Source organism: Psammomys obesus, unplaced genomic scaffold (genome assembly GCF_907164565.1).
Source record: "Psammomys obesus unplaced genomic scaffold, mPsaObe1.curated_primary_1811, whole genome shotgun sequence".
Lineage (NCBI taxonomy): Eukaryota > Metazoa > Chordata > Mammalia > Rodentia > Muridae > Psammomys > Psammomys obesus.
The window spans coordinates 9,488,813-9,560,901 of NW_026585504.1; the positions used below are offsets into that span (position 1 = coordinate 9,488,813).

Sequence of the window (72,089 nt, forward strand, 5' to 3'; positions counted from 1 at the left end):
GGAGTTTGTTCTCTTTTTTCTACCATGTGGGTCCTGGATATTGAACTCAGGTCCTTGGCCTTAGTGGACGACACTTACCCACTGAGCCGTCTCTCCAGCCCAACATAATTTTTGTTTACACATGTGCGTGTCCAGCTCAGTGGTAGCGTGCTTCTTCAGCATGCACCAGGTCCTGAGTCTGCTCACTAGCACCGGGGAAACATTAAGCGTAAATGGCTCCGAGTGTAAGAATGTGACCCATGGAGCTCGAAGAGCTCGCCCAGCGGTCATGAGCACTGGCTGCCAACAGAGGACCAGGGTCCAGCTCTTAGCACCCATATGGCACACATATACACACACCAGCAGAAAAACAGTGCATATAAAAACAAGTCTATAAAAACAAATCATGGAGCCAGGCAGTGGTGCACGCCTTTAGTCCCAGCACCCAGGAAGCAGCGCAGGTGGCTCTTCTTGAGTTTGAGGCCAGTCTGGTCTCCAGGACACCCAGGGCTACACAAAGAAAACCTATCTTGAAACAAACAAACAAACAAACAAACAAACAAAAAAACCCAAACAGACAAAAAACCTGAAAGATTTACACAGTAATTTAGGGAAACTGTCCTTTCAAGTTACAAATTTTATGACTTGACACCCGCCCACTAACCTTCCCCCAGGAAACTAAATAACCACTTCCCAAAACAGTTTTAGAGTCTTTGTGTAGAAGAGACTCCTAAAACAATATTGGCTGTTGCACCGCCCTTGGTTGCCTGGCAGAACTTGGTTAAGACCACACTGCTGAGGACACCACACTTTAAACAAAGGACTTGAAGAAATCAAGCTGAACTGACCTTGAAGCCTGCACTTGAGGACCAGCTCTCAGAGTACCCCAAGGTGTTGTGCAAGCTGCCACGGGAGGAAAGCAATCAATAATCATGTCGGCTGTGGCACCTATAAACCACAATGAATAGCATGGCAAGACATCTCCAAAGTGCAATGGCAGCACTTATATCTTGGGGATAACCAACAGCTTTCTAACTGGACCAACCGGACTTAAACCACCCAACGGGAGGGAAACCATGGCTGGTAAACAGACTGCAAACCTAGTCAGCTACCCACAATGAGTGAGGTGGCACACCTAGAGGACCCACGACTGCCAGCAGAATTCCCAACTTCACTGTAAGTACCTATTTGCTGGTCAGTGTAGCTCTCACCTCATCAGAGAAGCTTGTTGAAGCAGATGGACACTATCACAAAAGGCCATCACTAGTCAAAATGCAGAGAACTGACTGGTGCTCAGCGCCAGTAATAGACCCATTACACAACCACTACACCTCAGGTGCAGGGACACCTTTGAAGAGGGCACATGGCATTTGCTATGAGATACGTGTCTTCTGTACATAGTCTTCTGTACATGACAACGAAGCTGTACCATAAAATCTCAAGACCTGAACAATGACACCACCAGTTGACATGACAGCACAGATGAGGATAATCTCCCACGGTCTCACCTCTAGATGATGAGCTACATGCAATTAATGGCTACTGAGAGAAGGGGTATCAGTCAGTAGTTAGCTCTAAAATCATATGAGCAACACTAAACTGACTCAGCAGGTTGTTTATATTTATGTATGTATGTGCATATGTGTGTGTGTGACATAACAGGTCATAAGTTTGAGAAAGCTGGGGAACATGAGAGGAATTAAGAGGATGGGGTGGAAACGATGTAAACAGAGGACTGTATGAAATTCTCAGAACAGACAAACATTGTGTAGTTTTGTTGATGTTCCTAGGAAGGTCAGAATGTTCCTACTTCACTGCTCTAGAAGGAAAGTGTGATTCCTAATGCAGTTCACTTTACAAGAACACTGGCTCACCTTGACTCTTCTACAGATTTTTGACAGAAGTCTGGGATTATTTAACTCTTGCTCTTGAGGTCTGAGTACCACATGAGGGGAGAGTAGAAATGAGTCCTAATCTATAGAATAAGTAAACTAAACCCCAAGTGAGCGTGGTGAATAAAGTACGTGTGAAAGCACCCGGGAGGCAAGAGGCAGGTGGATCTCTGAGTTCCAAGACAGCCAAAGGATACACAGGGAGACACTGTCTTAAAAAAGTTTTGATAAAAAAAAAAAAGACAAAACACAAGGTTTCAAATGATTTTTTTTCCTCATTAAGGTTTTAATGTAGATGTAAATGAATTCTTTTTAAAAAATTAAAGTTTCCATTTTTTTAGAATAAAGATTTAGTGCACAAATACAGCCCGAAGCCAACAGAAAAATAGTTTTGCCCTGTCATTTCCCTAAGAAAGCACTGCAGCTACCTAGAAGAGGCCAAAAGAAAAAGAAAAAACAAAACAAAACAAAAAAAACAACAAAAAAACCCACCCTTTCTAGGCTTTCACAGAAGGACATGTTAAACTATGTACCGCGATCTGATGTGCAAGAGTGCAATAAATATGTACAAATACATTCCTATCTGCGTTAGGTCATTCTAGAGTATTCATAGTGGATCGAGCTGGGACTGGAAATGAGAAAAGGCTACAGCAGTGAATAGGAAAATGAGGGTTACAGTGGTCTGATACCAATAGAATAATAAATGTCTGGCTAATGAATTATTTTAACTTTGGGGCAGACTAAAAAAGTTGTTTTGAAATAAATGATACCTGTAAGGAATGCTTACTATGATACCTGTTAAATGTCAGTTTTTTTCTTTTTTTCTTTTTTTTTCCTTTTTGATAAACAGCACTGACCTGAATTATATGGTGCTAGTAACACAGCCCCAGGGTTCTGGAACTCTTCTACACAGCCAGCGATCCGTTATCCTTGTAAGCATTAGGGGATGTGCTGCTGCAATCTGAAAAACCTAACAGGCCCACAGCCTCAGCTCTTTATGTGGCGACATCAGTCAGGCGTGGTCCCAGGGAAGTGTAAAAGAGGATGTAAGCTGCTGACGAGCGCACAGCAGACACAGAGATATCCGAGACGTCATGGTCATCAAACTTGAACCAGCGCTGCCTTGCTGCGTTTTTACAATAGGCAGTGTAGTGGCCTCCGTCCAGCCCGCCGTAGTGGTTCTGTAGCAAAACAAACAAACACTGAATCATTCCTTAGCATGAGTCAGTATTTTTGTGTTTCGGTGTTCTCACTCTTATGAGAAAGCACCTCCTGTTTTATTTTCTGCTTTAAAAACATCTTCAGTTCAACAAGATACTTACTGAAACAGAAAACAAGTTATATTTCTTCAAACTGTTCTTTGGACCAATAACATAGGGCGACAAGTCAAGATTCTCTAAGGGGAAATCCACGGATGTCTGCAGCTTCTGCTTCCACCTGCCGTCATAGGAAAAGCTGCAGAACAGATAGCACAGGGTCAGGCTGACAGAGAAAGACAGTGACTTGTCATCATTTAGCCCTAATTTTAGGAAGCTCTTCAAGTTTGTTTCAGATCTTAGGGCCAGTAAGATGCTCAGTGGGCAAAGTCCTCGCCATGCAAACCGGACGCCCAGGACACATGTAAGGGTGGCAGGAGAGAAGTGATTCTACAAAGCTGCCCTCCACATATATGGCATGACAAGTGTCTGCCTGCACTCCCAACAAATGGAGCAAAATTATTTTAATAAGGCCTGTTTTAGTAATGGCAAGACATGTTTCATTTCTTTCTCACGAAGAAGGAGATGTGAGCTGCAGATAGCAAACAATGTGTCCGAGATGGAAACTGAGAACAGCTGAGGCCTCCAGTTCCCAGGCCAGCTACAACACTGACTGTAAAGGTATGCAGGAAGGGCTGAAGGACAGCAACTCTAGAGCTGTGCCTGTACTCGGGGACACCACAACTAAAACGAGCTGCAGTGAGACCTGTGTTCAGCTCCTTTCAAGACCGACATCCAACTTTCTGTGTAATTACCTCACAATTATCATTTACAGTGTCAAGGGTCAAACCCAGTAGACATCGTGTATACAAAAATCACTACAATAATGAACGGCTTTCCAACAGCTCAATTCTCTATACAGTTGCCTTAGGGCCTCCAGGAATAATGTTCAATACTAACCACAACTTTTAACAACAGATCTGTATTTCCTGAAACACTTCTACACTGCCATTTATACTGGCACAATGCTCAAAGTGAAGCCGACAAACTTGTCAAAACTAAACTACAGAAAACTAAACATTCAATATTAAAACTGACATGAATTGGCTATGAATCTCCAATAATACAAAATAAATGCTTGCTTCAAAACAAAACAAAACAAAACAAAAACCATACTTCTCAACAAAGATGAAAATTTAGGGTTTTTTATAAAGCCAACTCAGGCTGGGTGTGGCGGTGTGCACCAGTACCGTCAGTGTTAGAGGAGTCCAAGGAAGACCGAGTCATGGCTGCCCTGAGGTATGTGGGTGAGAGCCTATCTCTAAACTGAAAATCCGAACTTCCCAGATGGATTACAGAGAGTCAAGAAGAGCCACACTGCAGCTCTCACTGCTGTGCTGGGCTGTGTGGGAACCTGTCCTTCCACTTGGTCTTTCCTGCCTTGACAATAATCGACTAAACCTCTGAACTGTAAGCCGGCCCCAATTAAATGTTTTCCTTTGTAAGAGCTACTGTGGTCATGGGGTCTCTTCACAGCAATGGAAACCCTAACTAAGACAGAAGTTGGAGACAGGCAATAGTCAATTTTTTTTATCTTAAAGTTAGACTTTAAAATCACAGCAGCTTTTCTCCCCCACCTTAAAATTTGCTTGGGCTGCTCAGACGGCTCAGCGGGCTCAAATGGTTGTGTATAGCCACAATGACCTGAGTTTAAGCTCTAGATCCCAGAAGGTGGCAGGAGGAAGCTGACTTCCAAGAGTTGTCCTCTGGCCCCCCACACATGAGCTAAAGCACACATACCCTAAACTCACACTTTTTTAAGAAAGCCTAATTTTATTTTACATTTTAATTTTTTTGACACAAGGTCTCATGAGGCCCAGGCTGGCCTTGAACTCTTGATCATCCTGCTTCCATTTCTCAAATGCTGAAATGACTGGTATGTGCTACCATGTTAGACATGATTAAAATAATTTTGCTATAGTTTATAATGTAAATGTTAGTCAAATTTTTTTTTATCATTTTATGTGTATGGATGCCTCGCCTGCATGTGTATCTGTGCACTACATGTGTGCCTAGTGCTCAGAGATGCCAAAAGAAGGCACCAGATCCCCTGGAACTGGAATTCCAGTTGTGAGCCACCGTGTGGGTGCTGGGAAATTGAACCCAGGTCCTCTGCAAGCAGCCATTGCTCTTAGCCACAGAACCATCTCTCCAACCCTTGAATGTTAATTTTAATCTGCTCACCTGTGTTGGAATTATACTGTGTAACATTTTTCACTTGATGTGATGTAAAATTTTATTATGTGAAATGCAATGATTTAGTTCCTTTAATTTTTTAAAGAAAAAAATGGAATCACATGGAATGACATGAAATAATAGCACTGTTACTCTGCCATCATGTCTGCCTTACAATCATTAGGTTTCCTTTAGGAGACGACATGTGCACACTATTTAGACATTACAGCTCCTCCATCAGATGAACCAAACAAGTAGGGAGATGTTACCGTTTCAGGTGGACGAGCAGCACAGGCGGCAGTTTCCAGATCTCTATCTTCTTTAGAGAGTCCCGCCGAGCTCGGCAATGGCTGCAGTAGAACCTGTTGTTATCTGTGAGCTTCTCTTCTTTGGAGAATAACCTAAGGCAGTCCTGGTGGGAATAAGAAGACCACAAACACACAGTGAATCGCTCACTAATGCAGTACGTGGAGGCCCTCTGCAGTTAAGAATGCTGACACACACCTCACTAAGGTGGTAAGCGTTTGATATAAGGAGGGATGCATTCAGCGTGCTGCAAAGAGTGGTGAGAATCACGGAAGAGGGGCAGAGGCAGGACAGCACGCACAGGGACCTCTACCTTAGCTCTGATGGGTCATGGCGGACTTTCAGGAAGTAAACACACAAGGTATCAACACAAGCTACTCTATCAGTTACACTGCTGTCATGTGGAAACCAACACGTCTGATCCCTAAGTATATAGAAAAAGTAGATCTAAGTTAACATCAGATACAACTTCCTAAGTTTGCTTTCAAAATGTTTAGGGATGGGTTTGGCAGAGGAGTGAAGCACTTATCCAGCATGCACAAAACTCCGTGTTCTAGCTGCACTTGCCGACATTTATGCCTACACTCCCAGCACTGCAGAGTCAGACAGATTTTGAGCTCAAGGCCAGTCTGAGCTGCACTACAAAACTCAAGGGCTATAGGCTCCAGAGATGGCTCAGCAGTTAGGAGTACTTGCTCTCACTGACCTGGGTTCAATTCCCAGCACCCACATGGCAGTTCACACCTGCCAGGTCTAGTTCCAGGGAATCCGATGCCCTCTTCTGGCCTCTGTGGGCACTGCATGCAGTGGGTGCACAGCAGCATGCTGGCAAAATACTCCTCCACATAAAATGGTAACGTAAACTCCCAGGGGCTAGGGTGGAGCTCATCTGTTTTCCTGTCAGGATGGGGCAGTGTTCTTTGCACACAATACAACAACACACTTTCTCCTCATCTTAACTTACCTGTAAAGTGCATTTACTTGTGGATGCTAGTGGCAAAGACAAATACATGAAAGCCTCGAATGTCCGAGACTTTTTTTGACAGGTGAGGCACTGCACTGTGGATTTGAACTGACCCTGGAAAAGTGCAACAATAATGGACTCATTGAGCTGCTTGTGTTTCTGCCAAGCATGTTCTGCTGCTTTAAAGTCATCAAGGTGATCGTTGTTCTCTTCCTTATGCCTCTTCCGATTGTCAGCCTAGGAGCAAGGGCAATTAAATTCTCTGTTAGTGTCTAAGAGTGTGGTGTTGACAGTTAAATAACACTAAGTAACATTTTATACATTCAGCTCCACTGAGGAGTTCTGACCTCAGTAAGTACTACAAAAAATTAATTTTACCCAAAACCCAAACCTACTTTACTGAAAGGATGTGGCTCAAACTTCTATTCTTTCCACTACTCCTCATTTTGTTTTGAGACAGGGCCTCACTATGTAGCTCTGGCTGCCCTAGAGCTCATTACGCAGACCAGGCTGGCTTCACATTCACAGATATCTGCCTGCCCCTGCCTCCCAAGTACTGGGATTAAAGGCGTGTGCCACCAAGCTGGGCCTCATAGCATCTTCTGGACTACTGCTATCTGAACTGCTTTGCGTATGAGGCCTGAACTTTTACTTCGGCCAGTGCTGTACCCACCCCACTGAGTCAAGAGCAGAAGCTGTTCTTTCAGTGTCAGTGCTGAGTGCAGAGACTCATAACTGGTTAATGTACTGAAAACAAATGACTGCATATCCTCCAGCCCAAGGCTCCCGGAGGAAGTGTGGAAGGAAGGGGAGAGGGGTGCATGACACAACTGTTTAGACTCTTAACCTCACAGCAGCTGTGGCTACACATCTGGCAAGACTGGGCCAGTACTATGGAAGGGCAAGGTGCTCATAGGTCCCCACACCTCCAAAGAGGATTTATACAGTTAATGATTGGATTGATGGAGGAAGGAGAGATTTTCTTACTGACATACTGCTAACAAGGTGCACGTGTTCCAGTAAACAAACTACAAACCTCCATCATGCTTCTGCAAGTATCATTAACAAAACTCATAGTTAAAAAAGGGAGGGGGGATTAAACAGAGTGGGAGGAGGCAAGAGAGTAAGGTGGAATAGACAGGCTTGAAATGTATTACCTACATGTATGAACATGTCACAATGAAGCACATTATTATACACAATATATACTGTTAACATTTTAAGTCAATGCCATGTTCTTAAAAGGTGACAACCTGGCATCAAAGATTTCACTTTTAATTACTGAGTGTGTATGCTATGTGGAGGGGCACAAGGCTAACAGTGCATCAGTTCTTTGAAGCTGCTTCTCTCTTGCCTCCTTGAGTTTTAAGGACCAAACTAAGGTCACCACGCTTGGCTCTGCCAGTGCTTTTACACAGTCTGAGCCCCAAAGGATGGTGTCGAAGAGAAAACATGTTGTGTAAGTAGGAACTAGGGTTTAAATTCAATAGATTCTATTTCACTGTGACAGGCTCATGCAGAAATTGACACACAGAGACACAGACACACACTCTACCCCTTGAGACGATCTCACTATGTAGCCCAGGATGTCTCTGAAGTAACACTCTCCCTGCCTCAGTCTCCTGAGTACTGTGACCTTAGGTGTGAGCCACCACATAGCTTCAACTTTCATACTTCTGTTCAGCTGAGCACCACAACCTTAAAGGCTTTCTGAAGGAGGTGACAGCTTGGTGCCAGGAGAGGCTGTACAGAGATGAAGGCAGTCCTTATGCAAAGAGGCTGCTTTAGTAAAAGCAATGTGCATGCACCACTTGGTTTACATGGAACGATTCTTATTTTGGGAGAAAAGTCTAAGAACACTAGAGAATAACACACACAACACATATTTTTCAAATCCCAGCTGCACATTCCTAATCTGAGAATCCAAAATATGGCATGCTGCCACAAGTGGAAAATTATACCCCCTGAGAAAAAAAAAATCATCAAATTATTCAAAAATATTATAAAAATTTTACTTCAAGATATGTACCTATATTGAGACAAGGTTCCCATAAACGCAAATATTCGGGGTTGTTCTGGGGAGCTCAGCACACAGCACAGTCGTGCCGTATGCTTTACTGTATGAGTAAGGGGATAGTGAAAGTGGAGGTGAGCGGCTCAGGGGCCACTTGTACCTTATTTAGATCCTCGTGGAGGCCGTCCATGAGGAACAGCAACAGTTCTTGTGAATCTTGCTGGCTGGACCCCGCAAACTGGTCATTAATCTTCCCAATGGTGACTTTAAAGTCCTTTGGACTGATATATCTATACTGTCCTGTCCACAGCGCTTTCATGATTATACCAAATTCTTCTGCTACTTCACCTTTATGCCCCAACAAATTTGACCTGTACAAGTTATATTACCAAAAATAAAGGAAAAAGATTTTAAAGTTACAGTGGAGTCTTCATGTCAGCAAAAAACTATACACATAACACACAAAGGGATTACTCACCTGCAGGCTTGGACCAAAACACATCTGACCTGACTTTGCTGGGGTCTTCCAACTCACTTCCTTATCCTGGCTGTAGCCCTGCTCCTCACCACTCATCAACAGGCTGCAGCCAAAGACGGAGGAGGTGTAACCCTGACAGTGTGTCTGCCATCTTGGTCTCTTTTACTAACTTGACTCCTCTGAAGCTGAGGAGTATTACACACAGTCTAGGAATAGGCCCTTAAGGGGCTAGAGAGGTGGCTCTGTGTTACTTAAAAGGAACTGTTTCTGTTGAAGAATACCCAGGCTTGATTCCTGGCACCCAGATGGTAGCTCACAACTGTCCATAGCTTCAGTTCCTGGGGGATCTGATGTTCTCTTCTGGCCTCCTCAGGTACCTACACTCACACATGCACATACACAATAAAAAATAAATATGAGCCGGGCACAATGGTAAACGCCTGTAATCCCAGCACTCCGGGAGGCAGAGGCAGGCAGATCTCTGTGAGTTTAAGGCTAGCCTGGTCTACAGAGAGTCCAGGACAGCCTAGACTCTACAGGGAAATTCTTTCTTGAAAAAAAACAAACAAACAAAAACTAAATAAAATAAAAATGAAAAGAAGACCTAGTGACTGGGTGTGCTGAAAAAGGGCACTATGAAGGGGCTCACCCCATGCCCTTTGCCTCTGCCATGCTGTGACAGCACAGGGTCCTGATGAGATACTGGCAAGCTCATCTTGTACTCTCAATCTCTAAAACTATGGAAAATAAGCTCAGCAGGTAAAGGTGCCCACTGTGTGAGATGACAACCTGACTTAATTCTGGAGTCTACACTAGGGAGCCAATTTCTGGACATTGTCCTTGACGACCTTCACATGTTGTGAATATCCACACTCTGATTTGTGAATATCCACACACACAAAATTGTACAAATTAAAATTCTTCTATGTAAACAAACATACATTACCTTGTATTGGGTTCTTCATTGTAGTGGTACAAAACAAAGTAAGACATAGAAATTATGGTTAAACTGCATTTTCACCAGTGTACTGTAGAAGTGAAATGTTACTTTACCTGTTGATATCATCCTGGTAGCAGTTTCGATTGAAATAATCAGCCAAATGTGGAGCATTACACAGGCACTGCAATATCGAATTCATGTAACAAGTATTTCCCAAATTACGAAGTCCAGTAAGAGCTGGTCCAGATCCTCCAAAAACAGGATTGAGGTTCCGAATCTGAGAAGCAGAAAGCCTCGAGATCTCGGCTTTAGGATAACATGGTGGCCTAAGGAGGAAAAACAAGATACCTTATGCAAGAGCATCTCAAATTGAGTCCACGCTGAGGATGGCAGACAGCTGGAGCAGCTGTGCCATGATAATCTTGCTCACAATCCACAGGCTAAACCCCTGTATTCTCGAAGACATTAAGCAATTAGGTTAACTCTGTGTTCTGGTAGCCTCTTGTGAAATGCATGCCTACAGCTTTTCCTGTGAATGCTGAGTTCTAGAGGTAGTCCAGTGTCCACAGACTCAGCTACTGCCCAATGGGAGAAAGCTCTTTCAATCATCTCCAAGTGGCCCAGATAGGTTAGCATTCTCTAACCAGAACATTAGAGAATTAAAAATTATAAAATCATATACAATTATAAATTCTACATTAATTTAGAAGGACAAATATTTAGTGTCTCTCTCACATGTACATCCCAGCTGCTAAATGTTAAATAGTGTATTTAAGAGGCAGTAGGGTGCAAGGCATGGTGGCGCACACCGGTGGCCCCAGCACCTAGGGAGGCAGAGGCAGGCAAATGTGAGTTAGAGGCCAGCCTGGTCTACAAAATGTGTCAAGGGCAGCCAGGGCTACACAGAGAAACCCTGTCTCAAAAAACCAAAACAAACAAACAAACAAATAAATAATAAACTCACTAGAAAAAAGAAAGTTTAAGGGCATAAGGGAGAGGCACAACAGAACACATGAGATATTTAAAGGACTACAGGAGGCAGAAGGGAGCAGTAAGGATGCTGGTGGTTTGGGGTGGGCTGATGGAGGGTAGGGACAGTCTGAACTGAGTATGTGCACACATTTTTCTTGTAACTATTTACTCAATAGTGTATCTGCACAGCATGTACACTACAGTACATATTAGCTACTTAAAAAATAAAGAGGCAGATATTTATGCTCTTGTAAATAAAATAAATTATCCATAAATAAAAGTTTATTCCAACCACAGAACAGGTTTCAAAGGAGGCAAGGTTATCTGGATACTATTACCTAACTATGCCTGTGGCCACTAAGTCACACAAGGATGGCCACATTTAAATTAAATTAATTTAAAGCCTTGATGGACAGCATGGAGTGTCGCTGGGCACTGCGAAGATGAAGGTCCCCCTGGCCTCCTGTGCACGTGGTCAGAGTGCCGCAGTCAAGGGCCTGACTAGTTCACAGTCCCTTGTCCTTCTGACCCCACTTAATGTTCCCTGCCTCTGAGGGACCACGGAAAACACGCCAAACCATCACAATTTTCTCTACATGCTCTTTCTCGGTTCATATAGTCTTTTATAAAAGATACATCAACCGTTTATGAGAGAGCTCCAAAACATTGCCAAATGAATAAACTTTAATAACATTATGACATAAGGATTTCTAACATTTGAATTGTACAAATTCCAAAAGCTCTTTCAAATAGGTCTCTCTCTGGCAACATGAATTCTCAAGGAGGTGACCAATTACTTCCTTAGGATATGTCAGAAAAATAAACTGAAAATCCTTAGTAATTAACAAATAGTATATAATACATTAAAAAAAACCCAAAATGAATAAAGTGTAATTAATAATAATAAAAAAATAAAAAATAAAAAAACCCAACCCTGTCCCTCATTTATATAAACAACAAATTTCAGTATCCAAGATCTCTGTAGGAACTGTATATAAGAATATTCCATGCCTGAGATAAAATGTTAGGTGTCTGCATTCACTTGTGCACCCCTTCTTGTTTCCTTTAAACCATTTCTGATTATTCACAATACCCGATACAATGTAAATAGCTGTTACGCTATGTTAAAAAATGCATACACACAAACACACACACTTTCCTTAATAAAATTAAAAAAATTATGATCTATGGAAGAGGGGTGGAGGCTTGGGGTATGATGCCGTGAAAGTGCTGTAACAATATATGTAACACTTTCATGTCTGTATCAGTACTGAATACATTAATCTTCTCATGCATTAAGTTAGCATTTGGGGAGAAAGCCAAGGACATCTCATTTGCTTCTTATTTTTCCTTCTGTTCAAGGCTGTAACCTTTACGTGGTAACATTCAGACAGGTTTAAACCCATGACACTGCTTACTTGTTTTCCCGGTTGACTGTCGGGGTCACTGCTGGCCTCCTCTTTTCCTCCTCCTGCAGGGCCTGAGTGATGTCTGGCGAGGAGTAGGAGCGTTTCAGTTTGGATGGCTCCCTGTCACGCTCAGCAGGGATCTGGGGCTTGACTTTGTGAGTAGGAGGAGTGGAAGGAGGTGCAGAGGAAGGAGCCATTTCAGGTGGGTACATATGAACCGTGTTGGTGGGTGAGTGATAGTAACGGAAGGTCCCAGTGATCGGATCAAGAAACTTGGAAAAGTAAAACAAACAAAAAAGTTAAAAAAAATTTCATACAAATTAAAAAGTGCACTGCAAAATTTACTTCTGGCTTAAAATGTGTGTGCGCTAAGGACTGAAGCTAGAGCCTTAAGTTTGTTAAGCACAAACTTTATATTACTGTAGTCCCTAAAATAATTTGAATAAAAGTGATAATCATTTTGCACTTTCAAAGAAATTTAGGCTTGCTTTAACAGATATGCCAGGGTGGTCATATATTACAGTCAGTATCTAAGGCCAGGTACTGGGAGATCTCACCCTGTTGTAATTAGGGGAAGAGTTTAAGTTCTCTATATCAAAGAGGAAATTGCCAACTTGAGAGCTACTTTAAAAAATTCAGTAACGTGTATTTCAATGTAGAATTCTGACGTTTACCTTGGCCCAGCCGGAAGGCAGTCCTGGCACAATTCTCCCCATTTCTTCACTTCGTGCTCTTGTCAAAGGTTCTCGCTGAGCCTAGTTTAAAAAACAATAATCTGATTTTCCAATTAAAAATTTCCACTCATGAACTTAAAGTACTTATGCCGAAGAGTCAAAACAAGCCTGTCTCGATGACCTGTAATATTTCTGAAGGCAGCATCAAAGATGAAGGCAGTTGGTTTAGTGTTTCTCAAAATCTACTCTATCAAGGGTTAGAGGACTGAAACAACAGGAGAAATGCAGTAGCACTTCTAGAGCTGAGAAGCCACAGGAAGGAGGGAATGTGACTCCAGATGCTAGGGAGGAGGGGGAAGAGGAGATGTAACTATCCTTAAATAATTATTACTATGCACAGAGGCTAGAGAACATTCAAGAGTTATAGACTCTTCGGAACACTCACTGAGAGCTGTCTACAGCAGAAATTCCCAAGACTTTAACAAAGCTGTTACTTGTGCAGTCACTGTGTTTGCCACAACTGAAATGAGTGTGCACGTAAGCCTGGTGGTGAGTATACTACAGTAGGGAGGTGGCTTTCCATGGTGGTTGGTAAGGATAAAGAGCAATGGAGCTAAATAAGAAAACCCATCAGATCATTATCTCATGACCTATTTTAAACCATTTTGCCCTCCTAACACAGCTTCTTCTATATCCATTTACAAAATCATGTAGTATTTATGTAAAGAAATACAGGTCAGCATACTTAAGCAGCAGCCTCTATAGGGACTGCAAATGCTTCTATCTTCAGAAGCTTCTCTGTAAGACTCCCTTAAGTAAATGAAAGACAATACCCAAAGTAGAGAAAATAGTTACAAATATTACTGCAAATAAAGGATTTTATCCAGAACATTATAAATTCACACAGCTCAGTCAAAACTGGCAATCGAATTTAAAAGTCAGCTATGATTTCAGCAAAGACAGATAAGCTAGGTCTGATAGTGATTCCCTGTCATCTCAGCTCTTAGAATGCAGAGGCAACAAGGTCATGAGCTCAAGATCACTCTGGGCTCTATAAAATGGTCTCAGAATACCAAAAGCAAAGATAAACATCAAAGGCTACTCTATTGATATGGAAGAAAGTTGTTAAGAGACATCAGTGTCATTAGGTATAAAACCAGCAGTTGCATTGAAAAACATTTTGGTAAGATTTTTGTTGCTGTTTGGTTTTTGTTTTTAAGTTCCTTTCTTTTTGTTTTTTGTTTTTGTTTTTAAGACAGAATTTCTCTGTGTAGCCCTGGCTGTCTTGGAACTCTCTGTAGAGCAGGCCGGAATTATAGAGATCTGCCTGCTTCTGCCTTTGCGCTTTTAAGTTTGTTGTTTTCTTTTGTTTTATTTGAGACAAGGTTTCTCTGTGTAGCCTCAGTTGTCCTGTACTCACTTTGTAGACCAGGGTGGCCTCTAACTCACAAAGATCAGCCTCCCAGAGCGCTAGGAATTCTACTCAAGTATTCACTCGAAAGTAACAAATACCAAGACACAAATATTCACAGTAGCATTATTTAAAATAACTCCAAGAAGCAATGCAAATCTCTACATAATTCAAACTGACATGTGCAGAATGTACAAAGCATGTAACACTTAACTACACAAAGGAACCAACTATTAGTGCATGCTACAGCACACATATAGAAAACTCTGCTGGATAAGGGGTTAGAGACATAACAGTGGTTAAGCGCACTGGCTGCTCTTCCAGAGGACCTGGGTTTGCTTCCCAAGCACCCACATGAAGGCTTACTCCAGTCCAAAAGAATGTGCTCCTCTGCTCTCCTTACAAGCAGCACACACATGGGGAACAGACATACAAGCGGTGGTTCACAATCTGAGGGGCCTGAGCCCTTTGGGGGTCAAATACCAAATATCCTGTATATTAGATATTGACATCAAAATTCCTAACAGTAGCAAAATTACAATTATGAAGTACGAACAAAATAATTTTATGGTTGGCGGTAACCACAACATGAGGAACTGTATTAAAGTCGCAGCATTGGGAAGATTAAGACCCACTGTGCTAGATGAAAGAAGTCAGCTGTTGAAGACTTGTCTCAGAGAAGCCAGTCAATGGAGATAGCAGATTCATGTTGTCTGGAGCTTCAGGATGGACTAGAGATGCGCACAGTAATCTTTTGATGTTGTGAAAATGTTCTAGATTGGATTATGTTAATAACTTCATGTACTCTGTAAAAAATTTTTTCTTGTGTTTTCTTTGAGACAGGGTCTCTCTATGTAGTCCTGGCTATTCTGGCACTTGCTATGTAGACCAGAATGGCCTTAAACTCAGATTGCCTGCCTCTGCCTCCCCAGTGCTACGATTAAAGGCATACGCCACCATACCCAGCAAATCTGTAAATTCTTCTGTCTCTGAATGACTGTATGTTACAAACAGGTAAGTTTTATAATATGCAAATTATATGTCAATTAAGCTATTATCATATCCATCAAATTGAAAATAAAAACAAAGAAAAAAACCCTTGATGTCTCTCTGAAAAGTATATTTTATTTACTGTCATGTTTAAATTAACACTTGCTGAGTTCATCTGGGATTTCCTACCACTAAAGAGAAAAATGAATCAGTGAAGAAAAAGAAAAAAAGTAGAATGTGAAGCACTGATTTCAATATAGTATAAGATGTTAATTACTACTGTCTATTTACCAGGCTCTCTCTCATAGACTCCACTGCTTACATCCTATATGGTTTTCATTAACTTGAAAAGGGCTCTCAAGGCTCTAATGCATTTTAAATGTAGGCAAGAAAATGATGAAAACAGAAACTTAAACAGATCATAATGAAAACAGAAGGTCTATTTATCAATAAAAACTTTTTTACATTGTGTTTGCATGCGTATGTGCTCAGTGCGTGTGTGCTGCAGCTCAAGTGCAAGTCAAAAACAACTTGAAGGAGCTGGCTCTCTCCCCACACGTCATAATCCTGAGAGCCATTTAGGCTTGTAGAGATATTTATGGCCCCTCAAATGACTCCACAAACACTTAAGTTCTAAAGACTGACTCTAAGACAGGAAGAGGGAAACAGGTTGTCTTTCCAATTTCACTACCTGTGGAATTTTAGGCACACAACAACCTCTGAGCTCAGTTTCACCTTATGGGGTTACCACTGTGAATAAGAAATGCTGGCAAATACTCGGTCTACCTTGAGTGTTTTGAAGTATTTAAATTGTATCTTAAGTAAGCATTTCATCCCACTGCAGCTATTTGGGAAGTTTTCACACAGGGGCTGTATTCTGCTAGCTTTACTCAGAGGGAACTCGGGGGCTTCAGCGACACTGAGTGAAGTGAGGGTACAGGCATGTGCAGTACACCCAGCTGGCAGGGACTTTTCCCCACACACAGGGAGGTCAGCACGCATTACCTGAACATAGTAATAACATGGACTGTTAATTTGGAAAGCGTGTCTGAAGTACTTTTTGAAAGGTATAAAATCTGACACTTTGTGAGGTAGCATTTCTGTACTACCAGAACTGCTTTCTACTTCCTTGTATGTGAAAGTGAGCTGTCAGTGCTCCTGCTGCTACACAGTATTCAAAAGGACACTGTTAACTGCACAATGAAAAAAATTAAAAGTGTATCATTCCATGAACATACCCTCCAAAATTAAGTCAATCAACTTTTGAGTATGTAGTCAAGGGTAGAAAAAAGTAACGCTCATTTAGAATGCACTGCAAGAAACAAAATCACACTGACCTGACCAAAAACACGATTATATGCAAAGATAGATGTCAGGCTATTGATGTCAATGACTACAGTCTTTGTAGACAAAAAACACCTTAACCTATTGGCACCTTACTTGTCCACATGAGACTATATTTTATCGTGTCTTTTGATGGTCACACACCAAACACAGAAATAAATATAGCTACTTCTGCATTAATTAAAGATATATGACATTTTACAGACAACAAATTCTATTGCCAACCAATCATTTCATGCATGTCATCACAGTCTTCAAAGGAGAGCAAAGAAGCAAATAAATACCAATGGATCAGGACATTCTTTCACCGCTATAGCACTGCTCTGAAGGCCTGCACTGTTTGTGGACGGCTACTGTGTCAGCATCTTACACACTTCCCTGCTTGTTTTACCTACCTTGCCTGCACTCAGCTCTACCGACATGGATGCAGGGGACACATCTGCTGGCCTCTTCTGTGCTTCTGGCGTGGGACACCGTTTCCCTTCCACAGACACCTTGGCATCGGCAGCCTCGTGTTCACTCTTACTTTGTATTTTCGTTCCTGTGGCTTCCTGGGTCCTGTCTGCCAAGGGCTCTTTGTCTTCCATCTTGGTCTGTTTGCTGTCTCTCTTCTCCAGTCCGTCCTTTGCGCTGGGTTGACTCTCAGTGATGTCATGTTCTTCCACGTCCTGTGTCTTTCCAGCTTTGCGCTCTTGTTCCTCTCTCCTCACCTTTTCTTTCTGTTCCTTCTGCTGCCTTTCCCAAAGTTCCTTCTCCTGCTTATTTTTCTCCATGAGAAGGGTGGTTTCTTCATGAATACGAGCCTTTTCTTCATCTGTTAACATGATAGTTGGAGAGGGAAACACTGGCTTGGTGGACCGATCAGGAAGAAGTTTTCCACTCTGATCTGTATTTTCAGATTTTATTCTATGATCTTCGGGCAACTTAACTGCTGTTTTTTTTGTACGATCAACCTAGAGAAATACAAACAGAACAAAATGTGCTTTTTGAGTCTTGTTTTTGAGGCAAGGTCCTGCATATAGGCCAAGCTGGCCTCAAACCTGCAATCCTCCTGCCTCAGCAAGATTTAAGTGTATTACTTCAGTTTGCAATGAAGGGTTACTATGTCTCAATGCTCACCCACAACTACAGAACTGAGCCCTGCCAGAGAAGTCTGCACCTCCACTCCTACAAACCCACCCACCCACAGCTCCCCATCTCCACATAAGCACCCCATAATACCTCACATCCAACAGGGCCAAAATGAATGTGTGCTGCCTACAAACATGGAGCTTTGCGTCACTCTCCACGCAGCTCTATAAACCTGACAGTTGTAGGCCATGTTCTCGGCACAGCTTTCTCATGTCTGGTGAAATTCCTTTCAGCTTCACCTCCACCTCTCAGACTGCCTGGAAGCCTGTGCCTAACGTCATTCTCTCTTCCAGAACTCCAGCAAAGGCTCGAACTGCCTGCTCCCGTTTCTGTCCCGTCACATCACATGTGCCCAGCATGTATGTGAAAGTTAAAGGACCATTTTGTAGAGTTGATTCTTCCTCCCACCTCTGTAGAACCCTTTCTAGGAATCAAGTTCAAGTCAGCAGGTTCATCTGTCAAGAGCCTTTCCCTGTCCAGCCACACACCCACCCAATCATTTTCAAACAAATCTGACCATGTTTCTCTTTTGTTAAAAATCCTATTTTAAATTGCCACTTATTATACATTATACTTGTAGTGAACATACATATACTTATGTAATACACCTACACACAAAATGAATAAGTGAATTAAAAACACACTTTACCAAAGCCCGCCTACTTTTCATTCTTTGATACTTGAACATTTTTATTATTTTGTGTGTGCATGCTACACGTGAGCATGAATGCAGAGTCAGGAAGTTGGGTCTCTTGTGTAAGTGCCTGTACCCACTACACCAACTCCCAGCCCTATTCTACTGTTTAAAAGACATTATTAATTTTATTTATTTGGTGGTAGGGAGGTCAGAAGACAACTTTCAGGAGTTGCTTCTCTCCTTCTACCATATGGGTCCTAGGTCTCAAACTCAAGTCCTCTTGGCTACTAAGCCATCTTACTTTTTGAGACATGTTCTTTCATTAAGTCTATAGCTCACTCATCAGAGTAGATTGTCTGGCCAGTAAGTCCCTTTCTCTGGCCTCTCCAGGACTGGGATTACAGGTGTGTGATGCTGCACGTGGCTTTCATGTGGCTTTTTACTGACTCACCTGGCTCCCCAGCCCCACATCTGATTAAGAAAGCTGCCATACCCCTAGAACGTGAGTCCTAAGAGCACTTCAGCTCCTCTAGCAACCTTCTTCAGGAGATTCTCATTAGCTGCCTTTCTCAATCCCTGAGCGGGCTGAATTCTAACCATTTCTATTTAATAGCATACTAACGTACAATATTGTAGGGAGTAACCCTAACATTTCTTGAAAATACAGTGTGCTGAAACAGCATGGAGAACTTAACATCTGCCAGTAATGACCTACACAGCATGCCTATAAAATGAATTTTATGTTTCCAATAATACAAAGTTAGTAAAGAAAACTAAATCCCAATTTATTTTCACTTTTATTTTTGCCCTTTCACATTTTCTTTTTTATTATTATCATTTATTACAATTTGTTCAATTTGTATCCTGGCTGTGTCCCCCTCCCTCGTCTCCTCCCAATCCCACTCTTCCCCCTATGCCCCTCCCCTAGTCCACTGATTGGGAGGTCCTCCTCCCCTGATGCTAGCCTATCAGGTCTCATCAGGACTGGCTGTATTATCTTCTTCTGTGGCTTGGTAAGGCAGCATCCCCCAGGGGGAAGTGATCAGAGAGCCTACCACTTAGTTCACGCTAGAGAAAGCCCCTGCTCCCCTTATTAGGGACCCCACTTGGAGACTGAGTCTATGGGCTACATCTGAGCCGGAGTTTTAGGTCCTTTCCATGCATGGTCCTTGGTTGGGGTATCGGGTGTCTACAGGGGCCCCAGGGCTCAGTGTTTTTGGCTGTATTGATCGCCTTTTGGAGCTCCTGTCCCCTCCAGGTCTTTCTATCACCCCCTTCTTTCAAATAAACAAATAAATCCCTCAAATAAACATAATCCCCCACCCTTCTGTACAATTGAGAATGAAGTAGGAAGAACCACTGTGGAGATGGAGCCAATAGTGGAGAAGGAACCAAAACCAAAGCTAGCTAGCTATCCCTATCTGGTGGTTCACCTACCCTTCCCCAGTCTGAAAAGCACTACACTTTACTATCTTCAACTTATAATTCCTTCTTCAGTTCCTTGTACCTATAGGACAAAGATCAAATCAGATCCAAGTCTCTTTTGCTGTCTGTCTTTCTAGTCTCATGGTGTTGTCATGGTGCTCTCTTCAACACAGACCCTCACCTCTCCAGGTCTCTGGCCTTCTGGCCCCCAGTCATTCAGTTTTCCACTTGTCTTTGTATCTGCACACCCCACTGAGCTCTTAAGAGCCCAGAAAGCTGATGCTTCTCCATAAATAAATAAATGCATGCCCTCGGTTTCCTGCTCTGCTCTCTGGCTGCTAGAACAATGTCGCACTATTTTACGACTGTGCTCTACACAGGTGTCTCGTGGCTCTACAGGGAATCCACCACCTTAATTTCATATAAAAATTTCCTCAAATGTTTCTCAGATTTCTGAGTGCAAAGGACCTCAAAATATATTGGAAAAACTATACATTTCTCAGTTATATTGGTATACAAAAGATTTAGAATTCAATTTATGTCAACTAACTTAAAGACATACAATAATATACCTTCTCTTTATAATTTCTTACATTTAGATTTTAAGGAAACTTACTTCTTAAGAGTTTATCTGTGGTGGTACATGCCTTTAATCTCAGCACTTGGGAGGCAGAGGCAGACAGATCACTGTAAGTTTGAGGCCAGCCTGGTCTAAAGTGAGTTCAAGACAGCCAAGGCTACACAGAAAACCCTATCTCAAAAACAAAACAAAACAAAACAAAACAAAAAAGAGTCAATCTGAAATTCAGATAACCTTAAAAAATGAAGACACTGACTTTCAACAGGTCTAAAGAAATCCACATCATCTACCTCAAATGTTAAGTATTACCTAAGGAAAAATGAATACTACACATTCATATTGAGTAAGACACAGGTAAGTTTTATTATTTTTTAGTCAAAGAGAACCTAAACTCTAAAGAGAACAAAAAACTCTAAATTTTCATTTGAATATATTCGCTATTGTTTGCTACTGTTAACATTTCAAACTCCAATGAAAGAGAACTAAAATGATGCTTTAAAACCTGACACTTCCCATCTCTCATGTGCAAAAGCAGGCAAATCACTCTCCGCAGTGAAGGGCCCATCCTCCACAGTGACAGACTCACCTTCCACAGTGATGGGCTCCACATTGAATGCTCTGTCTGTAAAAGTCTGCCCCTGCCCTGAGCACGTAAAAATTTTTCTTATCATTGCTCTGACACTAAGGCATCACCAAGCATCAGAAGTAATGAGAGGACTTAAACTCTTGAGTGATGTGTGGGTGTTATGGAGAGGCTGAACATTTGCTAACTGTGTCCTCCTCATGGAGTCCTGGAAGTAAGCTGTAGCAGACACTTGAGGGCAGCTGTGCCAGTCAAATCACAGCTCAGGGTCACCAGCTGTGTCCTCCCAGTTACTTCGGGACACAGCTGTTGCTATAGGTTGTGGGATACAATCTATAGCAGCTAGCTTTGAAATCTTATAAGTGATATAATAAAGCCATGGCAATGGGGATGAATTATAAAAGCTTTTTGTAAAACTAAAGGTGCCAAGGTGTACAGATCCTTCTGAAGTTTCCTAAGGTATCAGAGGCAATACATATTATGTATACACATGAGTATTATGTGTCAATATATTAAAACAAAAGAATAAAGTTAGTAAAAAGACAAAAAACAAGACAATACCTGTGGAACAGTCTTTGTAGCAGGCACTGGCTGAATTATGGGTGAAGCTTCGGCTTTGGGAGCAGCACTAGGTCCAGCTAGAGCTGACAGGTTCAGTGGTCTCAGTCTTTCATCTTGACTAGTTATCAACTGTGTATTTACATCTACTTCTAGAAGTGGAGGCGGCATCTGGGCAGGAAGTTTGGAAGGAACTGGTTCTTCCAGTGAGGGATAAGTAAAATCCACTAAAATCCCCAAAAGAACAATACATTTTTTTAAGAACAGCAAACTCCATACACAGTAATTATGTGTTGTGCATATTATACATGATAGCTAAATGGGAATGAAATGGCAATCACTACAGTCTTAAAAGAAAACAAGAACTCCTGGTCTATACTGTTTTGCCTAAAAACAAACTGGCATTTACTAGGACAAAGGCATATACAAGCAAGGTTTCTCTGAACATATCAGTGTTTTATTACTGAAGCAATTTTAAGCAAATTTTCACATACATACATGAGACAGACACCTCTTCAGTTCTGCTCCGAGGGGGTGGGGTGACCTTAGCATTTGTTGTATACTGTGGATAGCAAAGGAGCCAATTTTCATAGCCGCCCTCCAAAACCAAAGGCTCATGGCGCAGGACAGTTTTACTTTCCCACTACAAAGTAAGAATAGAATATTTTTAAGATGGTAGCAGTTTCTTGACAGCAAAAACCACAAACCACAAGTAGCCCAAATGTAGAACTGTTCCCTGTCAAGCAAAATTAAAACAAAGATTAAATTAGATTAAATTAGATTAAAAAGATTAAATTAGAAATCCACCATTAAATGATACAAATTTAAGAACCAAGAAACAATCTATGATTAGAAGGAAACTTATAATACAAGACCAAACCTACATAAACCTGGAGATATCAAGTTAACATTCCAAAAGGTTATTCCTAGTCTCCCACATATATACACACTTTTCAAAAACTATTTTTATAAAATAATAAACCTTTTTTATTTGTTTGTTTGGTTTTTTAAGACAGGGTTTCTCTGTGTAACAGCCCTGGCTGTTCTGGAATTCACTTTGTAGACCAGGCTGGCCTCAAACTCAGAGATCCATCCCCCTGCCTCCAGAGTTCTGGGATTAAAGGTGTGTGCTACCACACCCAGCCCCAAATAATGAAACTCTTAATTTGCTTTCTCTTTTACAAGGATCTCATTAACAGTTGTATCATTTAAAATGATTACTACTCTGTGTGTTCGTGCGTGTGTATACAGATAACTCAAAATTTAATCAATCATTTAAACAACTCTGATCACTGCCCCTCACCATGCTATAATAAACACCAAAGATAAGCACACATGCCATCACCCAAAAACGGAATTTCCAAAAATGGAATAGCTGAGCCCAGGTTCAACAATACCTTATGACTTTCAATACTAAATATCCACCTCCAAGATGGTTACTGAATATAACTTTCCTGGGGGTACAGTTGGTTTAAAAGTCTAACAGAGACAGTCAAAACAACCAGTCTCCATTATTTTCCAACAATAGACAAAACTGCAGTGAGGAGAGAGCTGCCAACCTTGAAAAGTGCATCTTTCAGACTCCGCAGCGTGGTCCCCAGCAGTAGATCTTTTGCAGAACTAAACCAGTCGAGAAGTACTACATAGTCCACACTCCCCCTCTTTTTCCAAGTGTCTTTAGAATCATCGGAGAGGTTTGCTTCAATCCAACTAGCAGTTACTCTGAAAGAATGAGCATTTGTAGTGAGGCAAAGTTGAGAAATGATCCTCGTCCACTCTGAGCCACACCAGGACAAACTTCCTCAAGTTAGGTTCCACATTAAGATAATAACTAGCCCAAGATATTTTACTGCACCCCAGTACTGCATGTTACTGCTTTCAGTAATTATTAGAGAGGGAAAGAAAGAAACTTAATTCTAACCCTCTTAAGAAAAAAAAAAAAAGGTGGGGGGAGGGGCAGCAAAACTGAAAGCAGGAAATTACCGGAATACCTTTCTCAGTCAAATCTAAACTAGAAAACCATCTCAGATACATTCCTGGTATTTAAGGTCACTTCTCTCTATACATGAAAAAACTAAACAGCAAGATTTAATTTAACCAGCAAGCACAGTGTGCCAGATACTGTTCTATACGCTTCAGATCTCACTCCCCACAGCAGTATAATCAGGAGACATGACCGTCTATCTCATAGCTGAGGAAATATACCACATAGAGCTCCTGCAACCTGTCTGAGATTGCAGCTCAGGCCCATGCTTAGGTCTTCTCACTAGCATGTTCCCAACTACACAGGAGACACAGTGTTCAGCTAATCTTTTGCTCATGTGGAAGCTCCTGTCCTTAACACAGCCTGTTACACAGACCCCAATCCTGTTACTTCATCCTTCTCTTCTCCACCTGCTTGATCCCTTTGCTCATTCATACAGCCACTGGCTTGCAGGTCTTGGTTTTATTTAAGGGTGCTCCTGCTAACGGCCTCTATTCTTACTGTCCTCTCCGTCTGCTCCCCATCCTGACCTCAGAAGATGCACCTCCCATCTCCCCTATGTATTCACACTTGCTAAGAACTTTTCTGTGAGTCTTTCTTGAACTAAATTTTAGGGTCTACTCCTAGACAGAAAGACAGACCTTCAAACTGACATATGGACAGAGAAACAGACAGACAGATGGATGGACAGACAGACACACACACATACATACACACACAAAGATATAGCCACCTACCCACCACACCTCACTAACACAAGGAATACTATATACTTTAATTTTTATTGTTTTTCTTGCCTATCTTATCTGCCTTTTAAAAAAAGTTCACAAAGGACTTTTATCTGTTCACTGGTTTAGCCTTAGCACTTAAAACCACAGTAACCCAGCTACCTCTCAGTAAATAGCTGCTGAATGACAGAATGAATGAATAACACAAATTCTTTCCTTTGGTAGAAGATGCCACTGTTCTAGAAACCATTCAGCATTTAGTAGGCGTTTCAGTATTAACTGACAATACTGGCAACCTGAGTAGGACTGACAAAACAAAAAGGCTCTGGACTAAAATAAAATTTCAAACTTACTAAGTAATAATGTTGGCTATTCTATCTAGGGAAATGAGGAGGAGGAGCTAATATAAAATATCATCTGCTAACTGTCCTTACTGAGACAGGTCAAGATGCTCAAACTACAAAGAATGGAAACAAATGGAATGTGAGGCATTCATTTGCCTACGTATTAGTATGCTAGTGAACACATGTTGAGAAATAAAAGAATCAAAAAGTATTTCCCAATTTAAGTTTCTCATGTATTATCTTTGTAATTTTTCTACCCATTCTATAATTTATTTTTAAATGTAACTTAAAAAAATTTAATTATACTAAATTAATTTTAGTAAAATCAAATGTTCCTGTATAAATGGAAAAAAAAACACCACCATATCCAATATATAAAGGCCAAGTCTAAAAATAAAACAGGTAAATTATATTGTAGTCATACAAGGAAATGAACAGAGCAGTGAGAATGAACACACCACACTTACACACCCCAATGGAAATGACTATCAAAACATAGGATGAATGGAAGAACAGTCATTTCCACGCTAGGGAGGCCATGTGGGAGGCCAAGTGTGAGGATCACAAATTCAAGGCAGCCTGTTAACAAGGCAAGATCCTGCCTCTTATTATCTAAACACACAGTGACCTACCCTGGACTGATAGCTTCTTCAGGAACGCTGAGAGAATCTATGATACAGGAATGCTGATAATCCTGTATTCTTCGAGCATCCATGATGATCAAGCTGATGTTTTTATCCATCATCATTGTATATAGCTCCTTTGCTGTGATCGCTCCTTGGAATTGAGAGACACAGTAGTAAACAACAAGAAACGGACAGCTGTATGTGCTGGCATATTAGCAAACATGGAAGAGCAAAGTGTACTTGCCATCCCACAGTATCATTTTTACCATTCACATGAAAACTACATAATTCATGTTAACATTTACTAAGAGACAAGTTCCATGCCTTGTTCATACACAGGCTGTACATGCAGCTGTGTGTCTAGTTGTGCTCAGCTCTGCGTTTGACTCCACTGTGCCTCCTCTTGCCCAATTAAAAACTTCATGTCAATGTCACAATTGTATCTGGTGCTCCACTACGAGTCTCAAAGAAAGAAAATTAAATATGTCTTATTAAGACAGAAACATTTCACACACAAAAATGCATGGTTAATAAAGTCAGAAGGGCTGGTGATGTCACCCAGTTGGCAGAGTACTCATCCAGCACCCATGAGGCTCTGGGTTCAGTCCCCAGCAACTGCGTGAGCTGAGCATGGTGGAGTACTTGCATTAAAGGCCATCCCTTACTACATACAAATTCCAAGGCCAGTCTTGGGTAGGTAAGTTGCTAGCATAAACAAATGAGTCTCAAAGGGTTCTAATTTATCTTTTCTAATTCTTTTTCGTATCTCCCTATTGAATATTTAGATTTCCAATTATTTATTTAATTGGATTGAGTGTGCAACTTGGCAAAAACAAACAAAGCTATGTTGCTATTTTTTGTCAGCTTTATCACCTGAAGTGAAAGATCATGGAACTTTAGATCCAGAAAGCTGTTTCTCCAAGTATGAGAAACGTCTTAGCAACAGCTGCTAAAAGTACTTTCCTTCCTCTCAAAACATCAAGATCATTTAGATAATGAACAGACTAAGGCTGAGAACAGCTACCAAAGGATAAACATGATGAGCTACAAAAGAATGAGTGATGGAGACTAATCTTAGGATCACCAACAACAGCTTCTACAAAGGTACCTTACACTACACTTAGTTTATTTTTTAAATTATTGTACAATATATGCTCAGTATATAATTGCTTTGGTGTTACATATAATTATGCTTAATGGAAACCATTTCTGAAAAAGAAAAAACTCTCTAGTAGATGAAGTTAACTTCCTAAGTCTTGTTGGTAAGTCAAGTATTTGTCACTAGATCAATATCGCCTGTGGAAACATACAAATTACAGGTTGAGATTTTCCCCCAGGGGGTAAGTGCACCTGCTAAATAATTAAGCCTTACAACCTAGAGTCACAAATAATAACAGCTAATAACCCTTAAGTTTATGATGGATTCTCAAAGTTCAATATGTTTAGCTGAAATTAACTATCAATATTGTCAACTTGACAGGATCTAAGATCACCTTGGAGACAAACTTCAGGCCTGTCTGAGGGGTTATCTCGTCTTGATTAGGTTAGCTGAGGTAACCACCTTAACTATGGGTGGCAAGGTTCCATGGGCTGAAGTCCTGTCTGGGTGAAAAGGAGAAACTCGCTGAGTGCTAGCATTCACCCTCTTCGCCTTCCTGACTGCAGGTGCCACATGCCCAGCTGCCTCAAGCTCCAGGGACCAAGACTTCCCCGCTGTGATAGACTGCAGCCATAAGCCAAATAAACCCTTCCTTTCTTTCTTCCTTCCTGCCTTAAGTTGCTTTTATCAAGAATTATTTTATCATAGCAACAGGAAAAGAAAATAATGCAACCCCACTTTACAGATGGGGAAAACAACGTAGTGTTAAGTATCATATTCAAGATACTGACAGCAGCTTCTGGGAGTCCATCTTCTCACACACTATGCTTTGCTTAACTATTGCGTCTAGAAAAAGAAACTGCACATTACCACATTTTATTACTCCAGGCTAAAATAAAGCATTAAATGTTCTCTTAATAAGTCAACAAAGAACTTAAGGTATTTTCAATACCCTTGAGAGTATAGGAAAATACAAATTTAAAAGAGATCAGACAAAGTGCTGAGACTCTCACTGTTTCAAACTGGTTTATCCCAATTAAAAGAAACTTGAAAGGACATCTTTTCTCACATACCTTTCTCTGCAGTTGCACCTTTTTCACTCTTCTCACCATTAATCTAGATCATAGAAGAAAAGAGTTTAAATTTCACAGGGAAAAAAAGGCTAAAAGGTAGTATTTCGTTGCAATGGAAAACTAGAAAATGCAGTGTGCCAAGTAATGGCATTTATAACAATATACATAAAAGGACCTAACTCAGCAGTACAGCACTTGCATGCTTTTCCAGTGCAGCCAGGGCTAGGTTCAACAATGGCAACACCCTCCACCCTAAGGAATTCACACACATTCAATAATGGCTCTACGAGGCAGCAGCTAAAATAACCAGGAGCACTCTCAAATTTTCTTAAGCAAGTGCCAGACATAATTTAAAATTAGTACCGAATTAGAAAGGACTTTTTACAATAAAACAGCATTTCCAGCTCTTCTAGTCAGTATCTTCTACCATAAAATTAAAGGAAAATCAAGTACTATACCACACTACTTACACTTTACACCATCTAACCAAGCAACATGACATAAGCCTGTAAGATGCTAGCTCATTTTACAGATGGGAAAACTGAGGACCCATGTGGACCTATGGATCAAAGTTAGTTACATGCTTGTAAGTGAACACTTGTACAAACTATGTTTACCACCTGGTTCCTACTATGATACCACATGAAATAGCATCATCTGCAAAGATTCTGATCATGAACAACTTGCACCTGCCCTGACACTAAAGGAAATAGAAGGAAAACCTGCAGGCTGTGGGGGAGAAAGTGTGGTTTACTTTCTTTATTCAGTCAAGGGCATGGTATGAACATTCAGAGGAAGAGAATCTCAAAGGGAAACTGTTTTAGAGCCTTAGATATAACAACAAAAAGATAGTTCATTGTTTTGCATCATGATTCAACAAACCAACTTGAAAACCAATCACAGTAAGACAAGTAGGGAAGTCTGAACAGACTGAACCCCAGGTGACACTAAGGAGCTACTAAGTTTGCAGGATGAAGTACAGGACTACAGTTAGGAGATGTATAACTAAGTGTTTAGCAATAAACTAGCAGAGTAGAGTTGGCTTTCAAACACTCAAGCAAAAGAAAAAGTGTAGAAGACAAGGTATCACAAATGTTAAAATAGAGGGCTGGAGATGCAGCTCAGTTGGTCTTTCGCTTGCCTAGTACCCCATCAACTGGGCATGGTTATGCAGGCTATCATCCTAGAATGTGGGAGGTTAAGACAAGAGGAGCAGGAATTCAAGATCAGCCTTGGCTACATAGTTGAGTCTGGGCTAGCCTGAGCTATAAGAGACCCTGTCTCAAATTAAAAAAGAGTGACTGACCACTTTGGAAAAGGCAACAAAATAAAAAAAATTCCTTCCATACCACTCTTTAAAGTCCTGTTGTTTGCTCATGGCAGATGCCTGACCTGTTGACACACACCTCCCTACGTTAGTGGTTTTGCCTCACACTGTGAATCCCAACAACAGAAGATCAGATTGCTTCACCTTTTCAGAGTGCCCAGCCCAGTGAAAGGTCTTCCAAATGAAAACAGTAATCCATACACAAGTGACAGAGGAACACTACCAATGACTAAGGAATACACAAGAGATCAGAGGAAGCAAAACACAAAGTGTCCAAGGATTTCAACAATTCAAAAGAAATCTCCATTTTAGGAAGAGTGATTTCTGAGCAAGTAAAGGAAGGGGCACAGTGACAGCTGGCAGAGACTGAGTCACTGTGGCTTTTGATGAAGAGATCTTGTTTATGCGCTAAAAAGACTAAATGAAATGCAGAGAGGGACAGATACACAAAGGGACCACAGGAATAGAAGAAAGAAGAAATGAGTGGATGAAAGTGAACAAAACTCCAGAAACAAAAACTGTTTGGGACCAAATAAAGCAGCAAACAAAGTCCTTCTCTCTCTCTCTCTATTTTTTTATTCTTGGTTTTCAAGTCAGGGTTTCTCTGTGTGACCCCGGCTGTCTGGAACTCACTCGAAGAAACTGAGAACCACCTGCCTCTTTTGGGATTACAGGTTTGCACCACCACGCCTAGGCCAAGTCCATCTCTTCATGTAGATTTCACTATGAGGAAAATGAAACCTCACATCATGTTTTAAGGCCTTCATTTGGCCAACCTGAGTCAAAGAGTGTTAGGTAAGATTTGCACAGGCCAAGAACTTAGATGGAAGGATCAGAATCAAATGCTTCCTCTCACCCCACCCTCACTCAGCTTACGGTGACTGCTAAAACTATATCCAACGGCCAGAACAATGCAGCTATGGAAGCTTACAGAAGACCTGGAACTAACTGCAGCTGGGATGTTTGATTCAAAATCTGACCAAGCACAGAAAACATTATTACTGTTGCCTCAAAGAACTTTACAGTGGCACCTCAACTCCTCACAGGCAAGAAATGGGGCAAACAGGACCAGTATTTACACAATAAACTTCAAATACCCTTTGGGTTTTGCTTTTGGAATCCAATACACTTTCCAAAGAGCGTTTGGCCACTGCACCACTGTCCTCTCTTCCCATCTCCTGCCTTTTCTGTTGTTGCAGCTGCTCTTCCTCTCGTCTGTCCTTTTCTTCAAGTTTTTTCCGAACTTCAGCCTCTTCATATCTAGTTGAAAGAAGATTCTTATTAACATGACAGAGTATAGTTAAGGGAGCTCATGTTTCATATACTTAGCATCCTGCCTTGGGTATACTTTAGGCTTTTAACTTGCCCCTTCCAACAAAATAGAATTCTGCTAGACTTGCCATACAAACCACACACATCTGCCCTCAGAGGCTGTCTATATGCTTACTTTAAACTGCACGAAATCCTTGAAAATAAATGTTATGTTCTCTTTATTAATGTTTTTCTTGCTTTTCACTTCAACCTTTTAATCACATCTGCTGTAATTTTCTTTTAAAACACAAACTCTTGATTCTCTCTGCAACAGAAATTGTCCCAATATCTCAACTGTATTGATGATTTAGATAAAAATGTTTAAACAAGTATTTAAGAAAGGTATTACCCCCACCAAGTGGAGAATTATTAGCAAAGTCAAAAAGTGATTGTCTTTAAAAAAAAAAAAATGACTTCACTCAAAGTTCTAATTTGCTAAAAGTTAAACAAGCTACGGTGACTACAATCTGCAGATATCCAAGGTATTTGGAACTATTCCTTACGGGATTACTAAGCGGTACTGTTTGGAATGTATGCTATCTGCAACCTTGCTTCCCCTGTCACTAGCAATAACCGCAATACCTGCTGGTTCTGAATTTTAAGAGGATGGGGGTAGAAGAAGACAGAGACAGTGAGGGGGAGGAAGGCAAGGGAGAGAGAAGAAAACAGAATGGAGGGAGAAAAGAGTAATAAATAATTGACTCAGGTTGGTTAGTAAAGACTGACTCAAAACTCTGACATGCATATACTGTCTGTCCTCCACAACTTACTGTATATGGAGGACACATGCCTCCATTCAGCAACAGCTCTGAACAGCCAGCAACAAGGAGCAGGCAGGGGAAGGACTGGGAAGGGAAGGACGTCTGTCAAGTTCTCTAATTTGATGGTTTCATTCCTAAGGTCAGGACTTTATGTGCTAGAACCCTAAGTATGGAAAGCCAGAGTTCTAGTCTCTTTGCATAAAGTTGTCCAAGTCTCTAGCAGACACGTGAACTAAGTAAGAATAGAGAAAACACTGAGAAACCAGGTAACTTTAAAACATTTTAGATGCTGGCTGCCTCAGGCAACATAGTGTATAAAATCCAACACCCCGCAAGTTCACCACTATCCCCAAACAAAATACCCCAACACTCTTCAAAGGAATAAAAGAAGAGGCTGAGCGTCCATAGACCACCATGTCCAAAGCTAATCAACACAGCAAGAAAATGAGATATCCAAAGATAAAGGGCCAAAAATGCAAACTAAGATAAGCCTAGATGACAAATTCAAACCAAGCCATCACAGCAGCTAACCAACTCTGTCCAAGGATGAAAAATGGTTTGTAGTGACTGAACATATAAGACACCTCTGCAAAGAAGCAGGTACTATAAAGCAGCCAAATAGAAATTCTGGAATGAAAATGTATTGAAAAACTCATCTGAAAATTGGAGGTGATGGGAACACCTAAAGAGCAATAAAATTTTTTCAATATAATATGAGAATGTTTCAAAAGGTAATGAACACAGCCTCAGATGATAGAGTTCCTGAACAAAACAAAAGGCCTGTCACAGGTATAACCAGAGTGCCAATAAGAGAACGAAACAGGATAAAAAATATTTAAAAAAGTAATAGCCCAAACTCCCCAAATTTGATAACACACATAGATTTATAGATGCGGAGTCCAGTGAATCCCAATCAAGAAAATCAAAGAAAACCACTAGTGGTAACATCACAGTCAGACTGCGACTGAAGAGAAGACGTCAAGCCAGCGAAAAGGACACACGGCATACAGTCAATTAACAGGAGGACCAACTGGCATCAATTTCCACATCAGAATCAACGGAGGAGGGCAGGGCATGGGCTCACACACCTTTAATGGCAGCACTCCAGAGGAAAAGGCAAGCAGACCTCTGTGAATTTCAGGCCAGCCTGGTCCACATACAGTGTTCCAGGCTAGCCAGCACTACCAAGGAGGACAAAAGATAAAACAAATAAACACAACTATAAAACCCTGTCAACTCACAATCATGAGTCTTATGAAAATATTCTTTAAGAATAAAGACAAGACACAGCAAGATGAATCAGTTGACAGAGGAGTCTGCCACCAAGCTTTGGTAATGGAATCTGACCCCTGATCTTCATGTAGTGGACAGAGAGAATCACTCCTGAGAGCCCCTCCGGCCACTCCACCACAAGCTGTGGCATAAGGACACATGCTCACACCAAAACAAGCAAACAATCAAATGAAAAACAGGAGTTAAAATAAAAGTATTTCTAGATAAGAAAAGCAAAGAACTTCTTCCTAACAGTGGACTCCCAGAAAAGCTAGTGAAATTCTCAAGAGCACAGGGAGTCAGGCAAAAATTTGTACCTTGAAGTAACAAAGAATACCAGAAACAGGAAGAAAAAGTAGGTAGAGAAAGGAGTATTTTTTCCCCTCTTACTTTCTTTAAAGCACACATACTACACAATTAGACCTGAACAGAAGGAATATATCAATGAGACAGAGATTGTCAGGATGAATAAAAAGTATAATATAATTATATTGCATGAGCTAGAAGTAATGAAGGAAAAGATGTAAGGCGGATTGATCTCAAAGGACAGAGATTATTCCCAGATAAAAGACACATAAGGAATTTATAATAACCATAAATGTGTAAATTCGTAAAAACAGAACTTCAAAATATACAAAAGCTCAACAAAATACAGGGAGAAATTAAAAAAAAATATTTTAGAGATTTTTAATACTCTGTCATAACAGTTAAGAACCAAACTCTTCCAAAATAAACACCCATGAAACAAAAGCCCAAAACAAACCACCTCCAATAACAGAAAGTGCAGCTAAGCCAAACCTGGAAATGCAGGTCTTTAACCTCAGCTATTTGAGAGGCTGAGGCAGGAGAATGGAAAATTCAAGGCCAGCCTGGGCAACTCATGACTCTTTCTTTCTCTCTCTCTCTGTGTATGTGTGAGAAAGAGAGAAATACAGAGAGAGAGAGAGAATCTCATGTTAGAGCATTTGCCTAGCACAAGGCCCTCGGTTCAACAAAGCATGGAGACCTAAATGACAGAGTACATGGTGTGAATAAGGTCCATGCCAACTCTAACACCAACCCCCTCACCTTCCCTACCCTATCACTGTTGCTGAAATTGCATTCCATTATGAGGTCAGTACATGCTGTGAATTTTGTTTAGAAGGGGGCTTAGGCGGTGATCACAGTTAGAAACCAATGAAGTGAAATACATCTTAATAGCTTTATAAGAGGCCAGAAGAGACAAATAACACCTGTGTCTTCACTGTGATGTAATGCAGTCAAGGAGGCCCTTGCTTTAGGCTGCATCATGTTGTTTAACCTTCAACCTCAATAAACCTCTTTAAATATAAAAAAGATAGCCTGTCTCAAGTATTTTGTTGCAGTAATGAAAAACAGACAAACCACACAGTCACTGCACTATCTTTTCAAGTATACACTGCACCAACTGGCCAAGGTAAGACTGTATGTAGAACCATACACAAATATGGTATCTCAGATGTTCAAGCCTGGCCAGTGTGTCACTGTCAATTCCTGCTGTGTGTCTTCCTGCATACTTCCATGCTTCCCGTCATGACAATAATGGACTAACTGTAAGCCAGCCCTAATTAAATGTTTTCCTTTATAAAAATCACTGTGGTCACAGTGTGTCTTCACAGCACTAAGACACTAAGACTCTGAGCTACCCTGATCATGGACTGTAACCTGAAAGCCAAATGAGCCCTTTTCTCCCAAAGTTGCTTTTGGTCATTATGGTGGTCTGAAGAGGTATGACCCCAGACTCATGCGTCTGTACGCTTGCCCATTAGCAGGTAATGTACTATTAGCACGTATGGCCATATTGGAGGAGGTGTGGCCTTGTTGGAGGAAGTGTATCAACATGAAGGTTGGCTTTGGGGTCATATATGCTCAAGCTATTCCCTGTGATGTAGCTCTCTCAGCTCCTCCAGCACCGTGTCCGCCTACATGCTGCCATGCCTCCCGTCATGATAATAATGGACTAAACCTTGAAACTGTAAGCCAGCCCCAATTAAATGTTTTCTTTTATAAGGAAAAAAAGGGGGGGGGAGCAAGTATCTCTAGCTCTGATGACATTAAAATAAAAATCAGTAAGATACCCAGAAAAATCTTGTATTTGAAAATAAAACCACCATACTTCTAAACACTCATGATGGGTCAAAGGACAAACTAAGAAAATAGTTAAAAATAAATGACATAGCTAGATTAGAAAAACAAATGTATTCTTAGATGTATAAAAATCAGTATGTTAGCTGACATACTAGCATCTAAGAAGCAAAGGGAGCATGCTGTAGGTCCCAGGGGAAACCTGATTTATTTGGCAAATTCAAGGCCAGCCAGGACTACCCAGCAAGACCACTGTCTTTAACGACAGCAAACACTTGTTCTCCCTGTTTCATGTGCCAGCATCTATTTCTACTATTACAAATAGAAACGAAAGCCTCAGGAAAACGTACAAAACTGTACAAGTATTTAACGTACTTCCTTCAATATACACCATTAGAGGGCCATAGAGGAAGGCGTCACAGCCCAAGGCTGCTTCTACTATTAATAACAACAGCAACAGGTTATACTTGCTGAGACTCTGCTCCCGACACTAATCCACCAGAACAAGTCTACCTTAAGAAAACCTTCTTCTCTGCTGTGCTCAAATATTCTCAACAAGAGTGACTTACGGAAGAAAGGGCTTATTCTGGCTCAAAATTCCAACAGTAAGGAAGTCACAGTGAGAAACCGCTAGTCACAATATGCCGACAATGGAACGGAGAGATGAATGTGAGCTCCTTTTTCTACTTACACAGCCCAGGATCCCAGCCAGGAAACGGCTTCCAGTCTCCTTTTACCTCAATGCAATCAAAACAGGTGTGCCCAGAGGCCTATATCCCAGGTGTGAAAGTTGTTTTCTTTCTTCAAAAGATGAATATATAGCTTGGGCTGAGCCCAGAGTATTTCTATCTAACTATCCTTAGGTCTAGGCCTGGACACTTCTAACCTCCATACAATCTAATCGTCTGCAAGCCTGGACCTTGAAGGCTTCAGCTTCCAGCCTCTGACTGCAAACCTAGGCCTAGAACGTTTTTAGCCTCCAAGACTTACTACTAAGTCTACCCTTTCTACTTTCTAGTTCTTTCTGGCTCAAAACTTTTCTCCAAGATTAAAAGTGGCTTCTCTCTGCTTTTTACCTTTCACACTTTTTCTGCTTGGAAAAACTGCCTCTGAACCTCAAGAACCGAACTGTACTGTACTCCCCAACTCTACTTTTTATATTTATCATGTACATTGTCTGCATGTATGGCTACAAGACACAAGAGGGCACCAGATCTCAATATAGATGGTTGTGAGCTACGGTGTGGTTGCTGGGAATTGAACTCAGGACCTTGGGAAGTGCTCTCAATCTCTAAGCCATCTCTCTAGCCCCTCTGTGCTGCTCTTAAGTAGCTTCTCTTTCCTGCCTGTTCTCATGAGAGTTGGGTATAGCCTATCTCTGACTCATTCTGTCAAATCTTTCTCTGATTTATCACTTTGTCTGTCCCTCAATTATGTCATTGTTTGGGATTAAAGGTGTGTTATGTCTATATTCCACCAGAGCTATTAAAAGTGTATACTAAAGGTGTGTCTGCATTCCAGCTGGATCACAAAGACCTAGGTCTTTGGATGTGATCCCTTGCCAGAGTAGTCAAAAATTCCATTATAGTAGGTAATTGTAGATTCTGTGAACTGATAATTAACTGTAATCACCACAGATAGTTATTTTTATCTCAATTATAGATGAGGAACACACTCAGAGAAAGACTACGTAATTTGACTAATAGCTCACAACAGTGAGTAGAAGAACTGAGACTCAAACTCAGGGAGCCTGGCTCTATACTATACTGAAACAGTACGGGAACTGTCGGTCCTGAGAAGTAAGTATGGTCAAAGGCTAAGAAGCAGCTCAGTTGTAGAGTGCTTGCCTAGTATGTGCAGAGCCCTAGCTTCACTCCCCAGCACTACCAAAACAAAATAGTCAAGCTCAGTTTAATTTGAAAGTAGAAATGAAGAAATTTCAAGATTCACTTTCCTGTAGTCATCTGCATCTTATTATATCTGCCATTTGTCCCACAACTACAGTGGAATTTCATAGGTCTCATACCGTTTGTACTTTGGGTATGAAGTGAGATCAAGGCTTGCCATTCATCTGGCACTGATTTCTCGTTCCTCTACCTACCTGTCTATTCCTTTTTGTGGGGTTTCTATTCCTTTTGACTTGGTCAATCGAACTCAAGATCACCCATAGCATGGATGTAAAAGAAATGAGTAGGTGAACAAACGTTTTTGACAAGTCTCACCTAGTACAAGACAATATTGAGGCTTGTTTTCTAGGAGTTTTTCTACTGTTTTATGAACCTAAAAATTTTGTCTGCCCTAGCAGTAGGTAGATTTTACTGCAAAACTGGATTACTGGGAATAACTTAGCAGAAAATAAACCCTGAAGAGTCTAAAACGTAAAGCTTAAAGCTATGATCCTTCCCAAACTCTGGCCAGCACCCCAATGCGTTCTCATATTGGGAGTCTGACAAAAGGGAAATCCTAACAGCAAAAAGAATTGCAAAAGGGAAGCGCTGACCGACTAGAAAATCCTGTGTTGAGCATCAAAGGAAGAAGCTAAAAGATGTGGGGCAGCAAGAGAAAGACAAACTGAAAAGGTTCTCCTTAATTAGCTGCAAGTAGCCTACAGGACAAGGACACGCCAGAACACACTGAAGAACCTTAAAATTAGAAGGCTCCAGAGGAAATTCTTTACCAGGAACCTTATTAAGCTGAACAGCCATTCTATCACTGTATAAAAAAACATTCTTACTAATGCATCGGTGGCAAGTTATTTCCTCAAAGTGATAAGAGAGGAGGAGGAACTGGGTTTTATCTGCCTATCCAACCCCTTTTTCTGGGACTCTAATACCTTTCAACTTAATCCAATTAAGTCTAAGATCATCTGTAACATAGATGTAAAAGAAATAGGTAATAAAATAAAGGTATTTGACAAGATTTAGCTAAGAGCAGGTGAGAAGGAAGAGGAGGAGGTAGTCAGCTAAGTACCACCAAAGAGAAGGGGAAAGAAAAATGCCAACTCATTGCAGAGACATGTTTGCTTAAAGCATTTGCTTTTGCAAAGTTCTGATGCTGTGCACTACAAAAAGTTTCTCTTCATTGAACACATTTCACAGAGAAATGCAGATAAAAATATGTAGTCAACAGCCGTGACCAACTTGCCCTGTAAGTTTTCATAAGACTTATAATTAAGGTCCTGGCAGTAACCAGATAAAAAGGAAAACTTTTAAAGTTATATTACAATCTTTCACGTGGATACGACATATGTAAATCACCACATATTTATTAATTTTCCTTCTGACGAATTCAGCAAGCACAGATTTTCCACTTTTTACTACAAAAGCAATAGGGTATACACAGTAACTCAACATTGGAAATAAAAAATTTAGCCAGGCAGTGGTGGTGCGCACTTTGATCCCAGCACTGGGGAGGCACAGGCAGGAGGATCTCTGAGTTTGAGCCAGCCTGCGCTACAGACTGAGTTTCAGAACACTGACGAGTACACAGAGAAACCCTCTCGAAAAACAAAAAACAAAAACAAAACAAAGAAAATTTATCAATATTTCAACCATCCAGGCTCAATTACCTTTGTTGTTTTTTAAAAAAAATTATGTTTCAGAAGCTGAGGTTGTAAACACTTCCTGGCTGGCAGGAAGTCTAGCCTGTTCTCTCCCCTGCTCAGTGATTGGCGGTAAGATGCTTTATTGGCACATCAAGGGGACACACACACACATTATTATTATTATTATTATTCCTGTATGTGTGTGTCTGTCACATGTACGCAAGTAAATACTCAGGCCAAAGAGAGCATCAGATCCCCTAGAGCTGAAGTTATAGGTATTTGCAAGCTACCCAGGTATTGGGACCCAAACTCAAAGCTCTCTGAAAGAGCAGCAAGTGCTCTTCAACAAATGTAGCCCTCATTTGTAATCATTTCACAAACTGGTAAGGCAGTCATGGTAATTACTGGAATTAGACTGTTCTTTTGGGTTTTTTTGTTGTTTTGGTTTTTTTGAGATATGTTTTTCTGTGTTATGTTAGCCTTATCTGTCCTAGACTCGATTTGTAGATGAGGCTGGCCTCGAACTCAGAGATCTGCCTTCCTCTGACTCCCTGAGTGCTAAGATTACAGGCATGTGCCACCATGCCTGGCAATTAGATTGTCCTTTAGCATATGTAATTTCTGTGACTGCAGGAAGATTAAAACTAAGAGTAAATACTTTATTTCTGTATGATTATTCCCAACAGGAGTTTCTAATACAACATGGAATATATGAAAATTAAAATTCCTTTTTACTGTTGTCAAAAATTTAACAAATACTGTAATATATGAAAAACTGGACGGGTTCTAATGTAAAATGTGTTATCTTAACAGCCTAAAATTTTCATGAAGGCTATTAACAATAACCCATCAATATGGACAATATAGCAAATGATTTTTATTTTGGTATTTCAGTTACCATATTATTTGTTTCTAGGAAATGGAGTATTATAAGTATGGCTAGATATATATAAGCAAATATATAAACAGTTCAGCTTTTAATTTGCATTCTTTTACAGAACTTATAGTAATGTCAGTACCTCAATTTAAGGCTCTCAGAGAGTCTTTCAGCTTCTTCAACAGCTTTTTTGATGTTTGCAGGGCCAAGTATTGAAAGATAATAATCCTAAAAATATATAAAAAACATGCCACACTGTTAGTATGGGGCACAGTTACAGCACTGATGTTATATAAAACACTAAAACTGTGGTGCCTACAGAAAAGAAAGTTTACATGAAAGCAGAAGTGTTTGTTTTTAACTTGCAACCTATATAAATGAACAATTTATTGTCCAAATGTCACAAAAGTATCTTTATAACATCAGAATGCACAAAACCCACTGTATAATACATTTACTTAAGATGACAGTAAGTATAAACACTATTCTTACTAATTATAAATAAATGCTGAAGAGGAGACTTTTGGACAGCAAATCAATTTTTTTCTTACATATATGCAATGCACTAAGTTCCTTTTCTCCAGTCTCAAAAGGAATAAAGCAGATTATGCAAAGATGCATAGCTTGGGATTGACTAACTGACTTATGTGTTTACTTATTTGCTGAGACCGGGGCTCAGTATGTATTTCAAGCTGGCTTAGAATCTAGGAAGGATCCTCATCCTTGACTCCCAAGAGGATTATAGGTCTGTTCCTCTATGACAGGCCATGTTTACTGTATTAAATAGAGATATTTCTGCTTCTATCTGTAATAGTTCCATGCCAACTAGAGCCAAGATACTTTTGGCACACAAAACAAATTTTATCCTTGAGGAAATCATGACTTTCTAAAATCAAATGGCAGAAATAATAACATAATCTAACTCAAAAAAGTTTTGAAATGGAAAGCTACTAAATGAAGTGTTTTTGTTTTTTTTTAAAGTAACTACTTCAAAAGGTTACACATTATGGTCAGTGAGATTTTGCAATCAAGGCTTATTGAATCTAAGCCATTACATGTCACTATGACTTTGTAAACAGAACCCGTAAGCACAGTTCATCCCCAACAGTAGTAGTAATAGTAATAATGATGACAATAAAAACGTGAGAGAGAGAGAGAAGGAAGGAAGGAAGGAAGGAAGGAAGGAAGGAAGGAAGGAAGGAAAGAAAGAAAGAAAGAAAGAAAGAAAGAAAGAAAGAAAGAAAGAAGGCAGTAAGATGGACCATGAAGAGAAAAGGACTCATCTGCAGCATGAGAAGTGGTCAAGAGTAGTGATAGCAAAAAAAATCTGTTGTAATAATTATCACATATCTACATACCAATCTAAACTAAAAGAAAGTATTGACTGTTTACTTTCTAATGCTTAACTATGTCAGAAAGCCCTTCACCAAATAATATCAATAAAGGTGCAGTTTGCTCAAAATTGGATCAACTGAACATCAGAGAGTACTAGTGCAATATGTCTGTAAAGGTATAATGGGATCATTGTTGCAAACTTCTTACAGAAGCAAAACCAAAAATGTTCTCATTTGTTTCATTTTCAGCAACTCAGTTAAAAAAGCTAGTCTAACTGGGCACAGTGGCGCACACCTGTGGTCCCGCACTACAGGCAGAGGCAGGCAAAATCTATGAGTTCAAGGTCGGCCTGGTCTACAGACAGAGCTCCAGGATAGCTAAGCTTATGCAGAGAAACCCTGTCTCAAAAAAAATAAAGCAAAAACCTAGCCTAAGAGGCTGCTTTATGTTACTTAAATGCTTTAAGATAGATAGATAGATAGATAGATAGATAGATAGATAGATAGATAGATGATAGATAGATAAGCAAGCTGCTGTGTTTGGAAATAAGTATTACAAACCATGAGACAACAGGCCTCTCTTGTGAGTGAGGTTTCCTAGAGACCGCTACTAGCACAAACACTGTCAACAATATGACAAGTGGTAGTATAGAGAAGTAAGAACTGATTCCCACTCCACTAAAAACTCTTTACAGGTGTGCCAGTACAACTTCCTATTTTTCTCAGATTGCCCACTGAAGAAGGATAACCTGTTTTGGGAATGTGATGGTGCACACCTTTAATCCCAGCACTCCTGAGGCAGAAGCAGGTACATCCTGAGTTTGAGTCTAGCTGGGCTATATAATAAGCCCGTGTTTGTTGTTGTTGTTGTTGTTGTTTTTAAAAAGGGAGGGATGGGGTTGGTGTGGGGCTGACCAATGACTATTAGATTATTAGAGGATTATCAGCAATGCTCTGAAGATTCCTAATATAACTCCAGTTTCATGAGAATTTACTGTTCCAGTATTTTACTCCTCCTCTTCTCAGATGATCCTGAAAGAACTGCTCAGGGTCAAGCAGTTTTCTGTTACCTCACTGTGCCCTCTCTACTATAGTAACAGCTTTTACTTACAACTTAATCTGAAGGGGTTCAGTTACATATTCTGTCCCTACCCAATTTAAGTAGCTGTAACTATAAAACATCGAGGTAGTTTAATACTTCACATATTTGAAGTACACTAGGAAGATTAGAGTAAATGAACAGAAGAAAAACTGTTCTAAGACAGGAGAGATGAGGCGCTCTAGACAGAGCAAACAGGGAACCAAGCAACTGTAGCATCCGAATTAATAGCTTGGGTTAGCTGACCCTTGACAGGCAGCTTCCTAACCTGACCTTCACAAAGAGTTCTTATCCATCAAAATTAATTCTAACATACTCAAGGAGAAGGAACAGACAACAAAAAAGCTAATTCCAATCTTGCCAAAAGAAAAACAACAACACACTAAGTTCCAAACGTAAAGCAAACATACATAAAATCAGTTCAATAATAGACCAATCAGCCAATTAGTGGCTACCAAAGCTAAGCAAGCTTCAAGCCTTCAAGAATTTCCCTTAGAGAGTACTGGACAGAGTGGGTTTGGGAGTGGAGGTCTGTGACATACAACCCACAGGGCACACGTGGATGGCAGAACAACCTGGGGGAATCAGTTATCTTCCACCCTGACAGTCCAGGGACTTGAATCAGGTCATTGGGCCTTGCAGGAAGCCATCCTATCAGCCATCCCACTTTAAAAGAAATTTCACATGAACATTTTAAATAGTGTTTGACTTTAGGCAGGCTCTGGCTTCTTAATCGACAGATAAATGTGCCTTTAAATATTAAAAGATGTTTTCTCCCATGACAGGACTAATTCAGCCATTTATGGACAGGCAGATGAATCCCTAAGTATAAAGGGACACTGCTCTAAAACCCAGTAAACGATTAGCATAATTTTGCTGGTAGAAGAAATAATCTACTACCATTAGCTTGGCCATTAGAGCATCTCTCTTTACTAAGAAATATCATCATTCACAGTATTTTGGGGAACTTCAAATAAGAAAAAATCTGGTCCTTCTGTAAGTCAACGTTTTCATTACAGAACAAAGTAAAATGCTATTAAGTATCAAGAACTAACAGTGTGCCACTGTAACCTACAAAATATCAGTATTATTTTTAAATGGCTGAGCATGATGGTGCATTGTTGAAATTCCAGTACTTTGGAAAAAAGACAGGGGGGCTGTAAGCTCCCGGCCAGTATGGCTATGAGACCCTCTCAGACAAAGAATGGTTCCTTTGTGGAGTAAGAAATCTCTAGGCAGTACTTTGCTACTTCTATGTGATAACAAAGTCATTTTTAAGGTGGAAGCACTAACATAGCATTCTTCCTATTCTTTAACACCATCTATATATTATTTTGCCTGTTTCTAGGACAACTGAAATATAAACATTCTTTCTTTCCACAACAATCCCAGCTGTCAGTTTCTCTAAACCATGATTGCTGTCTCTTTCTTCTCATTCCTTCAGAACTTCCTAAACAGATTAAGAAAAACAAACACAAACAAACAAAAAACATGAAGAGACACTGAAGTCTTGCCCTTAATTCTAAAGCCATATCTAATGCAGCCCCAATGTCAACGAAATAAAAAGGCTGGCACAAACACTTAAACTCCTGGCCTTAAGGCACAGCTGAAAACACATCTTTACAAATATGTTAGTTTTTATTTATGTCTGTGCTGTCTGAATATACAACAGCAGGTGAGCAGGACTCCAAGGATGGGATACTGGACACCGGGAAATGGAGTCAGAAGCATCTGCAAGCCACCTGACATGGGTGCTGGAAACAGAACTTGGGTCTTCTGCACAAGGCACTCTTAACTGCTGAGCCATGTCTCCAACCCCTTTGCTTTAGTGATACAGAATCTCACTACGGTGTCCAAGTGAACACCTGGAACTCTTGGGCTCACACAGACTAAAGGCAAGAGCCACTGCACCCAGCTATTTTTTTTTTCTCATTTCGTGCGGGAATGAACTCAATCCCTCCATTTGATCTAGCAATAATTTATTACAACATAAAGCAAACATCAGTTTCTATACTTCTATATACACATACTGATACACATACATACCAAATGTATGCAGGCACATTCGCAAATAATGAAATTATGTTTTGCTTTGCTTTTCCCAGCCACATGGGAGTTTAAATTTGTCCAGGTGTCATGTGATCTAAATCTATTGTTATGTTGGAGATACAGCTCCTGCTTAGCATTGCCAGGCCCAAAGTCTGATTGCCAACACCAGGAGAGATGTGAAGAGGAACAAAAATTAATTTCATAGGTAGTTAAAGCTTTTAGAGGAAATCAATAGCTCTATAATGCAAAAGTAACAAAAATGGAAAAACTGCTATTTTTGTACCTGCTGTTGCTTGAAATCAGGTCTTTTTTTGATAAGATTATAAACTGCCACATATTTCATATAAAGCACATAGGCCTTTTCCTCATCACGATCTAGTCTGGATTCTTCTGCTGTCTTGAAGATCTTCTGAGCACTGTGTACATAACTTAGAAGTAGAAAGAAAATTTACAATTCTTGGTACTGGAGAAAAATACACATCATGTATAAACTCTGCAGATGACACTGGTAAAATAAATTTCATTATTTAGGTTGTATTACTTCACACAATTACAAGTTATATCCTCCCTCTGGCGTTAGGCTAGTCTGAAGGGATAAGCCATACCCTGGTAGAAAGGAATGACTATGTTAGGTCTGACCTGTATGTTATCCCTGTCCTTAGTATTTGAGAAAGTTCAAAGGTGGCTTTACTGCAAAAAAGTCAAGTAACAAGAATTAAAGTTACTTTCCTTATTACCCCACATTACCAATTTAGTTTAAGACGTAAACCAATCTTTCTCTATTTTTTCCCTAAAAGGTATTTTTTAAAAGCCATTTTTAATAACAATGGTGTAGATTTTTCTCTCCTCACTTTTAATAAAGTTTCTACCATTCAATGGTTAACACTGATGTTTTGTTTTCTTTCCATTTTTCACAGATTTCCTTGATAAAAATGACTCATTAAAATGCCCCTGTACCTACACAGGTCTCTTTAGCTTTGTCTTATTGGTTCATTTGTGATCACTGTCCTATTTACCTCCAATCAGAGAACACCCTCTGCTCCCCTTGCTCTCTGAGATCCACTTTTCCTAAGTCTGAGGAATGTGGTAGCTAATTCCACCTTTCTTTCTAAAACTTTATTTCCATCTAAATAATAATACAATTACTTATTAATCTCTAAATCTCTTTTGCTGGTGAAAATAAATTTGAATGCAAAATTCTCTTACTGTTCTCTATTCCTTAACTACTAAAGCTGACAATTTTAAGGACAACCTATTTTTAGCAAATTTATATTTCCAGCAAGTATCAGAATCAGTGTATCACTAGACCATGAGAGTTTAGAACCTCTCCTGGAAAGGAGCACTGCTCCACTTGTGCTTTACATGGCACATAAACCTGAAGAAGTAAAAACATATAAATCATTAAGTTAATGATTCTATCAAATTGGAACAAAAGAAAACCTACAGAATACTAATGTTTCCATCTTAGCGATTCTATTGTTGTGATGAAACACCACGACTAAAGCAACTCAGGGAGGAAAGGGATTATTTGGCTTACACATTTCTAGTCATTGTCCATGAAAGGAAACCAAGGCAAGAATTTAAACCTGTTGGGAATCTGGAGGTAGGTGCTGATGCAGAAGCAATGGAGGGGTGCTGCTTACTGGCTTGCTCCTTGTAGCTTGCTCAGACTGCTTTCTTATAGAACACAGGACCACCAGCCCAGAGGTGTCATCACCCTCACTGGACTGGGCTTAGCTTCTCCCATCAATCACTAAGAAAATGCCCCACAGGCTTGTCTTCCTACAGCCTGATCTTATGGAGGCATTGCTTTCCCTTAGGGTACCTCCTCTCCAATGACTTTAGCTTGTATTATCATAAAACTAGCCAGGATAACTAGACAAAAACAACAACAAAATAGTCACAGCCCCCTCTTGTAATCAGAGAAATACTATGCTAGCACCCTACCTTGAATGTGTACTATACGAGAATAAAGGCAATCTTTAACAGTTATATCGTTTTATGAGAAAAAAAATAGTTCATGCCAAAATGGCTCTAGGCCCCCCCTTTTTAAATTTATCATAGTTAATTTATCATCTAGTTTAAATTTTTTAAGTGATCAGCTAGTTATCATTCTGTTAAGACAAAGCTAAGAACTCCTGTGATCATATCATTTTTCAAATAAGCTGTAAACTGGCTTTTCATTAAATCTAAATAGTAAAAAAAAAATGAAGTAAAATTAATGTGATTTAATCAAACGAGCAAAGAGCACACACTTCTTGGTGCTGGTTTTCTCAAGTTTAACTTCTGTCTTCTTATTGAGGTCTTTTAGTGAAGAACTGAGGTAGAGTTCTTTAGGAACTGAAGCTACGGCAGGCATGATGAATGATGCTTGCTTTTCTACTTCAACGACGGATGGTGTAGTTCATGAAAAGTAATTGTTTCCTAAAACAAAACAAACAATTCTGTTAATTATCTTCATCAGAAAGATGAAGATATGTTTCAGAAAATGAAACCCCAGGCCTAGGACTGCAGCTCGGTGGCAAGGCGGCGTGCACAGCTCTGGCGTCGCACTCACATGTCACATCCAACAGACACCAAGCAAAAACGGCAGTATGCTGTCAGGCATGACGGAGCAACTGGGAGACTGAGGCAAAAGGATCATGAGCTAATCACCAACCTGGCTACCCAGTAAGACTCGGTATTCAAACAAAAACTAACACCCACCACTTAATTATATCCTTCCCAGCAGGGTTCATTTTAAATTATCTTGAATATCTATTTTGGGAGTTATATAAACACACACACCCCTATGGTATAAGTAATATTTATTTTTCAAATGTTTATTAACTAAATTGATTAATCTTATTATTTAATCTTATCAAAAGTACAGAATAGTAAAAGCTTTTTATTATTTTGTAAAAGATTTATTTGATGTGCACTGATGTTCTGCCTGCATGTATGTCTGTGTGAAGGTACCAGATCCTCTAGAACTGGAAATACAGTTGTGAGCTGCCATGTGAGTGCTGGAAATTGAACCAGGGTCCTCTGGAAGAGCAACCAGTGCTCTTAACCTCTGAGCCAACACTCTAGCCCATGAGCTTTTATATTATTGTATACATATTATAGGTAAAATTTTCAACTTGAAATATATTCTGTTTTCTTCTTGATATCAGTTCATAAAAGAAAAGTTGTAGGCAGAACGAGGTTTATACGGAACACTACTATTTCTGCTTCTGCCAGAAAACACTCCTACACTTTGGTTTACTCTGAGAGTCTTCGATGGTCTGTGACAGTCTGTTTCTTGGTATGCTAATTCCGACCAGTAGAAAATATGGAGAAAAAAAAATGAAAATAGGAAGACTGTCAAGGCATGTACCAATTAAACTGTGTGTGTGACTATTCATAAAGACACTTGTCAAGAGTCATTCTAGCGGGGAAGTTCAGTAGGCATGTGAGCTTTCTGGAATATAACCCAGTATTTTGTAAGGTCTGTATTGTGATGCACCCCAAAATTGCTTCCAGCCTCTCACACCCCTTTTTTTTCTGTGCTGCTGCATCTCTCAAAAATCTGGCATGGGGTGAACCCTCACTTCCTGAACATTTACCCACTCTGATTGAACAAACCTCCTACGGGATCTTTCTGAAGATGTACTGCTGTTCAGATGAAAAGATGATTTCATAATTCATAGTAATGACTGTATAGTATCCCTGATTTGATTCAAATAATTTAAGATGTTAGACAGCTGATAGAAAGCTTACAGCTACAATAAATACCTTTGTGGACCTCTAGCTGCCATGTACATATACCTCCCTAGAAGCCAGGCTTGAGGCAGATTTGTGGCTTCAGATAAGCTTTCACTCTGAAGATGGAACCACGAATCCTGGTACGCACCATAAATACAGGCAAGTTGGCCTGAACTTCCCATGAACCCAGAAAATAATGGGATTACCAGGAAATGTCCAAATTAAGTACAAACCTTAATGTCAAAATATACAGGCTCTTCTGTTGTAATTCCATATGTCTTCTTAGTTTATTACATAAAATACTGTTGTTTTAAATCTACTTTGTATCTTGGAATGTAAGACTAGATATAGAAATGTTTAGCTTAGTACTGAAACTAAAATCCTTCCCATTGTAATAGTTTTAATCTGTCTCAGTGATAAATCTTTTTGACTACGAGGTAATTATTTCTCTGATGTAGAGAGCTTTTGCTCAGGATAAAAGAAGTGTAACCAGGACAATAAAGTTTGTTGGGGCCATTTGCCTAATCCAGTCTTTCTCGAGTGTGAGTGTGGTCTATTTTCTATCTCTCTCCTATTTCTTATTCCCCTGTAGATTCACAAAAAAAGCTAACAGACTCAGGGCTTTGCCATCAGTCCCCTCAAGTAAGCAGACATACTTTAGCCTATGGAGATCTTCTGAGGAGGTTCAGCCTGTGGAAGCTCATCCCTAAATCAAAGGCCCTCATACTCACTCACTCGCGCGCGCGCGCGCGCGCGCAGACACACACACACACACACACACACACACACATACACACACACACACACACACACACACACACACACACACACTATGGCTTTTGACTAGAAGCCACTTCTCACAACCCTAACTGCAGGGGGGGAAAATGGTCAGTTTAAGCTTTCCTTATCAGTGGCAGAACAGCCTGTCCTGAGCAGAGGGGAAACCTTGTCTCCCTACTCTCCTCCCTGTCCTTTAATCAACTGTTGTTACTGACTGCCTCTGCACTCTCCGATTTTAAAGGTTTTTTTTTTTTTTTTTTTTATCTAGGTACAGAGCACAAGAAAGAGACGTCAGTCATCTGCTGACCCCAAATGAAGAGAAAAAGTCAGTCACCAATTCTGACTGACCCCAAACAAGACAAAGACCCCCAATCGCCAATGCTGTGCTGTTTATCTTAGCAGTGTTCTGTGGATGCCAGGGCGGGACTCCCGGTAGATACCCAGAGATGGAGCAGGTAGATCAAAGCACCCCATGTAGAGTCTTGGTAAGATCCTAAGTGTCACCACATTGTCACTACATGAAAACATGGGTGACCTGACTAACCTTGTGTGTGGTCTTCTGTCATGCACAACTAGTTACAATTTTAATTAAAAGCTACATTAACACATTTAACTGCAACTTTATTTTTTCCATCACTTCTCTATGCTCTCTAAATGATACATCAATTCAATTTAATTATATCAATGGAGACCAACAAACATACTAAAAGACTGAATAGGGGGTAGGAGTAGAGAGATGGCTCAAGAGGTTAAGAGCACTGACTACTCTTCCAGAAGACCAGTGTTCAATTTCAAGGACCCACACGGTAGCTCACAACCATCTGTAATACCCATTCCAGAAGATCCAATACCCAAATAGTTTGTATATATACACACAGGCAAAACAGCAATACATATAAAAATTTGTGATTTTTTTTTAAAGTTTTTTTAAGACAGGGTTTGTGAAGCCCTGCCCATCTTAGAACTCTGTAGACCAGGCTGGTTTCAAAGATACACCTGCCTCTGCCTACCGAGTGTTAGGATTAAGGACATGCACCACCAGCATCTGGCTAAAAAAATGTTCTTAAAGGCTGATTAAAGTACAACTTAAGGAACTGGTCTTAGTTCACTTATATGAAATTCCAAAAGCACTCCAGTTTCCCTTGATTCTAGTCATTCCTCTATTAAACACTAATACTTTATGAATATTTGAACTTACCCCTTTCAATTCTGTTAGCAATATATTTTTACAAAAACATTTTCCTCTAAAAATCCAATTTTTACCATTTTTCCGTTTTCCGTTTACTTCCGTCTTCTGTTTACATTCATCTGTAAAGGCATGTTAAACTAAACTGTAAATGATAACCTGAAATGTATGAAATTAGAAACAACGATCTCGCATATAAAAACTTTGTACATTTTACTTCCTGTTTTGAATCCTGTGTCTATAAAGTTATAAAAATGGAAGAAATGGTCTCTGGATACACCATCACTTCCAAATGGGTCAACTGGCATTGGACATGTCCTTCCACTAAGGTATCAATCCATTAACAATATACCATCAAACCAACTAAGAACATCCATTAAGTAAAGGGCATGACAGGATCCCTTGTATTGTCTCGTTCTCATAGTACACAGATACTAAAATCATTATTTTTGTATTGCTGCAAAGTCACAAGCAGATTTACCTTGCAAATGCAAGCCCTGTACTAAAGGATGGCTGTTCACCTGAGGATGAACACTTTAGTTCAAAAGGAGGTGTCTGATCCCTTGGAACTGGAGTTACAGATATGGTTGCTGGGAATTGAACCTGGATCTTCTGGAAAAGCAGTCAGTACTCTTAATCACTGACCCACCTCTTTAGCCCCTGAAATTTGAATCTTTAAAAGAATGTGCAAATCATCTCAGATAGATAATTTAAAAATCAAGTCACTAGCTAGTTTAAAGTTAAATTTAAACACTCAAATATCATGCTATATAAAGTGTTGCTTTTAGAAGTTGAAGGATTAGAATAGGATATATTCACACAAGGTTTAAAAAAACTAGTAAGAAACAAAACCGTAAACAGTGGAACAAAAATAGCAGATGGTGTTACAAATAAAAACATTAAGAAGGAAAACTATCACCAACGGGAATTAGAAGTAATCAGAAAAGAGATCGTATATATCTTCTTTGGTGATGATGGCTTTGATGGAGATGACGAATAATGTGAGGAATCCTCCAGGAATCAGCTGCCAGAGAGAATGTTCAAGCAACCAGGAGGCAGCGAAGTTACAGAAACAGCCTACACACAGATCATAAAAGGACATAAGTCTTTACCTCGTTTTCTAAAGGTAAAGAGGTTCTAAATGAGTTGTGTAGTCCCAACTAACAAGAGCTCAAAGATGGACTGAAAAAAAGAAAATCCTAGTTGTCTATTGTAATGTTCTGTAATGATGGTAGAGAAAGACGGGTGGAGGCGGAACCAGGGCAACAGAAATGGAGGAGAGGAAGCAAATACAAGAAACCCTGCAAAGACTTGCCACATTATCAAACACAGCATGGAACGATATCACTTAAGTCTTTAGCAATGGCTTTTTGGGCAAATAAATACACGAAAAAAATATATATATACATAGCCCCTCTTTCGAGAGAGGGTCTTTCTATGAAGTCCAGACTGGCCTTGAACATATATAACCCAGGAAATTATGCAATACTGGGGGGGAAAAAAAGGACTATAAACTAAAGCAAACAAAGCAGCCAGATGTACTTGCCTGAAATCCCAGCACTCCTGAAGCAACAAAACAAGCTTGTGACAGAAAGCAAACCAGAAATTCTTTCACACTCATCAGACTTCCATTCTAAGGCAAACTTTCACATCATAAGGAGAGCAGTAGACTAAGCCGGGCCACATACTGCAGCTGCATACTGAAGGTAAGGTGAAACTGTCAATGATTCAGCACTGTTCTAAGTGATACCTGGTCACAAATGTCTTACTCCGGTTAACAGGAACAAGTTAATACTAATGAAATAATGAGTCAACATTATATATATATATAGTGTTCTACTATATATTAATATGACTCTGGTAACTAGCTAGACTCAAGGAAAGGAAAATCCAGTTCAGCTAGAAAGAGAGAGCTCCAGCCAGCCCACAGCGTCTTCATCAATGCTTGCCCCTTCCTCTTTCAGGGGCCAGCGTATGCTTCCCTTCTGTCTCTGACAGTTCCAGTTCTTGGAGTTCATTTCTTGGTCTGAGTTCCACAGTGCTTGTGACCTATATTGCTCATTCAGTACAGATTTGGGCCCAAAGAACAATTCGGCTGAAATCATGAGAGATGAGGTGAGAAAGGAAACATTTCAGAAGGGAAGCACCACAGACATAAAGTGAGAAATCACTATAGAAAAACAATGAGGAAAAGAAAGGCAAACTATAGAAACAACACTAAGCAACAATTGCTGGGCTCAAAGGAGTCCACTGATAATATGTTGTATCCTGATTCCACCTTAATAATCCTGTCAATAGTTAATAGCTGCTAGCTAATGGTTATTAGTAAGGAAATATAGTTACAGAATGGCGGCACGTGAAGCCATCCAGAAGTGTTTACATTTGACTTGGCAAGCAGTAAAGTCAGTATTACCTCAGCATGGCCAAAATGAGTATATACAAGCCGGATTTGAAAGAGACAGGAATAACGGAACAATACTATGGGACAGAATAATTAGAAAAGCACTGCAGGGAAGAACAAACTGCTTTGGTGATTCCATGATTAAGACTGTTTTCACCTATTTACACTAACCCATTTTTCTTCTGTGAAAAATGAACAATACTAATATATTAACTAAATAACAGGCATTCAATATCAACACTGCACTGTGGTGCACGCCTACATTAGAGGCTGAAGCTCGAAGGTGGTGAGTTCAGGGATACACAAAAGATCACGTCTCAAAACCAGCCAAACCACCAAACCACACAACAAAAGTGGAAATGGGGACCCAAAGCTGCATCGTAAAAACTGACCAGTGAGTAGGGAGTGCTGGCATTCGCCTTTAATCCCAGGATGAAGGAGGCTGAGGCAGGTGGATCCCTGTGTTCCAGAACCACCAAGGCCATTACACAGAGAAATGCTGTCTTGAAAAACAACACAACAACAACAAAAAAAACAAAACAACTGATGAGTGTGAGTGTGTAAAGCACCTCTCAACCTTGACAAGCCTCACACTACAGACCAGAATGAACTTTGTTGTGGCACCTGCTCTACATGGTAGGAATGGTAGCATCTCTAGCCTGGGCCCTCTAGATAGTAACACTCACCTTTCTAGCCCTGCCAAACACTATGTTTTTGGACACTACCCAGAGTTCTAGTAAAGAAACTGCTCCTAAGAACTGCTACTTTTCAGGAAACTGAGTAGCTCAGTCCTAAGCATGCTGAGTATACAGTAAGAGAACAGTGTCTAAACAATGATGCCTAAACAGAAATATGATGTTAACCTTAAAATCCCAATTTCAGGGCTGGAGAGATAGCTCAGTGGTTAGGAGCACCGGCTGCTACTACATGGCAGTTCACTCAAGTTCCAGAGAATCCAAAATCCTCTTCTCACCTTCCAGGCATGTAAGGGGAAACCATATGCAGGGAAACCACCCATATAAACTTTTTTTAAAATTCCTATTGTTTGGGAGAGTACAAAATACTGTCACTGAAAATGATATTGTATCACTTTTATTCTGTGACAAAATACCTGAAATAATTTAAAGGGGGATTTTATTTTGGCTCATTACTTTGGAGGAATTTCAGTTCATCATAGCAGGGCAGGTAATGACATAATTTATGGCAGCAGCAATGTGCTGACACAGCAACTCTGATCTGGCAGACCAGAAACGGGAGACCAACCTTTAAGAGGCTACTCCCAGCAACAAAATACACCAGTCCAGCCCCACATCCCAAAGGCTCCATATACTTCAAAATTGGGTCTGAACTGGGTCTAAGCACCCAAAAGTTGAGTCTGGGAAGGACATTTTACAGCAAGTCTGTTTTCCTTGCTTTTATGTAGTATCTTCTAAAACACATATAATGCTCTTTAAAACATAGATATCAGCCATTGGGAACAGTGACATGCACCTGCAATTCCAGCTACGTGGGGAGGCTGAGGCAGGAGGATCTCTCAAGCCCAAGAGTTAGAAGCCAGCCTTGGTCGCACTAAGACCAATACACACAACAAAAAGTGCACAGACATTACATACTAATAACTAAAATCAAGAGACTAAATTACCAAGGAACTGAACCTTTGTTTTTCTACAGCAGATATTCTACTTAAGGCCCCAAATTAGGCATTCTAAAAAAAAAAAAAGGTAAGATTCAGGAAAGAACAGACATCACTGCAGTGATGGAAAGTAAAATACTAAGCAAAGGAAAGAATTCTAAAGAATAGAAAGATATTCGAATGCTAAGGAAAAGAAAGGAAAGAGGAAAGAAAAAATATCTCTAGCTCCTAAGAGCAACCATATATAATTGGATTGCATTTGGTAAGTAATTCAGAGTATGTGATATATATAAAATAGTTTTTGTGTGTTGTATATGCGTGTGCAGTGATGTACATACGTGCTGGGTGCATATAAAGTAATTTTGAGACCCTTTTTCTTTAAAATGTAGGAGTCAGGGTATGGGTATAACAGGTCGTAGCAGAGCTTTGAAATGTATGTGCCATGCCCTGGGTACCCTAGCACCAAACACACAAATACAAAAATGGTATAAATCTATCATCGGATGGATACTAACCAAAAGTTGGAAGTAATGTACCAACTTCTTGCTACAGGCTTTTCAGAGACTATTTTTCTGCCTCTCAAATGTACAGTCATGAAGCCCAATGCATGTGCTGTTGAGAGTCCAATCCACACAGAGACTGGATACAGGCACTTCAGTTATCACTCCCATCTGCAACCATCATCAACAACGATCCAGGTGAATGAGCAGTCTTGGAGCACAGCCCAACTGAGCTTTCTGATAACCTAAACCCAGCTGGTTTTTAATGACAAAATAAAATGCAAATTTTACTTTCAGGCCCTTCTTGCTTTTAATAACAAAATAAAATCCTCTCTGCTTCTTGACTGCCAGAGGTAAACAATCCTTGTAACAAACTCTTGCCACCATGAGGCTATGCTTCACCTCAGACACAAAGCAATGGGTCCAACCAACCTTTGGCAGAAGCCTATGGAACTGTGAGCCAAAATAAATCTTCTTCCCTTTTGAGAATTAGAATGCTAAGCATTTTGTGAAAAAAGTTTGATGTGTTTGCTTTATTTTACAACGGTTTTACAAAGCCATCCGTATTCCATCCCATTTATATTTTATCAACAAACAAAAGATCATAATGATTAATAAAGCTCAAGTAAATAAATCAAGTTAATGATAAAGACATCTTTAAATATTTTGTTAGTTTTTCTTTTTCATTGTCATCTCAAAAAATGTAAGCATAGCAATTATTCATTACTGACAAGCTTATATTACTATTACAATATCCTTGCAAATCAACTTTAAAGATGCACGTAATAATTTGGTCAAAAGAGCAGGATTACATATTTTAAGTATCTGTAGTGTCACGGCATAATTAAGATATATACTAATTATTAATTATACTTAACTATACTTAAAGAAGCATGAATACAGCCAAATCACTTTATTAGGCCAGTGCTCTATAGATTAGAAACTACCTAAATCCAACATGACTCACATTTAACAGGGAGTCTTAAAACAAGAAGAGCTGAAATTTACTCACAAAGCAGAGATCTTTAAAAAAATAACACTCAGAGCCAGGCAGTGGTGGTATAGCACTGGAAGGCAGGGGCAGGTGATCACTAAGTTTAAAGCCAGCCTGGTCTACAGAGTGAGTTCCAGAACAGCTAAAGCTACACAGAAACCCCATCTGGAAAAACCAAACAACCACAAAGCCACCAAAAACAAACAAAATAACACATGCCATGGTTAATGTAGCACAATATATACAACTAAGAATACTCTACTGATTAAAAAAGAACACCCTTTGCTGGGCACTGTGCTTGCTGCATACTGTTATCACTGTTATCCAACTCTCGAGGCAGAGGAAGAAGGGTTTCTGTGAGTTCGAGACAGTCTCCTTTACTTAGTAAGATCCTGTCTTAAAAAAAAAAAAAAAAACAGTAATTATGGCAAGGCGCGGTGGCGCACACCTGTGATCCCAGGATCCCAGTACTCTGGGAGGCAGTACTCTGTGAGTTCAAGGCCAGCCTGGTCTACAAAGTGAGTCCAGCAGAGCCAAGGCTTCGCGGTGAAACCCTGTCTCAAAAAAAACAAATAAACAAATAAAAACCCAAAAATAAACAAACAAAAAGCAATAATTACACCCTTCAGAGAGGCTTCCTTTTGATCCGGAATCCTGAAGCTTTTAATAAATATTAAACTCCTTAGACTCTGCAACACCTCTGTGAGCCAAGTAAATATTCCTTGAATGACTGGCTTGGTCAAGGTCACAAGAGTAAACTGAAAGCACGAACTAAACATAGGAGCGGGGTCTGCAACTTTTTGTGTAAATGAACATGCGATTTGGGGTTCTGACAATTCCCTCGGTTTATCCGAACTGAAATTAACTTGTCAGTGTCATAAGTCTACACTCAAAGGCACATTTTAGGAAAAGAAAACCCCCTCTTTGAAGAAGCTGTAAGTGTGATGAGTTTATTTAACTCAATTCTGTACTTTACTAAAGACATGCGTGACGGGGGCACAGGGGAGTAGGAAAAATATGACAAGTGGTTTGTAGTAAGGCCTGGGATTGCAGGTAGTACAAAACCAGAAAACAGAAGATAAAAAGGAAAGAGACCAAAGGCAGGTCTAATGCCCAAGAGAAAGGAGAACTGGTCAAGGCCACCCACTGAGACCGTCAAACCACATCCAACTCGCTGGCCAACCGCAGGAGGGCAACGAAGAGACCCGGAGTCGGGCCCTTCCTGGACCAGCCAGTTGTCGGAGGTTGTCCCACTCTCCGCGGTCAGGGCTCGTCTCCCGGATGACCAACAACTACAGGACGCCTCTCCCGGGAACGGGGGCCAGAGGCAGGCCGCACTCACCGCAGCACCCGCGCTCCGCTAACGCCGGCCTCCTCGCCCGACGCCCATCGCCCATCACCCGACGGAGAACGAGCCTTCGCTCTCCGACGCAAGCCAGCGCAGCTCATCCCCTCTTCCCGATTTGCATTGCGTGGCGACGCGTCGCGTCTTAGACGTCACGGCAGGGGCAGGGCTTCCGACGAGCCACGAAACACCTCCTCTCTGTCCAGCGGGGAGAAACATCGGAGCGGCCCTCTCCGGAAGGGCGAGCGCCTCGACAGGATGCGCATGCGTCGGAGGGGCGTTATTCCTGGGCGGGACGGAAGCGCCCGTCCGGCATTTCCGGGGGTCTCGCCCGCCTCACTTCCGGGTGGTAACAAGTTCAGCCTGTGTCACCCCGTGTGTTGAACTTTTACGTGGGGGAAGCGCGGATATTCTGGCGCCTCTCAACAGTGCATTTTTCTCCTCAGATAGGAAATTAGGGGGGAAAAAAAACGGGCAGGGCATTAATACCCTCTACAACTTGGGAATAAGCATTCGCCAAAGCCAAGCCTCTGGTTAAAGAACAAACATGTTCGAAAAACACGTTTCACAAAACACCGTCAACATCCCCTAAAGGCCCAGTCTGACAGAGCAGGCCTCTGAACTCTTTGGAGAGTCGACTTACACACTCCTGTGGAGAAAGGATGGGCTACTCCAATTGTATGTAGACATAAAAGTTGCTTAGGGTGAGTTCTTGGCCGTGGTCACTAAATCCATAGGAACGGCACAAATGTTTAATGCATGTCAAATCCGTAGGCACAGGTCTGCTCAGTATATAAAGTCAAAGTACTTAATAGATCGGCATTCTTTACTCATGGAGTAGTAAATGCCCAGCCCATCAACGGCGCTTCACAAACAGCCTTTCCATTACAGTTAGCTATATGCAAAAATACTCTTGTATTCCTCCTTTAAAAAAAAAAAAAAAATCAACACGAAATTGTATACTATTTGTTTTCCCCAAGCAAGTAAAGAATGGTGTGATAAGACTTATTGTAATGCTTGGAACTAATGAATAAACAGCCTCGATATATATATATATATATATATATATATATATATATATATATATATATATTATAATTGAGGAAGAAACTTTTTTTGAGGATGGATTTTAGGAAAAGGGTTTGAGTTAGGAACAAAAAACGAGCCAAATGAGAGAGTAAGTATCAGAAACGTGGGGAAGAATTTGGGGTGCTCTGACAATGTGAAGGAGGCATGATTGAAAGAGAAAGAGACGTAATTGGAGTGGATGAATGAAAACTGTCGCTGGGCCCAACAAGATGGATGAAAGCCCTACCAGCAAAGCTTGACAATCTGAGTTCGATCCCTGGAACGCACACGTGCACACGCTCACACACCTGGTATCCCGAAAATTGTGTTCTGATCTCCATGTGCTTCCCACCCCCCAATAATAATCCTTTTTTTTAATCTCTGAAGATGAGGACCCAGAAAGCCTTTAATAAATACTGCTTTTGAAGATTTACCTACAGTTATATAGATACATAATATACATATATACATATACTATACATATATACAATATACATATACATATATAGCTCAGTAATTCGGTATTCCAGCCAAAGAAGTAGGTAGTCTAACTGCACATCTTCACCTCTCTCTCTTCTCCAAATCCAATGCTCCAGTTTCACCCCCACCCCCGCTCTGTAGCAGAGTACTTTCCCTTCCTTTCTTCCCTCATCTCCAGTAGATCACACAGTTTTCCTCCTCTAACCTTACTCCCCACTCGTTTTGTTATCCCATTTCTGAACTCCAGCACATTTTCTGGGAACCCACGAGCCAAGCCTGTCAGAGAAGCTAATAGGTCAGCGAAGGAGGTAGGCAAGCTTCAGATCTTCACTCTCCCCCGTCTCCTCAAAATCTACCAGTATGGCCCTCAACTCTGTAGCAGACCACCTGTTGGGGCCACTCATCACTCTCTGTCCTATTCCCAGAGGACTGAGCAGATCTTGTGGGACACCTGCTTTCCTCTGTTTTGTGGGCCCCAAGCCTCCTCTTTTACTCCTCACCTTCTAGCTAATCCTCATTCCTAAGCATCAGCTACCAATACCTGCAAATATATTTTACCCAGAATCCCAGTGGCCACACCCATCAAAATCCCAGAAGAATTTCCTACCAGGCAAAACACAGCCACCGCATTCTCCTAAGAACCAGAAAGGGCAACAGAAACCAAGGAACAAAACACCCACTACAAAAAAAAAAAAAAAAAAAAAGACAAGACCAGATGTCAGCACCTAGAATTACAATTTTTCCAAACCCAGATGTCTAGACACCCACATAAAAAGACAATCAGTAACAGCCAGAACAATATGTCTTCATCAGAGCCCAGCAACCCTATCACAGCAGGCCCTTATAGTTGGAACAAAGCTGAAGCAAAGGCAAAGACACTGAAGTAGCCTTTATAAATATTATAGATCCTTGAAGAAATCTATGAAAACACCAACAGTGGAAGGAAATGAATAAAACAGTTCAATAACTCAAAGTATAAATAGAACCAACAAAAAAAAATGCAAACTGAGGAAAATCTGGAAATGAAAAAGTTAGGAAATTTGAACAGGAGCCTGTTGCAGAATATTTCTCATACTGTGAAGCCCAAGTTTGTGTACTAGAAAACCCTGTTTCTAATTGTGGTGTGGCTCAGCCCTAGCATACACCTTTAATCCAAGAGTTTTCTCTAAACAAGAGTAAATAAAGTTGCCCATAGTCAAGAGGTGGAACAAGCAGTTGACAGGAAGTGAACATATGAAGAAAAAAAAAAAAAACAGAGAGAGTGAGAAGTCTGGAGGATGGGTAGAGAGACACACAGGAAGTAGAAAAAAGGGACTTTCAGTTTGAAAACTTTTAAGACATTGTGGAGAAGGAGAAGAGGCTTTTTCTTCTGGGACATCCACTGAGTAGAAAGGTCAGCGGGGTGCTTTCTCTGCCTCTGAGCTAGCAGGCTTTCACCCCAGCATCTAGCTCCCAAGTCTTTATTGGTAAAATTGAACATTTGAGATTTTCTTTTAAAACAACAGGAACCTCAGAGCAAGCCTCACCAATTGAAGAAGATTAAAGGAATACAAATTGGAAAGGAAGAAGTCAAAGTAACTTTATTTGCAGATGATAGTATAAATAAGTGACCCTAAAAATTACACCAAGAAACCCCTATAGCTGATACTTTCAGCAAAACGGCTGGATACAAAATTAATCCACAAAATCAGTTCTTTCTCAGAAAGAAATCAGGGAAACACCTTTCACAATAGGCTCAAATAATATAAAATATCCTGGGGTAACTCTAACCATCCCATGAGGATGGCTAAAATCAATAAAACAGTGACAGCTGTCAAGAATGTGGGATAAGGGGAACACTCATCCATTGCAGCTGGGAGTGCAAACTTGCACAGTAACTGTGGAAATAAATGTGGCAGTTTATCCAGAAGATAGTACTCAATCTACCTCAAGATCCTGCTATACCACTCTAGGCATATAAAAAGAATGCTTCATCCTACCACAGAGACCCTCACTCAGCCATGTTTACTGCTGCTCTAGTCATAATAGCCAGAATTAGGAAACAACCTAGATGTTCCTCAACAGATGAATGGATATAAAACTGTGGTAGTTAACACAATGGAGTATAACTAAGCCATGTAAAAAATCATGAAATTCACAGGTAAATGAATGGAACTAGAAAAATTATCCTGAGTTAGGTAATCCAGACCCGGTAAGATAAATATGATATATATCTTCTTATATGTGGATCTTAGCTATTAGATCAAGGATAACCAAGCTATAATCTATAGAACCAAAATGGTTAGGTGGGTAGGTATAGAGAAAAGAAGCGTGGCAGGGGGCAGATAGACTTCTCTAGGAAAGGGAAATAGAAAATATAGTTATGGGGAAGGAGAAAAGATGGTTGTGGATAGGGTAGGGACTGGAATAGGAGGATCTAAGTTGGGGGGAAGAGGTGAATGAGGGAAGGACTATGGGGAGAGACAGTTAAAATTAAGGGCCATTTGAGGCATAGTATGAATCGTAATACAGTAGATGCTTTCTAAAATATATACATGTATAACAGTGATCTAAATGAAATTGCTAAATAATGGGGGAAACAGAGCTCCAACTGGCGATCTCTTCTCACCAAATGAAGCTTCTAGTACCAGGATTGGATTACATCTAATTGAGTTTTTGGCCAAAGTTTTTGGCCAAACCTATGCTGTTTCCAAGACTATATGTTGCTCTCCACAAACTGATGGCAAGGCCCCACTGCTGAAGACAACAGCTTTACAACTCACTGAACGTAAAGAAGTCAGGCTTGTGTCTACATAGAGCCTTCACCCTTCAACGCTAGCCTCTTTGGTACAGGAAGTTACTCCGCACACTAATAAGGAAGAAACATAAACACCAACCCAGCCACAATCCCTCTGATCTACAATGGTGTTCTATCTGCAAAATATACTAGGCCTAACTTAAGGCCCATTCCATGAGATAGAGTCCATACCCGACACTGCTCGGGCGACCAAGTCCAGGATCTAGGGTAAAACCAAATAGTACTGTTCTAAAAAAAAAAAAGAAATAAAGAAAGTAACAATAACATATAACATAAGCTTTGGATATACTATACTTATAAATCAGTGCCTTGCTCTGCCGTTATCAGGGAAGGTTCCTCCGTTAGCAGATGGGAACAAATACAGAGAGCCGCAGCCAGACATTGTGCAGAGAGTGAGAGATCCTGGAGCAGTCAGCTCCTTATGGGAAGTCCCCATCAAATTTCTCCTGTTGGGGCTCAGAAAACCCCACAGAAGATGTGGAAAGAGTGTAAAAGCCAGAGGGTATAGAGAACACCAATAAAAGAAGGCCCTCTAAATCACCAAGATGGATGCATATCTGAACTCAGAGACTGACGCAGCACACACACGTTCTTCATGGGTCAGCACCAGATGGAGAGCTGAAAGGAAAAGCAGACACTTGCTCTATCCCAACCCAGAAGCAATCTCCAACTGATAACCAGATGCAAATGACAAGTTAGTTTTCTTCCAGGGAGTCTCACTGGAGAAACAAACTTTCTTTCTTTCAAGAGTTTGTTTATTTATTATGTATACAGTGTTCTGCCTGCATGTACACCTGCATGCCAGAAGAGGGCACCAGATCCCATTATAGATGGTTGTGAGCCACCATGTGGTTGCTGGGAATGGAACTCGGGACCCCTGGGAGAACAGCCAGTTCTCTTAACCACTGAGCCATCTCTCCAGCCCCAACAAACTATTCTTAAGAGTAGGCTGGATGTCTAGTGGCAGATGGACAATAGAAAGATGAACCCAAGGACATCTTTGGAGGTTCCCTGTCTCGTAAATGTCATGTCAGTACTTTTCCTGTTTTAAATTTTATCTAAAAAAAATTTTTTTTTACTTCTCTTTTTACCTTACAAGTCCTTTGGTGTATCTATTATGGCTTCCAGTTTAGTGTTTTTATGGGTTTCCTGGGGGTGTTAATGAGTGTGTTGCTGTTTCTTGTGCCTTCTTTTGTTTTATCCTATTCTGATGGTGTTAAGTTTTTGTTTTATCTTACTTTATTATTATCCCACAGAAACCTGTTTACTAATGACATGCTGAAAGAGGTGGAAGCAAAATGGGAGGGGAGAAGGGGAGGAACTGGGAGTAGAGGGAGAGGAAACTAATTTGGGTATATTATGTGAGGAAAAAAAACCTAATTTCAATGAAAAAGGGGAAATACCCCAGCAAATTACAATTAGGCTCTGGATATGCAACGTTCCAAACTCTCCACAGTCACTGAAGTTTTAATCAGTCAATCAGCCTTGACAACAGACACAGCTTCTTTCCAGGAATTCTCGTGTACTGTGCAATCACTACTTTGGTCTATTGTAGTTCCCTTTTTGGGATAAATAGATGTGTGTGTGTGTGTGTGTGTGTGTGTGTGTGTGTGTGTGTGTGTGGTGTTGTCTCTCACACAACAGATTCGTATACATATATATATGAATGCTAGTGATGATATAGGAGGAAAATTGTATGTACTTTTGTTTATTGCTTCATGATTGGACTATGTGGAGAAAGGCCAGGTGACGTATCCTCTCTCTTTGCTGTGACTACGTATGGACTGTGAGTCTGCCATGGCTGGGTTGGAAGCTCTGGGGGGCAGTGTTGAGAGGTGGTGTGGATCATTTGTGAGGCAGGACCGAGAGAGGAAACTACTCTTGGAGGGGACTGATGTCTTCCTTGTAGGATTATAGCTCTTAAGAGACCACTGACTCTTTCCTTCTTAAATTCTCACAAGATCCTCTTTCTCTAGCGTTGGGCAGAGGGAGTCCCCTTTGATGTGGAGCTTTCCGACAGCCTTCTAGTGGCTGGCAGACTAAACCTCAAGGGCAAAATAGTGGCAGAGAATGGGTCACTGGCAGCTGGCAATGTTGCAAAAGAAACAGCTACAGAACCGACCCCCCCCCCACACACACACACAAAGTGAAATGCCCCCAGCGGAAGGAAGCAGGGAAGAAGCAAGCAGCCTGCAAAGGCAGCTGTGGCAACCTGAGCAGAGCAACTTTCACCAGATGAAGACATTTTAGCAGACTTTTCATGGGCTCAGGGTGCTTCCTCTCCTCTGCTTTGACAGCTCTTCCCTGAGGGTGATATCTTTTTTTCTTTGTTTGCATGTCTACATTCACTGCATCAGGGGCAACTAGGCTTAACTGGCATCTTGTACAGTTGGACTTCGGAGCACCAAAGGTGGTAGAACCGCTACAGCACGCAGAAGAAGAGAAAAATGACTTCTGACCCTGCCTTCTGACTCTGACCGGGTGATCAGCCCCTGCGCTCCTGCTGTCTCCAGGGGAAGATGCCCAAATGAAGACTTTGGAGCTCAGCTCCTGGTTTGCTCCTTCACTAGAGAAGATAGTGTCAATACTCTGGAGAAAGACTCCCAGAGAGCCTTGCGTGAAAGGCTTCTGCACTGGACAGGGAGCTCACTTGAAACAGCCTCCAGGACTCCACCATTCCTGCCTCGGCCTCTGAGAGCACTCTTCACTTGCAGCTGAAATTCACTTCTTCCGTTTTTCCCGGGTTACCGGCAAGAGCAACAAGTGCCCCCAACTGCCGAGCCATCTTGCCAGCTCCCCATCATCAACCCTTACCAGAATTTCCAGGATGCTAGCTTGTTCTTTGTGATTTGAACTTGCCAGCTCTAGTAACTGCATAACCCAATTAAGAAAAATCTCTCCCCTTCCAAATAGAGTTTGTATATACTATACCTTTCATATTTAATATGTATTATATATAATTTGATATTTTGTATATAAATAAAATTTGCATTTAATATCTCAAGAGTTGGATATTATGTGTTGATGTGTCTGCACCACTGGGTATTCAAACCCAGGTCCCTGCCGTGACAGGGAAGTAATCTACCCGGGAGCTCTGTCCACCTCTGGAAGAGATTCTCTGTTTCTCACCAAATGCTCTCAGACACTAACATGTCCAGTTTCCTGGCATATCCACAAAGTCCTCTATGATCCGCCTGTTGATACTCTGTTATATTTCTGTGACTCTGCATTGTCTGTCCACCTAGAAAATCTTTGGCCTTCAAACTGTAACTGGAGCGTCACTCCCACACTCCCAGGCAGTCCTCATAGCAAGCTGCTCCTTATGTATTCCCGTCACACTTGGAACACAGATGCTTCCTCTCTCTCAGGCGCAGGCTGTCTCATGCACACACACACCCCCCAACAAACCCTCCCCAACACACACTGCATTCCTGGCCATGTCCTCTTTGGCTATGAGCAATTTGATTCTTGCTGACCCTCTTCATATCCTAATTGAGGATCGGTGCTCAATAAAACATAACTGAGTCTGGTTTTGAACAAAGAAGATGTCTGGTGAAAAACATAAGCTTGTTTGAATTTCTAGCATTTGGGGGTAATGTCTGCCACTTGATGTTGTGTGACCAGACTTTTCCTGGGCAGAGGGAACACTCATCTACACTCACCCTAAATAGGGAGCTCATAACAGACCAAAGTATGGAGACCAGCAAAGTCCAGCTTGGCGAACCAGTGAGTTTTATTGGGAGTTACATACAGCAGCAGAAATGACTCAAAGGCAGCTTCATCACCGAAACCCACCCCAGCATGAGTGCCAGCTCACAAAGCTGGGAAACCTGGAACGGGCTGCACAGACTGAAGGGAGCTCAACAGGCTGGAAATTACCCTTCCCAGGTGCCCCAGTCGGTCTAAAGCTCTCCCAGGCAGCTTGACTGGTTTTGTTTCAGATCTGGACCATGACGGGGGTCTCCCCCTTGACCAAACAATCCCTGTAGAGGCCTCACAGGCCCTATTTATAAACAGTCAGTCAGGGGCATTTCAGGGAGGTAGGTGACCTTTACCTTGATTGGTGGGCAGCTAGTCAAGAGGTACACGGCCAAGCCTAATTGGCCAGGGGGTTAGGGACTTTCACAAGTAGTTATGATGTAACTGTGTCTGGCCCAGCCATACATTGGGGCTGATGCTGATTGGCTGCCCTTTCACTGTGGTTTCATTTTTTAGAAACTGAAACAACTCAAGCCTAGTCAGGTAGAGTTAAGACTAAAGCCTGTCTTGTAGTCAGATTGGCCTGATGGTGTGTGGGCGGGAACTGAGCCCTCTCCCTTTCTGCTTTTTTCAGACAGCTGGTTTGGCCCCAGAATCATGCTTGCAGCCTAGCTAGTCTGAGAATCTTTGCAGCTTGTCTTGTCTAGGGGTGACTCTCAGCAGTCTTTATTGCCTACTTTGGTAGGGCGGGGCCTAGTGAACTTGGTCAGTTTCAGGGACTTCCTGAAGCGAATTGGTGCTTAAAGGAGCTTCCCTGCAGGATGGAATGAATTAATATCAGAGGAGGCTGTTACACAATACATGGAAACCAAGAAATAGATGGTTAATTGACAAATAAAAGTGTTTAAAATAGTAAATGACTGCTCATCATTTTTGAGATAGGAGACACATTTATATAGCACACAATACCATGTTCACCCCTCTAGGCTCTTCTCTCAGGCTTCCACGGCACCCTACCTTCTAGCTTTACGAACAAGTGGAAGCTCTTACAATAAGCCTAGTCCCTGCAGTAGCAATCTCTTTGTTTCCACTGTCCATCCACAGCATTCCCCTTCCCTCAAGCATCTCTGCAATTTCTCTCAACCTTGTAATCATTGTCTCAAGTTTTCTCTCCCCCTTCTGTCCCGCTTCTTATCTCGTTTTGTCTTCTCTGTGTCCTCTGGGTACTGTGTACTTAATTGTTTATTAATTACAGAGTATAAAACAATCTGTCTCCCCCTCCTAGTCTGCAGCTCTGTGCGAACTCTGTGTAGCCCCACTTCTGCCAGTGGATTCTGAGTGTTTCAGTGGAATAGGGGCATATGGGGTCAGCAGGAGTGGAAGGAGGAATCACCCTGGAAGGTTCTGCTGAAAAGAAATCAATTGCCCAACTCCAGCCTCATGGACCAGTACTCTATAGAAGAGAGGTTTGGTTTAACTTAAGTACTCAGCAAATGTCATTTCCCAGCAGTGTTAACCATCTCCCAGTGATCCAGCAAGGTTTTGTGGATTGCGAAATCGCCCTATGCCACAATCCAAGTAGCAACAGGTGGAAAGATTTTTAAAGTCATGAGGTGTAAGTGGGGCAGGGCATGGTAGCACACATATTCAACCCCCGAGGCTGGGAAGCAAAAGCAGGCAGATCTCTTTGAAGCTGAAGCCAGTGTGGTTACATAAGGAGTTCCAGGCCATCCAGGGCTATGTAGGGGGACCCTGTCTCAAAAATAATAATAATAATGAGTTGTCTTTAAGAAACTTGTGATTGATTCCGAAGTTGAGTTTGGGAGTAATGAAGGAACTAAAGTTAGCTCCTTATCCCCTTTTAATTATATGCCCCTTCTGCTGATCCCACCTCCCAACAAGCTTGTTTTCATACTGTCACCCTGTCACTCATAGCCCCCAATGAGGGCACCAACCCCTACTTTCAAGACCGGGATATTTCTCCTCCAAAGAACTTTAGGGATTCATACCCTCTCTCAGAACAATATCTGTGTCTCATTCTATTACCAGACAACCTGGCTAACATCAGTCTGCTAGCCAGGTTGTCCTTGCTGATCATTTATGAATGGCCTTCCAAGGGTCTTCATAAACATCGTCTCTGATGTTTATGGGCCAGCCAGATGGCTCAGAGAATATAGGTATGGGCAGCCAAACCTGACCTCCACACACACAGATATGCTGTGTCATGTGCGTGCTCCCGCACACCCTAAAATAAAGGTTTAAAATAAAGAGCTTTGTCTTTCACCATACTCTTCTGCTAGGAGTGTGCCTCTGTTGCTAGGATGCAAAAAGCCGCAGTCCCACACTGAGTGCCTCTTCAGAGCCGGCACACACTGCCACTAACCTCGTACAGTTGGCGCTTGCTGTGTTGCCTGAGTTCTTTCAGCTTTTATTCTTCTTATATGTCACATCCTGACTACAGTTTCCCCTGGCATTGCCTGGTTTTAAAAACTGTTATATATATATATACATATATATATATATATACTTATTTGTTTTGTTTTATGTGTTCAAGTATGTAAGTGTGCCATTTGCTGTGACTGGTTGCCCACACAGGTCAGAAGAAGTGTTGGAGCCCCTGGAACTAGAGCTACTGATGATTTTGAGCCACCATGTGGGTGCTGGGAACCAAACTCCTGACCTCTTCAAGAGGAGTAAGTGCTCTCTACCTCTGAGACCTCTGAGCCATCTCTTCATCCCTTTGTTTTGCCTGATTGGAAGGCCTATCAGGAAACAGCTTTCCTGTACAAACGATGTCAGAGTGAAGTTAAACCATTGACCAATTATGAGACAACAAAGCCTCCAAACAAAGAACAGAACTGTATATGTCAGTCTTTTTAACCTTACTCTTTCTTCTCTCTCTTCCTCTTCTGTTTATTTATAAGTAGTTTGTAGCACAGATTTTCTGGATAAAATGGTGATGTAGCAGAGTGTAATACTGAAGAGCACAGATGTACAAGGTACATGTGCGTGTGCGTGTGCGTGTGCGTGTGCGTGTGTGTGTGTGTGTGTGTGTGTGTCTGTACGTCCAGGTGCACACATGTGGGTCAGAGGTTGATATTGTGTATCTTTCTCAGTCATTCCCCACCTTATTTTTTTTTAGATAAGGTCTTTTATTTAACCTGTAGCTCATTGTTTTGGCTCTAATGGCTAGTCAGTGAATTCAAGGGGTCCTCCCCTGACCAGAACTGAATATACAACTGTGCAGTGTCTGATGGATTTTATGTGGGTACTGAGATTAAACTCATCTCTTTCTGCTTATCCTGTAAACACTTTATTAACTGATCTAGGTCTCCAACCATGGATGTAATTTTTGAGACCTTATTTTGATGGTTAACAGCTATGCAAACCTGACCAAATGATTTTACTTCTTGCACTCAGTTTCGTGAAGTAGAGGTAATACTAAGAGCATCTGTTTCAGCCAGGCAGTGGTGGTGCACACCTTTAATTCCAGCACTTGGGCGGTAGATGCAGGTGGATCTTTGTGAGTTTGAGGCCATCATGATCTACAGAGTGAATTTCAGAACAGCCTGGGCTACACAGAGAAACTCTGACTCAAAAAAACAAAACAATCAAAAAAACAAGAAACAAAAACAGAGTTATCTGTTTCATAGGGTGGTGTGGGCGCTGGAGCTTGCCAGCAGAGTCGAACAGTTCCTGAGTGGGGAGTGATGATTAAAAGAAAATTAAAAAAACAGCACACTAAGCATGGGATCTGCTCGAGAGAGCTGCCAGTAGACACTGTCGCACTGTTTTATTCCACAATCCCTTTTTGTAGTCAGAGCAAAGCACCTCAATACAATGAAGGGGTTCATGGAGAAGTCAAACTTGTTTACCTCGACCATCTGTCTGTGGGATCGTCACACAAACAAAAGGAAGTGAACTTGGCAAAACATCCTGCCTATCCCTGTCTCCAGGTGAAGACCAGGGTGAAAATATGTTTTTGGTTTTTTTTGTTTGTTTGTTTGTTTTTTTTGCTGAGACATCAATAACAGAGCAGCCTGACAAACAAGCAGCTCTTAACATGTGAGGATTAAAATATTTAGAACATAAGTTATTGGCACATACTTGATCCTCTAAAATATTAGCTAGAGTTTGCTGTTTAATTTTTTGATGACTAATGGGAGTTAAGTAGGAAGACAGTAGTTTGTGGAAAGAAAGCACTTTCTAGATAAAAGAATGTATCACTTGAAGTCTCTAAGGCAATAAAAAAGGGGTTCTAAGAGACACAGGTAGAGGGGCTGGAGAGATGGCGCAGAGGTTAAGAGCACTGGCTGCTCTTCTTAAAGGTCCTGTGTTCAATTCCCAGCAACTACATGGTGGCTCATAACCATCTAGAATGAGATCTGGTGCCCTCTTCTGACATGCAGGCATACATGCAGACAGAACACCGTATATGTAATAAATAAATAAATCTTAAAAGAAAGAAAAAGAAAGAGAGAAGTGGATAGAAACTGACAGTGCCTGAGCCAGGCACAGTGGCACATGTGTGTAATCCCAGCATTTTGAGATCATACTGGGAGGCAGAAGCAGGCAGACCACTTGTGAGTTCAAGGCCAGCCTGGTCTACAAAGTGTGTCCAGGAGAGTCAAGGCTACACAGAGAAACCCTGTCTCGAAAAATAAAACAAGCAAGCAAACAAACAAAACTAAAAAAAGAAACTGACACTGCCTAGTAAGATAGGCAGAGACTGTTAGGCCCAGCATGAGCCTAATTTCCAGAAGGGATGAGGAGAACTTAGGAGACGGATCTCATCGATGCAAAATAGCAAGAGTTTTATTTTAACTATCTTGAAATGGAGTCACCCCTGCCGGTCAGCAAAGAGTGGCCCTGGGAGACAAAGTCCTTCGGTTTTTAAAGGATAAGGCGTGGGAATTTTGAGGGGTTGCAGTATTGGCAATTCAGGATTGGATGAGGAAGCTATAAGTAAGATAATTGGTTAGTCTTAGGTGCTCAAGCTTGGCCCGTCCTGCCAAGTGTGGATGTGGCTGCAATTAAAGGTGGGGGTGATTAGCTCATCCTTGAAGATCGGGACTGCAGGCTTTTGGCTGGAGGTCAGGGGCTACGCAGAAGAAGGACTGAGGCCATCTGGGTTGGTTGCTAAGAAACGCTATCTTGAAGACAAGGGTCTGGTCATTCTTTTTGCTGAGTGAAGGTCATTGCTTGCTTGCTTTTTTATATCTGTCCTCACAGATGGCCAGGGTCACATTCCTTCATTCTCTGGAAAGGTACTAAGAGGCTTTAGCTTAACCTGGGCCTAAAACTCAAAAATATAGATTTTAGAAGACATATAGGTTACAAAGTTAGTCTGATCCTTTCAAGACAAAATTATTTGGGGCCTTATAGACCATATATTGTATGGGGTTTTTTCTTTTTCTTCTTCTCTTTCTTTCTTTCTTTCTTTCCTTTTCCCCTTGGAGACAGAGTTTTTCTGTGTAACCTTGGCTGTCCTGGACTTGCTTTGTGGACCAGGCTGGCCTTGAACTCACAGAGATCCACCTGCCTCTGCCTCCGAAATGCATGGGCCATTGTGCCTGACTGGGGTTTTATTTTCATGGTGAAAACAAGGAAAATAATTTCAAGGGTTTTAAACGAAGTGGGCGGGCACAATCTAATTTTCTAAAGCTTAGCTCTGTTGCTATGGTAGAGAACAGCTTGAATGTGGGCAGAGAAAGGTTGGGAAGGCCAGTGAGCCAGTACACTTGACAGGAGTGTAATTTAAAGTCTTGGTTCAGGTTGGCAGTAGAAGAGAGAAATTTATACAGGGCCAAAGGCTGTGAGTGTTTGTGGGAAGGGGCAGTGTGAAATCTAAGTGGATGAAAAACCCCTGATAGCATCAGTCTCTGACTTTAGCTTTTGGTTATTGATGAGGTCATTCATTGAGAAGAATACCAAAAGAGGAAGATGTGGAGGAGGGTCTTCATACTGGGCCGGTAGGACATGGGCTGTTAAGTGCCTTCAAACAGATCTCAGTTTCAAGGGAAACTGGATACTCAAGGCCAAAGGTTAAAGGGAAATTGTGTCTTGAGAGCTCTTCAGTGCAGAGTCAGGATGGAAAAGGAAGTCTCCTTCCAGTTAAGTAAGACAAACTCAGCGAATGATGGAAAAGGAATCAATACCTAAGTCTCCATTTCTACAAGAGAGGAAGAAGTTCCTCACTGCTGCCGATTGAAGCACCTTCAATTAGGAAGGCAGAGTTAGAGGAAGTGAAAATCACTATCACGTAAATAGCTCACTGATTATTTTTGTTGTTTAATTTAAAAAATATTTAATACAGTATCAGTTAAAAATTATTTCACTCAGTTGAAGAAAGGAGAGCGACAGAAAGAGGAAAGAAACATCTTTATGCTAGAGATTGAAACTAGAGGTTAAGAACAACATTTGGAAACTGAGAAACGCCCCCAGGTTAGGGTGATAAGAGGGTGCTTGAGGTAAATATAGCGCTTTTTGAAATCAGAACATTCAGATTAAAGTAACAGAACATTTTATTTCTGCACAGCTTTAAAGGTAAGATTTAGAGATTCTTCAGTGTTACCCTGAGTCTTTTAGAGATTTTGATACCAAAGAGATAAGGACTCATATTTCAGCCCAAGCAGGCTACATCAAGCATAGTGTCCATGAAGATTCAGAAAAGTTACTTTTTTGTTTTTAATTAATGTATTTATTATTTATACACTATTCTGCCTGCATGTGTGCCTGCATGTCAGAAGAGAGCACCAGATCTCGCTATAAATAGTTGTGAGCCACCATGTGGTTGCTGGGAATTGAACTAAGAACCTTTGGAAGAACAGCTAGTGTTCTTAACCTCCGAGCCATCTCTCCAGCCCTGTTTTTTTTTTAAATTTCTTTTTATTATTATTATTATTAATTACACTTTATTAATTTTGTATTACCCCATAAGCCCCTCCCTCCTCCCCTCCCAGTCCCACCCCTGTTTTTGTTTTTAGATACATGTTTTTTCTGTGTCCTGGACTCACTTTGTAGACCAGGCTGGCCTTGAACTCACATGATCCACCTGCCTCTGCCTCCCTGAGTGCTGCTATTACAGGCATGCGCCACTGCACCAGGCTAGAAAAGATACTTTTAATAAGAAATATTCCAAGCAAAAAATTTTACAAAGGCAATGAATCTCTCTGTTCCCAGACCCAGTTTCAGCTGCCTACTTGTAAATGGATGTATTTTGAATATAAACTATATATTTTTCTTTTGTAAAAGTCATACTTATTTATTGGTTAAAACATGGAGAAAAATGCACTAGTGTGCTGGTTAATTTTTTTGGAAGCATGACACACAAACAAAAGTCATCTAGAAAGAGGAACCTCAGTTGAGAAAATGCCTCCATCAGATTGGATTGTGTAGGCAAATCTGCGGGGGCATTTTCCTGAGGGAGTGCTCAGCTCACTATAGGAGGTGCCACCCATGGGCAAGCGGTGTTAGGTTGTGTAAGTAAACAGGCTGAGAAAGGCTTGAAGAGCAAGCTGGTAAGCAGCATTCCTCCACCACTCTCGCATCAGTTCTGGCTTCTGGAGCTCTGAGCTCGTGCAGCGGCTTCCCTCAGCGATAGTCTGTGACATTGAAGTGTCAGCCAAATAATCCCTTTCCTTCTCAAGTTGGCTTTGGTCGGTGTTGAGTGAAATCAACAGATAAGGTAACTAGGACAGAAACTGGTACCAGTGTCATGGGGTACTCTGTGCCAGACATGACCATGTTGTTTTGGGTAAAGTGTTTGGTTAGAAGCTCTGCTCGGCCCTGCACAAGCTGGGAAACCCTGTCTGCTCTCCTTCCCTCAACCTTGCTTGCTCAAAGAAATCTCTAGGCTAACAAATCACCATCCCTCCCTAAGATTTATAAAGCTCCCTTGCCTTACTTAGCCCGGGTGCGAGATTTCCATGGCCCCATTCTTTGGGACCTGTGAACCCGCCCAGGAGCAGCATCTAATAAACCTGCCTGTATTTACTTGATCTAATCTGACCTATATTGTGTCAGCAGAAAACCTATTCTAAAGGGCTTTGAAGCTTTGCATTGGAAAAGCTGGAGTATTCAAAACCTAGTGAGCTGATCTTTGGCAGCTTGGAAGTAGGAATATTAGGAGGCGTGTAGACAATGAATTTTTTTTGAGGTAAGCAATGCCTCTATTCAGGCTGTCCCTCTACTGTTCTGAATTAAGGATATGTAGTTTACAGTCAACTGAG

General features: G+C 41.0%; 1 protein-coding gene across 1 annotated transcript; it reads right to left on the minus strand.

The window, feature by feature from the left end:
- Positions 1-2,133: 2,133 nt before the first annotated feature.
- Positions 2,134-55,937, minus strand: Usp8 (ubiquitin specific peptidase 8). The gene is made up of 19 exons (XM_055619326.1): positions 55,812-55,937; positions 45,505-45,673; positions 43,533-43,677; positions 38,910-38,995; positions 29,997-30,159; positions 27,573-27,615; positions 25,407-25,551; positions 23,278-23,440; positions 22,217-22,361; positions 21,722-21,945; positions 17,200-17,757; positions 13,060-13,140; positions 12,395-12,657; positions 10,118-10,330; positions 8,747-8,957; positions 6,573-6,809; positions 5,572-5,714; positions 3,194-3,326; positions 2,134-3,052 (listed from the first exon to the last, which is right to left on the minus strand). Exons 2-19 carry the CDS (start codon positions 45,606-45,608, stop codon positions 2,867-2,869), a joined length of 3,243 nt encoding a protein of 1,080 aa, XP_055475301.1. The 5' UTR covers positions 45,609-45,673; positions 55,812-55,937; the 3' UTR covers positions 2,134-2,866.
- Positions 55,938-72,089: the final 16,152 nt, after the last annotated feature.

Excerpts from the sequence above, each read along its gene's own strand:
- Usp8 (XM_055619326.1), bottom strand. The coding sequence starts at position 45,608 with ATGCCTGCCGTAGCTTCAGTTCCTAAAGAACTCTACCTCAGTTCTTCA. Across the intron at positions 43,678-45,504 it reads GAGAAAACCAGCACCAAGAA|TTATGTACACAGTGCTCAGA; the intron begins GTGTGTGCTCTT and ends TCTACTTCTAAG. Across the intron at positions 38,996-43,532 it reads CTGATTTCAAGCAACAGCAG|GATTATTATCTTTCAATACT; the intron begins GTACAAAAATAG and ends ATATATTTTTAG.